Source organism: Chrysochloris asiatica, unplaced genomic scaffold, assembly GCF_000296735.1.
Source record: "Chrysochloris asiatica unplaced genomic scaffold, ChrAsi1.0 scaffold00092, whole genome shotgun sequence".
NCBI classification, from domain to species: Eukaryota; Metazoa; Chordata; class Mammalia; order Afrosoricida; family Chrysochloridae; genus Chrysochloris; species Chrysochloris asiatica.
The window spans coordinates 4353466-4425252 of record NW_006408610.1 but is presented as its reverse complement, the minus strand read 5'-3'; the positions used below and the strand labels follow the sequence as shown (position 1 = coordinate 4425252).

Genomic DNA, 71787 nt, shown 5'->3' with positions numbered 1-71787 from the left:
AAGTCAATATTAAAAACATGTTAATGACATGATTAAGTATGCATCCGTCAGGGTTTAGTCAGAAGGTAAAAGCTACAACAATAATTTTAATGGAGAGAATTTTTATAAGTAATTGCTAGCCAGGAATGGGAGAACTGAAAAGGCAAAGGTAACACTGAAGTATCACAGAGGTAGTAATTTCAGGAAGCAATCTGCAGTTTTATAAAACACATGGGCGATTCTTTTACACCTTAAAAGTGACAAGCCCCTTCAACCACATAAGGTGAAGTAATATGTAGACATAAACCTTTGCATCCTAAAAATACAGACTGTAACTTATAAAGTGAAGCCTTTAAAAAGTACATGTCCATTATATATTATTGTTGTTGTTAAGTGCCGTCAAGTCGGTTCCGACTCATAGTGACCCTCTATAGGGTTTCTGAGGAGGAGCTGGTGGGTTTGAATTGTCAACCTTGTGGTCCACAGTCCAGTGCTGATCCAACAGCCCCACACCAGCAGTCCTTTCTATATCAGACCATCTAGAGAAAGTTCAAGACACAGAAAATGTACAGGCCACCTTCTTCTATTGTTGCTGTTTTTGTTAAGTGTTGTTGAGTTGGTTCCGAACCATAGTGACCATGAATAGGGTTTCTGAGGAGTGGCTGGTGAGTTTGAACGGCCAACCTTGCGGTTCAAATCGACCTTGTGGTTGAGGGCTTCTCCTCAACCATTCAGTGCCATGAACGCTCCAAATAACTATCGTGTCAAAGAATATAATAAATGCCAAATATCATTCTGGTTCCTAAATCTGAAATGCCCACGTGTGCAGAGTAGAACTGCTCCATAGGGTTCTCAAGGTCATGACCTTTTGGAAGTTGATCACCAGGCCTTGACTTCTGAGGTACCTCGCAGGGAGGAGGAGGGCTCACACCACCAACCTTTCAGCTAACAGCCGAGTGCTTAACCTTTTGTGGCACTCAGGGACTCCGTTTATTACCTTAACCTTGTCCCTACTTCTATTACTCATGCCTTCATTAAAGCCACCTTGGGTGAATTATGTTTCTGACTGGGACCTTGACTCACATGCTTCCCAATTCTGTCTCTAAGCCCAAATAGCCCTGATACTAAAACTTGAGAAACAGCACAAGAAAAGACACAGACCGACAAAGAGTGGATGAATGAATGAACCGCAGACCAACGTCAATTTCAAAATCCAAACCAAGCCCACTGGCATTTAGTCAATTCTGCCTCATAGCAACCCTGGGGCTGTAAATCTTTACAGGAGCAAAAGACCTTATCTTTCTCCTGAAGGGCAGCTGGCGGGTTTGAACTACCGACCTTAGGGTTAGTGGGTTAGTGCTTATCCTACAGCACCACCAGGCATCCTCCCTGCCATTTAAGATGTAAAGTCAGCAGTTCAAACTCACCAGCTGCTCCTTAGAAACCCTATACAGGGTGGCTATGGGTTGGAATTGACTCAACAGCACTTAACAACAACAACAACAAAGTCTTAATAAAAATGTAATCAGAGTAAATTTGACATAAGTCCAACAAAATGTGAAATGAATATGCTCTGAGCAAATATTCCTGGAATGCATGGATGAGTTGATATTGGAACTGCAGTAAACTGCACCAATAGGTTAAAGGCGAAAAAGGTTATTTTATATACTGAATAATGTTTGGTAAATGTTTACATTCTTTCCTGATTCAAAAACAACAACACTGTAGTAAATTGAAAATTTAAATCTATTTATTTCACATGATTGAAAAAAAGAAAACACTAAATCTGTAACCAACAGCTAACACAAAAAGAATAAAACACAAAAATTCTTCCCAAGGGAACCTAGATCCAGAGGGCCTGGAGGAAAGTAGAATCTCTGCTGAGTAGTATACAATCTGTCTGGGCAGGGCTGATGAAATGAAACGCAGATGGGTCTCTTGTGATACAATAGTGAGTAATTGTTATCAGGACTGATTATGAGGGTTGGAAATGTAAAGGTAGATGTTTTATAGCAAGGAAGGGAGTGATTAACTTTGCAGCCTAGGAGTGGAGGTCCCTGGGACCATCAAGGGAGAAGAGTGGAGAGTGGGACCCTACCCAGATAAGCAGTGATGCCTGAGATGGAGGCAGAGACGATGACATGGAGTGATGGAGAATTGGGGATGATATGGAGATGGAGCAGTTGGGGACTTTAGACATAGAGAGGGACAGAGGCTGTGTGCTGACGACCAGGGGGGACGAGCAGGCTTGTAGGGTATACCCTTTGGTTGGTTGATGATGCATGCAGGGGATTGTTAACTATAGCAATGAAACGATATACGATAGGATGAATGTAAAACTAATGTTCTCCCATGTAAACTATCACATAATTCACAATAAAACATTTTTAAAAATTCTTCCCAATAATCTGGAAACAAGACAAATATTTCTACTAGCCCATTATTTACATTGTTCTAAAGGTCTTAGCTAATGCAATTAGACAGGGAAAAAAAGAAGAGAAAAAATTATAATTATTTGCAAATAATTTCTTCCTAGAAAAAAACAAGATAATGAATATAAGAATAAGCATTTAGTTATAAATAACTACAGAAAGTTAATAGTTTTTCCATTTCTTAATAACCTGTTAGAAAACATAATACCAAAAAAAGCTGTATTAGTTATCTAGTGCTGTGTTATAAATACCAAAACGTAGTGACTTAGAACAATAGCATCCATTGCCTCAGACAGAGTTTCTGTAGGTCAGGAATCAAGTGTGGCTTAGTTGGGACCTGTATCTCAGGGTTTCTCACAAGGTATCAGCCAAGGCTGTAACCTCATCTGAAGGCTCAGCTGGGGAAGGATCTGTTTCCAAGTTTACTCACGTGATTGTTGACTAAATTCCGTTCCTCATGGGTTGTTGGCCTGAGAACCTCAGTTCCTTGCTAGCTATTGGCAGGAGGCCATCCTCAGTTCTTTGCCACATGGATCTCTCCGTAGGACAACTCGCAATACGACAGCTGGCTCCACTCAGAGCAGACAAGCAAGAGGGCCAGAAAGAGTGTCAACAAGACCAAAGTCTTCTATAACCTAACATTTCAAGTAACATAAAATCATCTTTTGCCATGTTGGGAACACTAACAGTAGGGAGGTGTGCATTCCTCAAATAAATAAGCCATTTCAGATCAAGAGAGCAGGATTTACCCAGGAACAAAGTTCAGAAGGGTGAGGCAAGGCAGAGGAATGGGAGAAAGAAACACAGGAGGGAAGTGGGGTAACTGATGTTACTTTGTGGGGATTATAATCAATTGCATGAAAAAAAACAATGCATATGAATTTTTGAATGGACAATTGATTTCTCCGTAAACCATCTTCCAATTCACAATAAAAAGGTTGTTTGTTTGTTTGATTGTTTTAATTTTAAAGAATGCATTAATATTGTTTCATCAATTATAACAAATGTATCACAGGAATGTTTGATGTTGTTAGGTGAGTCGAGTCTGTTTTGACTCACATAGATCCTATTCATAACAGGGAAAAACACTGCCAAGTCCTGTGCCATCCTCACAATCGTTACATTTGAGCCCATTGTTTTTGCCACTGTGCTAATACATCTTGTTGGAGGTCTTCCTCATTTTTGCTGAGCCTCCACTTTACCAAACATGATGACCTTCTCTAAGAACTGGTTCTACTGATAACATATCTGAAGTATAAGAGATGAAGTCTTGCCCTTCTGGCTTCAAAGGAGCATTCTGGCTGTACCTCTTTTCAACACAGATTTATTTGTTTTCTGGCAGTCCAGAGTACTTTTAATATTCCTCTTCAACCACATAATTCAAATTCATTGATTCTTCTATAATCTTCCTTACTCACTGTCGAACTTTCACATGCATATGAGACAAGTGAAGACACCATGGCTTAGGTAAGTTGCACCTTAGTTCTCAAACTGACACCTTTGCTTCGAACACGTTAAAGAGATTGTGTGTAGCAGATTTTCTAATGCAATGTGTCATTTGATTTCTTGGGTCCTGCTGCCGTGAATGTTGACTGTAGATCCAAGCAAAATGAAGTCTTTGACAACTTCACTCTTCTCCATTTATCATGATGTAACAGAGTGAGCTAGTTGTGAGAAGTTTTGTTTTCTTTACATTGAGGTCCAATCCATACTAAAGGCTGTAGTCCTTGAGCTTCATCAGTAAGCATATGACACAGAGGCAAACATAAACTGTTAGAACCTGATCAACTGGACCCTTGTTTAGTGATGAGTCTGCCCAAAATTCCAACCGTACAGGGAAGGATTCTCCATATCAAGGATAAAGTCTGCCTTCTCAGTACGCTAGGTTAATAGGGACAGGCAATTTAGAATTCTGCTACCAAAATTGAAGGGGGTGGGAGGGCACTATAAAGGCATGAAGTGGTTGGTTTACAAGCTTTCATGAGGGTGCTTAGTGTCAGAAGGAGGGGAGTAAGACAGAAATCCTCCTGAATAGGTTTGCTCAGGTCCAGATGGGCTCGGTAATGAGGGGAATAGGATTTTATGATTCAATTGTGAGCAATTGTTTTCAGGTCTAATGGTGATTGTTACAGCTGTAAATGTAGAAGTGGTGCAACTAAATCAGTAAGCATTTTAAGTCTCTCTTTACTTTCAGCAAGCAAGATTGTCTCATCTGAATATTGCTGACTGTTAATGAGTCTTCCTCCTATTCTGATGTCACATTCTTCTTCATATAATCCAACTCCTTGGATTATTTGCTCATCATACATATTGAATAAGTATGGTAAAGGTATACAACCCTGGCACACACCTTTCCTGATTTTAAACCATTCAGTATTCCCTTGTTGTGTTCTAACAATTGCCTCTTGATCTATGTACAGGTTCCTCATGAGCACAATTAAATGTTCTAGAATACTCATTCTTCTCAATGTTATTCATATTTTGACATGATCTACACAGTCAAAAGCGTTCACATAGTCAAAAAGCACAGGTAAACACCTTTCTGGTATTTTCTGCTTTCAGCCAAGATCCATCTGACAGCTACAATGATACCCCTAGTTCTATGTCCTCTCCTGAATCCAGCTTGAATTTCCGACAGTTCTCTGTCAATGTATTGTTGTAACCATTTTTTAATTATTTCCAGAAAAATTGTATGTGCATGTGATATTAATGATATTGTTCAATAGTTTCTACATTCTGTTGAGTCACCTATCTTTGAAATGGGCACAAATATGAATCTCTTCCAATTGGTTGGCAAGGTAGGCAGCTGTCTTCCAAATTTCTTGGCACCTCCAGTGCTGTATCAGTTTGTTGAAATAGATGCCACAGATGTCTTGCTATATTTCATAAAATAAACACTTAATACATACATGTGATGAGGTCCATGTATATAATTTTATGTTGCTGAAAAAAGGTATTTGCAATGAATTTGGTCTTACAAAATTCTATGATGTGACTCCAGCATCATCTCTATCACTAAGACCATATTTTACAACTACCGATTCTTTTGAACTTTTTTTTCAAACTTTCTCATTCCAATTACCAGTGATTATCAGTGCATCTTAAATTGCATATTGCAATTTCATACTAAAAAAGTTGGTTGTTGTTGTTGTTAAGTGCCATCGAGTCGATTCCAACCTATAGCGACCCTGTACAGGGTTTCCAAGGCTGTAAATCTTGATGGGAGTAGAAAGCCTCATCTTTCTCCCACGAAGCGGCTGGTAGTTTCAAACTGCTGACCTTAAGGTTCGCAGCCTGATTCGTAACCACTACGTAAAAAAGTTGGTAGAACTCTTCAATTTCATCATCACTAGCTTTAGTGATTGGTGTGTAAATTTGAATAATAGTGGTACTAACTGAACTTCCTTTCTGTTGTTAAGTGCCATTGAGTAGGTTCTAACCCATAGCAACCCTGTATAGGGTTCCCAAGGAAGTGAATTTGAACTGCTGGTGAATTTGAACTGCTGAACTTGCAATTTAAACCACGTATGGATATTATCCTATCACAGAAAGCACTGTACTTCAAGATAGGTCTTTACATGTCCTTTTTGATGATGAATGCAATGCTGTTTTTCTTGAAATTATAGTTCCTGGCATAGTAAACTATATGATTGTCTGATTCAAAATGGCCAATACCAGTCCATTTCGGTTCACTAATGCCTAGGATATCGATTTTTATGTGTCCTAATTCATTTTTGACAACTTCCAATTTTCCTAGATTCCTACTTCATACATTCCATATTCCGGTTATTAGTGGATGTCTGCAGCTGTTCCTCATTTTGAGTTGTGCTCTATCAGCAAATGAAGGTCCCAAAAGCTTTACTTCATTTACATCATTATGGTCAACTCTAGTTTGAGGAAGCAATCAGATTTTTAGTGCCTTTCAACCTTAGGGGTTCATCTTCCAGCACTGTATCTGTTCCTCTGCTATTCATAAGGTTTTCAATGTTAACCACTCAGAAGTAGTCTGCCTTTGCTTCTTTATACTTTGTCTTAGTCTGGAAACTCTGCTGAAACCTGTCCACCATAGGCGACACTGCTTCCAACATCACAGTAAGACATAAGCCAACGAAGTACATCAACTTGACAGACAGGTGGTGCTAACCTCCAACATGAATGTTGTTGTAAGGTGCCATCGAGTCGGTACTGACTCATAGCGACCCTATGCACAATAGAATGAAACACTGCCCAGCTTTCACCATCTTCAAAACTGTTGTTATGCTTCAGCCCATTGTCGCTGCCACTGTGCCAATCCCTTTTGTCTCTCACAATTGGGACATGTTATCAGGAGGGACCAGTCTCTAGAGAAGGACATCATGTCTGGTAAAGTGGAGGGTCACTGAAAAAAGAGGAAGATCCCCAAGGAGATGGGTTGGGCCAGGCGTACTTTAGTCCTCAAACTGCTATCTTGCTCTTGACTACTTTAGAGCCGTCTTGTGCAGCAGATTTGCCTAATGAAGTATGTCGTTTGATTTCTTGACTGCTGCTTCCATGTGTGCTGATTGTGGATTCAAGTAACGTGAAGTCTTTGACAACTTCAATCTTTCTCTATTTATCAGGATGCTATTGGCAGCATCAATGGGCTCAAGCGTGGCAACAATTGTGAGGTTGGCCCAGGACCGGGCAGTGTTTCGTTCTGTTGTGCATAGGGTCGCTATGAGTCAGTACCGACTCGATGGCACCTTACAACAACGTTTAACATGAATGAGATGTTAAAAATAGTAGAAACTCTGTCAGAACAGGAGAAAGGGTAAGTGGAGACTTCAGTCTTCCTAAGCAATCTCTCTATAAATAGAAATGGCTTAAAAAAATACAGTATTTTTTTTTTTTTAAAGTGAGCCCTTAGGTCACAGACACACACAAGGGATGATACAAGGAAGCAGCTATCAAGAGATGGGGATCATTGTAACCTATTTCATAGACTACCTACCACAGATGCCTCGCTATATTTCATGAAAATAAGCACCCTATACATACATTCATCTCTAAAACAAAACTTCACTGAAGAATAAACCGTCTTTGGTAAAATATTCCATATCCCCAAATGGAAATACCCAATGTTGCACAGAACTTGATTATCACTAAAGTAATTTATAAATTTAATCTAATGCCCAGAAGGGTTTTGTTGTTGTTGTTTAGCTTGATTTAAAAAAAATAATAATAAAAATCCAGAGTTGAAAATCTTGAAGAACAGCCAAGAACATTTAAAAAAAAAAAATAAAGACTTGGATGGCAGAGTTCATGCAGCTGGCTACTCAGCCTTCTCAGAGGTCCCTTGGAAGAAAGGCCTGGTGATCTACTCCAAAAAAGAGCCATTGAAAACTCGAGGAAGCACAGTTCTACTCTGACACACACGAAGTTTCCATGAGTTGGAATCAATCTGATGACAACTACTTGATTGATTCAAGAGTCCTGGTGATATAGTAGTTAAGTACTCAGGTGCTACCTGAAAGGTCAGTGGCTCAAACCCACCTGGAAGAAGATGTGGCAGTCTGCTTTTATAAAGGTCACAGGCTTGGAAATCTCTGTTCTCTAGGCTCACTGTGAGTCAGAAACAATTCAGTGGTCACAGGCATGAGTTCGTTTGTTGTTAGTAACCCTTATCAAAAAGCCCACAGTAATTAAAATAGGAGACTATTAGCGTAAGAATGAGCTGAGACCAATGGAACAGAATAGAAAGCCCAGCCCAACATATACAATTACTCCATATGTGGTAAAGATGTCCTTTTAGATCCTGGGATATGACTATTCATTAATGATTCATATTCCAATAGTAGTTTAATTTTTTTAAGTTAGGTTCTTGCTTCTTACCATTGTTGCTGTGAAGTGCCATCAAGTCAGTTTCTACCCACAGTGACCCTGTATAGGGTTTCCGAGGAGCAGCTGATGAGCTTGACCTGCTGACCTTGTGTTTCAAACGGACTTTGCAGTCTAGCACATTAACCCACAATGTAATACCAGGACACATGATGATAAAAATAGTTAAATAATAAAAGTGAAATGAAATAATGACATCATAGAAAAAAAATTAATTGGAAATGTGTATGTCCTTGATGAAGGGAAACATCATTTTAAGTATCACGATAAGGCCTGAGACCATAAAGGAATGATTATAATCTTTTTTTTTAATGTTTTATTGTGAATTATGTGATAGTTTACATGGGAGAACATTAGCTTTACATTCATACTATCGTATATCGATTCATTGCCATGGTTTGCAATCCCATTCATGCATTATCAACCAACCAAACAGTATAGCCTGCAAACCTGCCCCTTGGTCGTCAGCACACAGCTCCTCTCCCTCTCTTGGTCTAGAGTCCCCAGTCGCTCCATCTCTCCATGTCATCATCTCTGCCTCCATCTCTGGCGTCACTGTTTCTCTGTGTAGGGTCCCGCACTCCTTCTACCTTGATGGTCCCAGGGACCCCACTCCTGGACTGCAAAGTCAACCTTTCCCTCCTTTTGCTACAAAACATCTTACCTTTACAATTCCAACCCTCACAGTCAGTCCTGATAACAATTATTCACTATTGTGCCACATGAGCGCTACCCCCATCTCCTTTCATCAGCCCTGCCCAGACAGATTGGATACTACTCAGTGAAGATTCTACCTTCTTCCACACCCTCTGGATCTAGGCTCTCTCTTGAAAACTTGTAAGCCAGTCACTTCTTGCCTTTGTAGGCCACCCCACCCCCCCATTTTGGGTAATCAATGTCCAAGTTGCCCATCCCTGTCTACTCTGTGTATTGAGGGGGTGGGACTGATCCTTGCTGTAAAGATTTGTTCCCTCTTTTGAGCTACTGCATCCATAGGTGTAGGTCAAGTTCATCAAATTGTATCAGATTACTCTTTTTTTCCTCTTCTTTCATCTTCTAGTCCAGTTCTAATCATCCAACCACTGAAGCCAGGTCAAGTGGGTATTATCTGCAAGTGTGGGTGTTCTTGTATATATGCCCTCTCTTCTTATCAGCTGGATGCATCACTCTCCACTCTAGTCCTCTGTGGCTCTGTCACTGACTCTGGGCCCAGGAGTCCCCAGGTCTTGCCATATGGTGGCCAACCAGGTCTCCACCAGGGTTCACAGGAGTCTATTGAACATTGTAGGGCTTAGCTCGCAGCTTCATTGCTGTTTTTCCCTCACTTCCCCTTATCGGTGACCAACGTGGTCACCAATCAGAGTACCCGTCTGCTTGTGTATTCCCCTTGAGTTTTAGTCTTGGAAGGGGGTTTGCCCTGAGAGGACCCGACCATTTGCCTTGATGTCTCCTGGGCGAGCAACTTGCTTGTTCTTGTTCTGCAATCAGTCGTATTGCCTTTATTTTTTTTGTATTTTTCCTGTCTGTCTTTCTTTCAAGAAGTATCTTCTATTCTTCTAGCCGCTCCAGGCTGTTCTGCTTGTCCTTTCTAGTGGAAATGTCCCACCTCAGAAGATTCTGGATGGGGTTCAGGACTCCACCTATGGTCTTATGTATTGCAGAGACTCCGCAGGAAGCCTCCTTCACTGGGTATGTTGTAGCCCCATTTTAGATATTCCAATCAGTTATAGGCAGAAGATGGACTTACAAAGCTTTCTATGGAATGATTAATCTTTGGGAGCTTAAAAATGAAGCACTTCAATCCATCAAGAAACTATTAAAATGTGAAGCAAATGACAAGTTTTAAACATTAGTTGCACAATATGACAAAGAGTGATCTATGAAAAAGGTGCTTAGTGTACTAAGACCAAACCCAAACCCAATGCCATCAAGTTGACGCCAACTCTTTGGGATCACAGAGGATAAAATACAGTCTCCACAGTTTCAAGGCTATAAAACTTTACAGAAGCTGACTACCACATCTCTCTCCTGTAGAATGGCTGGTGGGTTTGAACTGCCAACTTTTTGATTAGCTGCCAAACACTTTCACCCCCGCACCAACAAGTCTCCTTGCTAAGTGTCTGTTGTTGTTGTTGTTAAGTGCTATCAAGTCAGTTCAGAATCATAGTGATCCTGCTCACAACATTATGAAACACTCTCCGGTCCTGTACCATGTTCACAGTAATTGTTATGTTTAAGCACATTGCTGCTATCAATCCATGTCTTTGGAGGTCTTCCTCTTCTTCTATGACTCTCCACTTTGCCAAGCATGATGACCTTCTCCGGGGACTGGCCCCACCTAACAATGTGTCCAAAGTATGAGAGACAAAGTTTCTCCATCCCCATTTCTGAGGAGCATTCTGGGTATACTTCGTCCAAGACAGACTTGTTAGTTATTCTGGAAGTGCATGGTATTTCCAATAGTCTTCTCCAACACCATAACTCAAATGCATCAATTCTTCTACAGTCTTCCTTATTCATCATCCAACTTTCACATGCAAATGAGGCAAATGAAAATACAATGACTTGAGTCAGGTCCTCAAACTGACATCTTTGCTCTTGAACACTCTAAAGAGGTCTTGTGCAGCAGATTGCTTAATGCAGTATAGCATTTGATTTCTTTACTGCTGCTTCCCTAAGTATTGAGTGTGACTTTGACAACTTCAATCTTTTCTCTGTTTATTATGATGTCATTTATTAGTCCAGCTGTGAGGATTTTTGCTTTCTTTACATTGAGGTGGAATCCCTACTGAAGGCTGTAGTCTTTGATCTTCATCAGTATTTTAAGTCCTTTTCACTTTCAGCAACCAAACTTTTGTCATCTGCATATCACAGATTGTTAATGAGTCTTCTCCAATTCTGATGCCACGTTCCTGGGATAGTCCAGTTTCTAGGATGATTTGCTCATCATATCGAGTGACTAAGTATGGTAAAAGGATACAACCCTGGGGCACACCTTTCCTGATTTTAAACATGCTGCTTAATAATGAACAACTGCCTCTTGGTCTATGTACAGGTTCCTCATGAGCACAGCTACGTATTCTGGGATACCCATTCTTCTGAATGTTCTCCATAGCTATGATTCACACAGTTGACTGTCTTTGTATAGTCAATAAAGCTCAAGTAAACATTGTTCTGGCACTCTCTGCTTTCAGCCAAGATCCATCTAACATCAGCAATGATATCCCTAGTATACTACAGCTTATAAATCCAGACCGAAAAAATGTATATTACAATAGGAAATGGTCAAAGGAAATGAACACGAAATTCACATGTGAAATGTCTTTATTCAACACATACTTATTAAGGACTTCCTATGCATCAGACCTGGTTTGGCACTGTGGGTAAATGTGCCAGACTGTAAAGCCGTTTGAACTGCAAGTTCGGCAGTTCAAGTTTACCAGCTGCTCCTCGGAAACCCTATACAGGGTTACTATGGGTCAAAATCGACTCGACTGCACTTAACAACAATATGTATCAGACAGACTTCTAGGTACTTCTTGAGATAAAGACAAAGATCTCTGCCCTCATGGAATTTATGTTCTGTTGTTGGGTACCATCGAGGTGATTCTGATTCATAATGTACAGGTTTCTCATACCCAACACCACTTCCGAGGCTGTAATCTTTTTTTTGAGTGCAAATTTACAGGGCAGATCATCAATTTTACATTCAACAAATCATATATTTTGTTTCATTACAATGCTTATAATCCTGTCCATGTACCATCAGTTAACAGTAGTTCTCTCTATTCATTTTAGCATTTTTAAAAAAAAAAACAAACACTCAGGCATATATAATAATTTACATCACCAAAGGGCATATTCAGCAAGCCTGCCTTCTGGCTGACAGCTCTCAGTCCCTCTCTTTCCATGAATTTAGAGTCCTCAGCTGCTCCCTCTCTCCATGTCCTCATCTCTGCCTCCATCTCTGGTGTCGCTGCTTCTCTGGATAAGGTCCCACATTCCACTTGTGCTCTTCTCTCTTGATGGCCCTAGGGTCCTCGGTTTCTGAACTGTAAGATTAACTACTCCCCTGTTTTTGTTACAAAAGTTCTACCTTTACAATTGTGACCGTCGTAATTAGTCATGATGACAATTACTCACTAATGAATCATAAGAATCTTATCCCCATTTCTTTTCACCAGACCCATCTAGACAAGATGAAAACTATTCAGTAGGGACTCTAGCTTCCCCTGCACACTCTTAAGCTATACTCTCTCTTGAAAACTTGTAAGCCAGTCACTTCATGTCTTTATTGGTCCCTCATTTTAGGTAGCCAATATCTAAGATGCCTGTTCCTATCTACCCTGTATATAGAGGGGATAGCATTGATACTTGATATGAAGACTCCTTCTCGCTCTGTTGGTATTTTGAGCTACTATATCCATGAGTATAGGTCAAGTTGATCAAATTATAGCAATTTAACCTCATTTCCTTTATCAAAAATTGTTGTGTAGGTTTTTTTTTAAATCTTCCTCTAGCCGAGTTCTGATTATCAAGCCATTGAGGCTAGATCAAATGGGCACTATCTGCAAGTTTGAGTGTTCTTGTGAGTCTCCCCTCACTTCATATCAGCTGGATGCTTCACTCTCAGCTCTGGCCCTCTGTGGCTATGCCCTTGTCCATAGGCTCAGGTGTCCCTAGGTGTCACCACATTTTGGACCAGTGAGCCCTTCCTCTTCTCTCTCTCATCTCCAGGTCAAGGGTAGTGTATGGAACGTGATTGAATTCAACCCATTTCCTCATTGCTGCCTTTCCCCCTCTTCCACTCACCAGTAGACCAATGTGGTCTCTAGCAAGCTTACATGTCTGCTCATGTGTTTCCTTTGAATTTCAGTCTTAGAGGAGGATTTGATCTGAAGGGACTTGATTGCTTGCCTTAATAGCTTCTCAGTAAACAACTTGCTTATTCTTGTAGTAGCCAATCATATTGCCATTTTTGTTTTGTTTGTTTTTTCCTGCTGATCTTTCTTTGAAGATGTATCTTCTGTCACTCTAGCTGTTCCAGGCTGGTCTGGGAATATCCCACCTCAGAAGGTTCTGGATGGGGCTCAGGTTTCCACCTAAGGTCCTACACACTGCAAAGGCTCCGCAAAAGGCCTATTTCACTGGTCAAGTTCTAGAACCCCTTTTAAGTATTCCAATCAGTTATAGGATGAAGACAGATTTACAGGCTTTCTGTAATCCTGTTTCCCAACATTCCTTTCTATCCCACTCAAGTGTCTATTTTACAATAACAAGGGAAACAAATATTCATAAGATAGTCAAGCATCTTAGTATGATTACCACTCTTCAGACTATGTCTCAATTCCCTGTAACACAGAGCCCTGTTGTTCCAAGGTTGAGCATGCATCACTATTTGCCTCTGTCCCATTTAGCCCATGCAAACTTGTCTCAGTGTTCCCTTATCTACCTTGTTCTTCCACCCTCTCCCCACTAGGCTGTAATCTTTACAGCAGCATTTTGCCAGCTCTTTTTGCCCTCAGAGTACTGGCAAATTTGAACTGCTGACCTTCCAGTTAGCAGCTGAGCCCTTACCCATTGCACAACCAGGGCTCCTGCTTTCATTGTGCCTGTTGCCATCAAGTTCCTTCTGACCCAAAGCCCCAACCCCATAGGGCAGAGTAGAACTGTCCCACGGGGTTTCCAAAGCTGTAAATCTTCAGGTAAGTAGATAGCCACATCTTTCTCTTGGGAAGTCTCACCTTTCAGTTAGCAGCCAAAAGCTTAACCACAGTGCCACCAGGGCTCCTCTACTTGCTCTCTAATGGAGAGAGAAAAAAAAAAAAAAATCAGTTGCCGCTCAATCAACTTTACCTGATGGAGGCCCCGTGGGTTTCTGGGTAGAGCTATACTCCGTAATTTTCAATGACTGTGATCTTTTGAAGGAGATTACCAGGACTTTCTTGCTAGGTGACTCTAAGCAAATTCAAACTGTTAACTTGTAAGTTAGTAACCAAGAACTTAACCACTTACCCCACCCAAGGACTTCCGTAAAACTTTCAGATACCTTGATTTCAAACTCCAAGGAGCTCTGGTAGCGTAGTGGTTACAAATCGGGCTGCGAGCCACAAGGTCAGCAGTTCGGAACTACCAGCTGTTTTGCGGGAGAAAGATGAGGCGTTCTGCTCCTGTAAAGATTTACACAGTCTTGGAAACCCTGTACAGGGTCGCTATGAGTCGGAACCGACTCCACGGCACATAACAACAACAGTCCCCAGAATTGTGAGAATAAATTTGTATTTTTATAGCCCACAAAGATAAGTCTTCAAATTTGAGTCGCAAAACAGAAATATTAAACCCACTGTCACTGAGTTGATTCTTCCTCAAAGTGGCCCTTTATAGAATTTCTGAGACTGTAAATCTTTATGAGAGCAGAAAACCTCATGTTTCTTCCTTGGAGCTACTGGTGAATTTGAACTCCCAACCTTACAGTTAGCAGCCCAGTGTTTATCCCACAGCAACACTTGGGCTCCTTTTGTTAAGTAGCAACTGGAGTCTTAAAAGTTTGGAAGTGGCCATTTAAGATGCAACTATTGGTCTCTCCCTATCTGGAGCAAAGAAGAATGAAGAAAATTAAAAACACAAGGAAAGAATTAACCCAGAATTCTAAGGGACCACACAAACCTCCATTCCAACTAATATAGCAGGAGCTAAATCCATATCCATGACCATACACTCCTGCTCGATCCCAAGAACTGCCTGCAAGGATATATCCTCTTTTGAGGAGAACCTCAAGTGTTAGGCATCTTAGCTGGAACTTCAGGAATTGCTGTGACTCCGAAGTCTACTGAAGCATCATGTCATAGGGTAGGATGGTGTCCTGGAGAATACAGCCCTTGGACAAGCACAACTTTCAGGCTCTCCCCAAGGGCACTCCCCTCCCCCCTGCAGACCTCCTTCCCTTGTTCAGCTCCACTGCCTTCCCCTCCAGAAGGAAATAAGCAGACTGTACACACACACACACACACACACACACACACACACACACACACACCACAGCAAGGTTCTTCAAGGAGATGAAGCAAAGAGTCACAGCTGTAGAGAGATGGATAGACAGACAAGACATAGAGGGAAATCAAAATGCCCCTGAAAGTACGCAGTCAGCATAATGCCTTGACCTCCACCCAGGACTCCTGGCTCTGCAGGTACCTGTTCACTTCCCAGCAACCCCTCACTAGGCTGTGAGCTCAGTGGGACTCTGGGTTGGGTCTGTCATCTCTCTGTAGCTCCTGCAGCCAGCCCCAGGCATGACATTCAGCAGGCACCCAGGGAACACAGTGGCTGAGTGAGAGAATGAGCTAGCGAATGAATGCAGAGATGGAGACAGAGCGAACGAGTGGAACAGAGAGACGTGCAAGACCAGAAACAGAGACACAAATGGAGACAAACAGAGAAAATGAGTAAATGAAAAGATGGGGAAAGGAATATTGACTGGAAAAAGAAATAAAGTCAGAGAGAAGAGTCTTCCTTTAGTCCTCCTAAGCTGCTGCTAATCTGAATCATTGGGTTCCTGCCTTAGTTTCCTTACTTTCTCTGCAGGCCTTTGTTGGGCTGCTGTCTAAAGGTCTGACATACTGCTTGGTCCTTCTAGCCGCCTTCCAAGGGCAGGGGACACCATAGCCTCCTCCACCCTCCCATACTGGTTGAGTTGCTTGATCTAAGGGAGCCTAGCAAGCAGAACTATATAGAACAGACACCTCTACTCCCACCCAACAAATTCCTCCACCAGGCAAAATCTCAGATGAGAGTCCTCTTCATTTGTCCTCATTTCTCTAACTCCCTCCTGGCCCAGGCTGAGCTGGGGTGGGGATTGTGGGGAAAGTTACCCTTTAGCAGGCCCCAAAGCCACGCCTGCACGAACTCTTGAGAGGAAAGAAAATTAGGGAGGGAGAAGCTGGCTGGGCTGGTGGCCGAGGGGCCAATGGGGGCCTCGATGCCCAGACAATTATATCAGTTTTGGTATTTCCAATTCCCCAGGGGACTGTGGTAGAGGGCCTGGAGAGTTGGGAGCTAAGAAATCAGAGTGGGAAATGGCCTAAACTACCAAATCCAGCCCCCCACTCTACCAGGGGGCTTAGAGAAGGGTGGGTTGCTTCCTTCCCTCTTCCACCCCATCTGTCCCTCACACTGGCTTTAACCTCACCTCCCCCACTTCCGGGCTGCTCCTGGGTTCCAGCCTTGAAGACAGACACTTCTAAACCAAAGGGCCCAGCCCCCTTCACAGCTGCCTTAGCTCTGGGGACCAGAGTCCCCCCTGCCTCTCCCACCATTGCGCCAGATGTGGCTGCAGGGGAGGGGTGGGCTCGGGGCCCAGCTGGCAGTGGTCAGTCGGTGGTCCTCTCCCTGCGTAGTCAGCACTTTCTGTGCCAGTTTGCCTCCTCACTCAGCCCTGCTTCCAGCCCCACTTCCCAGAGGGAGCAGCTGGGGCTCCTGCTGCCCGACTGGGGCTGAAACTTCCAATTGAGCACAAACCCCACCCAGAGTTTTGCCTGAGCCATCTACCCAGGTGCCCAGAACTTGGGATCAGCAGTCCATAATCTTGGGGTGGAGACCTAGCCCTGCTCATCAGAATCTTCCTGACCCACAGCAGGCCGCCCGGCCTTTCTTCTGCCAAGCAGGGAGACACTCCCAAAAACCTCTGCTTATCAAACTTGTTGCTTCCTCAGTTTCCTGTGATTTTCCAGAGCCTGGACTTCCAGTGGTTCCAGTGTGATCTAAGTGATTTGTGCTCGACTACTAACCCAAAGTTTGGCAGTTCAAACCCACTCAGCAATACTGTGAAGAAAGGCCTGGTGATTGGCTTCCAGAAAACTCTATGGAGCAATTCCACTCTATAAAGCATGGGGTTGACACCCATTGGCATCAACTCAAGGGCAATGGGTTTGGCTTTGGATCTTTTTTGGAGTCCCATCACAGTGTCCTAACACATGCTGGCTGTTCTATGGAAGCGTCAGCAACAGGGCAGCCCAGCCTGGGGCTGAGTACACAGAAGGTGCTTAATAATAAAAGGCAATGTCAACAGACTCTTTCAGCCCCATAACATGGGCCTGCTTAGGGTTCCTTGCAACTGGTTCCTAGTGGCAGGGACCGGCAGTAAGCCTCAACCACATTGTTGTTGTTGTTGTTGTTGTATCTTCAAGTCTGTTCTGACTCATGTGATGGTGGCTGTGTGCTGTGGAGTCGGTTCCGACTCATAGCGACCCTGTACAGGGTTTCCAAAGCTGTATATCTTTACGGGAGCAGAACACCTCATCTTTCTCCCGTGGAACAGCTGGTGGTTTCTAACTGCTGATCTTGCAGTTCGCAGCCCGATTCGTAACCACTATGCTACCAGAGCTCCTTGTTCTGACTCGTAGCAACCCTGTATAGGGTTTCTGAGGAGCAGCTGGTGGGCCTGAACCACCGACCTTGCAGTTAGCAGTCTAGCATGTATCCTACAGTGCCACACCAGGAACCCCTCAGCCACATACTTTGGTCTTAACAATGTGGCTATGAACCCTAGCCTGAAAGAATAGGGTGGAGAAAGCCACTGCCCTCCTGCTCTCCTCCCTCCCTTCCCACAGCTCAGGCCTGGCCTGGTATGAGGGAGAACAAGCCCCCACTCTGCAGGCTTCCACATAAGCACGCTAGAACACCTCTGTATACTGAGGTACCTCACCCTGCTCTGTGTGTGGAAAGGTGGAAGCAGGCAAGCTCCCCTGGGCTCACAGAGCCACTGACCCTAGCCCAGCTGGGCCTTATCAGCCACTGCAGGAGACTCAGACTAGGAGGGAGAAAGAGGTCAAAGGAAGGGGTGGAGAGAAGGGAAAATAGACACCCAGGGAGGCTTACCCCAGCAAGGAAGGACACAGAAGACAGATAAAAATAGGCAAGGGACAAAGAAAATCAGGGGGTGGGAGGGTATTGTAAGGGGAAGCACCCTTGAGAGACAAAATCCTCTCTTCTCTCTGGAGACAAGAAAAAAGACAGAAAATAGTGGTTGCATGTCTGGTATTGTGCAGAGTACTTTTCAGGAATCTTCTCATTTCATCCTCCCAAATATACTTCAAGAAAGGTATTGCTTTACACCCCACCCCCGGTAGCACAGGAAACCCTAATGCTCTGAGAGGGGAACAGGCTTCCTCTGAGAGGGACCAGGGGCTCAAATCCTCTGGTGGAGTCTTGGGTTTCAGCAGGGATGGTTGGCAGGGCCATATGCCTGGTCCAAGGAGCCTGTTTAGAGGCTCAAGCTACGTTCAGAGCAGAGTTTATTCAAACAGTCTAACAGGAAACTTGGCTCCTCTGAGTCACTCTGAGTCAAACTTATTAAGAAAGAAGAAAAAGGAGCAGGAGCTAGCATGAGCTTGGGTTTCACGCAAAGAGTTGGCTCCAAGACCTAGACCTTGATGGTACTTCCCACCTCACCCAAGCCCCCAGGCAACCCTTGCTCCTGCCAGATACCAGAAGAGGGGTCTTGTCTTCTCCAGTCTAAGCCAGGGGGGCACCACTACTTCACAGGTATCCTCTGTCCCCACCGCTATCCGTTCCCTCTCTTCTCCTCCCCACCTGGGATACCCTAAGGTCTGTTTTCACTTCTCCTCCTCCTCCTCTCCTGGGGCTGCTGCCCATCTGGCACAGGGCTCTACAGGACCCCCGGGGATTCCACACAGCTGAAGCCAGTACTGCAGGGGGCAGGCAGACAGGAGAAAAGGCTTAACCCTCCAGGTCCCGGCCCTCAGTAAGCCTATTCTGCTTCATGTCCTGAGATAAATCAATTGCTCCTTATAGGACTCCTGTCTGGGGTCTTTGATCCTACTCTGGGGATCTCAAGGGCCAGTGATGAGTGGTGGCTGGCCAGGGGTGTCGCTGGGAGTGCCCTCATCCCCCCTTAAAGGGTAGATCCGTACACTGTGTCACTTGAAGCAAGCCTCAGTCCTGCAGGACAGTGCAATGGGTGAACAGATGCTGACTGGGGGGGGGGGGGGGGGGGGACACTGTACTGGAAGAAAGATCACTCTGACTGGTCTGACTGTCTTCCCTGGGCTCCGGGGGTTTCCAAGGTAGAGGAAATGCTTCAGGACCCAAGTGAAGGGCAGGTTCCTTCCACAAGAGCGGACTTTCTGCCTCCACTTCCCAGAACCAAAAATGGACAAGGCAGCCCACATGAGACCTGAAAAAAAACAGCATTTAGATTGTCATTTCTTGGGTGCCAAAGTGTTCAAACTTCTGGGATCCCCTCCCATCTCCACCATCCCCAGATGGAACAGAGAACCCCTCAACACACCCTTAAGGACCATGTGATCTAATCCTCCACTCAGCAGATGTGACAACTGGATCTGAGAGAGTGTCAAAGATCACCCAGCAACAGATCCCAGTTCTGAATCCCCCTCTCTCCTGTACTGTGCTGACAGGTGACTCTGTCTCACAGGGACCCCATCCCATATCAAAGACAGCCTCCAGTTTCATGCTATCCATGTATACACTCGGTAATTCCAAAGCTATGTAGAATCAAGACATGCAGAACAGTAATCACACATGATATGTGAGAAGTTGATCTCCCCATAATTTCTTAAATCCATCCCATCCAAGGAATAGTAAGGCCCAGAGAAAACCCTGCCAACAGGGAAGTTTTCTCTGGCAACAGGGAAAAATCTGAAGCTCCACCCACCTTGAGCTCAGGTCTAAGGATTGAGATGTTCATTCTTGGGGTCAGGAGTTAGAGGGTGGACCCAGTCTACCATCTCCCCAAGGGGACTAACCAACAAGAGAAGCGTCTCTTGGCTTCAAGGAGCAAGGGGAAAGGGAATCCAAGAGTCCTGGGGAGAGGCTGGAGTGGACAGGAGTCAGTGACCCCTACAGGTCTAAATAAGAAGCCAATAAGAAAGGTGGAGACCAAGGATGCTGGGTGGGTCTTGGTCTTTCCAAAGAAAGGAATGGGCAGGATGGTGCTAACATCCGGGCCCCACTTACCAGGTGTGAGTCCCCAGAGGCCCTGGCCTATTCCCTGCCTCATTCCTTTCCTCAGAGGCAGGTCTGTGGCTTAGCCGGGCGGGCCAGGGACTGAGAGAGCCTAGCAGCTGTGGGACATGCTACATAGCTAAAACCCGACGGACCATAGGGCCCCGCGGAGGAGGCCCCAGCAGGCAGACCAGCCTGCCTGAAACCTCCCAACTCTCCCAGCCTGTTGCTTATTCATTCAGAGTGGGAAAGCGCCAGACCAGAGACCAGCCAGTACAGGGCTGGCCATGTAAGGGTCCAGGAGGTCCTGCCCGACCGGTGCCCTGCAGAGAGCCTTGTGCAGCCCTGGGCACCGCCCCTACCCTGCCCTGACCCCTTGGCCTCGAAATGCTGTCATCGGAGGAACAGTCCCGCTGGGGACAAGGCCAGGATGGACAAAGCTAGAGTTGGGGTAGGCAAGGAGCCATCCTGTCCTCAAAGCTGTGGGAAGAGAAGTGCGCACAGGAGGCCACTCCTGAGAGCCTCCCTATTCACCAGGCCTCTGCAGAGAGGCCACTATGGCTCTGGCCCGGCTCCGCTGGCAGCTGGGGGCCCTAGTGTGGGGTGCCTGCCTCTGCCTCCTAGTGCGCGGGCAGCAGACGCAGCGGGCGCAGGGCTCAGACCCGGGGCGCTGGCGGCAGCTGATCCAGTGGGAGAACAACGGGCAGGTGTACAGCCTGCTCAACTCGGGCTCAGAGTACGTGCCGGCCGGGCCTCAGGGTGCCGAGAGTAGTTCCCGGGTGCTGTTGGCGGGCGCCCCCCAGGCCTCGCGGCGGCGCAGCCAGGGAGGACCCCGGCGCCGGCAGGCCCCGTCGCTGCCCCTGCCCGGGCGCGTCGGCTCGGACACTGTGCGGGGCCAGGCGCGGCATCCATTCGGCTTCGGCCAGGTGCCCGACAATTGGCGCGAGGTGGCCGTCGGGGACAGCACCGGCATGGCCCGGGCCCGCACCTCCGTCTCCCAGCAACGGCATGGGGGCTCCGCCTCCTCCTCGGTCTCAGCCTCGGCCTTCGCCACCACCTACCGCCAGCCGCCCTCCTTCCCGCAGCAGTTCCCTTACCCGCAGGCACCCTTCGTCAGCCAGTACGAGAACTACGACCCCGCGACGCGGACCTACGACCAGGGCTACGTGTACTACCGTAGCGGTGGCGCAGGAGGCGGCCTGGGCGCAGGGGCAGCGGCCGTGGCCTCGGCGGGGGTCATCTACCCTTTCCAGCCCCGGGCGCGCTATGAGGAATACGGCGGCGGCGCCGAGGAGCAGCCAGAGTACCCGGCCCAGGGCTTCTATCCGGCCCCGGAGAGGCCCTACGTTCCGCAGCTGCAGCCGCAGCCGCAGCCGCAGGCCCCCGACGGTCTGGACCGCCGCTACTCGCATAGCCTGTACCACGAGGGCACCGCCGGCTTCGAGCAGGCCTACCCGGACCCGAGCCCCGACGCGGCGGCGCAGGTTAACGGCGGCGCCTACGGAGGCGACCCCCGCCTCGGCTGGTACCCGGCCTACTCCAACGTGCAGCCCGAGGCCTACGTTCCGCAGCCGCGGCCGGTAGAGCCCCAGCCTCCCTTCCGCGGGCTGGAGCCGCCCTACCTGCCGGTGCGCAGCTCGGACACGCCCCCGCCTGGTGGGGAGCGGAACGGCGCGCAGCAGGGCCGCCTCAGCGTGGGTAGCGTGTACAGACCCAACCAGAACGGTCGCGGTGAGTATGGGGCCCCAGAGCCCCGGTGTCGGAGGCCTCAGTGTCTGCCCCTGTTCACTAGTGAACTATCTGCCCTGAGCGCGGAGACCACTCCTCCCTCCATAAAAGCCTCTGCTGAGCTGCAAGTGAGGACACCCTCCCTACAACCAGCAGTCCCAGTGGGCCCCACCTCCCAGATTCCCCATCTCCAGGCATCATCAGATAAGCACTTGACCTCAGGTCGATTTGAACCACAAAGTGGGCAGTTCAAAGTCACCAGCAGCTCCTTGGAAGTACAGGGTCGCTGTCAGTCGGAAACGACCAGACTTAACAACACTTAAACAACAACAGACATCATTGGTGCCAGGATTTGCCCTGGGGCCTGGGGCCTGACCCTAGCTTTGTGGGTAGGGGGTGGAGGACCTGGCTGGACATTGGGAGAGGCGCCATCCTGACTTGGCAAGGGTCATCTGGGGACAAAGGGAAGAAGCTGGTCTCCCTGCCTCCCTCATTCCAAGTAAATCTTCCACCCTTGGAGGCGCCCCTTCACAGGGCAAGGCAGGGAGCCTCAGACACCTTAGGGTCAGAAGGGCATGAGGCCTGTCTCTGGAAGTGTGGCAAGTTCCCCATCCCTGGGCATAGGTGAACTTGGTCTGAATGGCATGAGGTTAGAGGGGAGGCTCCTGCCCCAGGCAGGGGTCCAGGCTAGGCAACTTGCTGGATGGCTTAGCGCTCCCTAAGGGGGAGGATGCAAGGAAGGAACTGGAGTGAGGCCTGGGATGCATTGGTGGGGGAGAAAGAGTGCAGAGAGGGGGCACTCAAAAACTTTAGTAACCATGATGAGTAATATCAAATGCAATATTATTTTTATAGCAAAATTAATATCTATGATGAACAAAATACTAATATTTAAAATAGAATCAATAACTGCTATGTGAAACCCCATTGGAGCCTAAGGCAAAAGAACTAATTAGTAATACTGATCCTGTCTTGATCTGAAAATTTGATATTTTGTTCATCACAGATTTGTTTGCCTGTGTCTTGATTTTTTAAAAAAAAACATTTTGTTAAGATCTTCCTTATCTTCATTACTGAGTTTTTAGGCACCAACTTAAATTTTGTACCTCGGGCCAGTGTATCATTCTCCTCACCCTCACCCTGGTCTAGGGAGAGTCCCGGGAGACAGCTGTGAGCTGGATGTGCTTCCAACTGGCTTGTTTAGGGGAATGGGACATGAAGATATGACCTCATGTTGGATAGGCCCGAACCATCTGCCCGGGAGAAGACAGTGGCTCTTACTCCTCAGATGGGCAGTTCCACAGTGCTGTTAGCACGTGGGGCTATTGCAGCAGAGATAAGGGCCTACCGGAGGTATGGCTGGCACGCTAACTGCCCTTTCTCTGCTATCTTAGAGCCCCCTCTCCCGTCGAAAACAGTCAGCTTTGGTCAGGATCTTCCGCTTAAACCTCCATGGATATACATCCCATCCCTGATCTGCCTCTTTCAAGCCATAATCATTGCCCTCCACCCATGATTCTCTGTTCCCCACTGAGATCACTACACCAGGCCCCTAGGTGAGGGCTGAACCCTGTGGGACCCATGGGACCCAGGCATGACACTTCTAGCCTTTGCCCTCTGTCACCAGCAGGGAGTGCCGCCTGTCTCAAGCCATGCTGACTCTAGTTCAGGACTCTGCAGAGGGTCCTCCTGCCTTCCTAGGATGTGCTGGAGCTGAAGGCTAGTGGGGAGGAGTGCCCCCATTGGTAGCACCCATCCCTCACATCCAAGGCATAGCACTGGAGTTGGGTGCCGAATTCCACTCTCAGCACCTACAGGCGGTCAGGACAGGAGAAGGCTGGAGGCATGTGATGGGTGAAGGAAGGATGCATTGTCCTGCCTACCCTGGCCCCACCCCAGCTGGTCCTCCCCAGGTACTTGCAGCATCCATCTAGCAGGGTATGTTACAGCCAATCATCAACTCCTCCTAGAATCTTAACCAAAAGGGGCTAGACTTTTGTAGCATCTTTTCTTAGAATGCAAGACCTCAGAGTGGAGTTCAGCCAGAAGGGCCCCACCCGGAGCAGAGGAGAAGACTGAGACCTCAAATGTCATAGTACGATGCTGGCAGCTCCAGGCCTGGGCTTCAGGCCAGTGAGGTTTCTAGGGACCCTCTTTGGCCTGTCAGTTCTTAAGGGAGCCATTTAATTCAGCGTGGGATGGGCCAGGGCAAAGCTGCTTCTGGAGTGGGGGTGCTTGGTGCTTAGCACCAAGGCCTCTGAGGCCCAGAGTTCATTTTGGGTCAAATCATTTCTCCCCTGAATGCAGTACTCTCAGTGCCAGGTCATGAGGGCTGATATGCATCAACTCTAGCCCTGCCCTGGAAGAGCACATAGCAGAGGGGGGCGTCTCACTGCTGTGATTGGGCAAGTGGGCGTTCTGGGAACCCAGAGGAGGGGACCTCCTCAGTCAGAAAGGACTTCCCACAGAGGTCCAAGAATTGCTGTAAGGAACCTCCTCTAGTTTTGGAGGTGATGGTCTGTACGGTAGAAGGGCATTAGTGGTCTTAGTGCCAAGTAAGATCTCCCCCCAGCCTCAGAAGCCCACAGCCCGCCTCCCAGGGCCTCCTCCCACCCTGGCCTGATTCACCAGTCTGGCAACCCCATGAAGGTAACGTGGAGCCATCCGCCTGGCCGTCTGCCTGGGCATCTCTAGTGGCTGAGACAGCTTGTCTGGGGCTCACAAGGGGGAGCAATACCGTCTCCCCCCATCATTGGTTCCCCCTCCCCACCTCTAGGCCTAGGCTATGGAAAATCCCAGCCCAGGAAAGGCCAAGACTTGTGCTTGAGATCAGACCCCCAGGCCTGGTGTGGGAGCCCAGGATGGATTCCCTGAGACTGACCTCATTCCTCCTGGCCTCTCACCAAGGGGTCTGAGGCTGGGCGCTGGCAGCCTGCGTGAATGTGTGGGCGTGGATGTGTCCTCACAACACCAAACACATGTGAGCACCACCCACAGCCCTCCATGTTGTGGTGGTTTCCAAGTGCCTGTCCTGAACCCTATTTCTTCCTCCCCATTGCCACCCAAGGCCTCTTGTAATACCATTGTCTGCAACTGCGGAACAACACTGGAAAAGATGACAGTTGGAAACAGGCCCAGAAAGGACCTTGCAGGGAGACCTGGAGGGTGGTCATCTGCCTCCCAGGCCCAGTGTGCCCTCGGGATGTGCCAGTTCCCACTGAGCCTCTGTTACAGGCAGCCCCCAGCTCCCTCAGCCTCAGTTTCTCTGAGTTGGTGGTCTCAGTACCAAGTAAGATCTCCCCCAGCCCCAGAACTCTGTTGTCCTCCTTCTAGGGCTTCCTCCCACCTTGACCTGATTCTCCATTCTGACAATCCCATGAAGGTAACATGGAGTGGGCTGCCTGGCCATCTGCCTGGGCATCTCTGGACACTGAGCCAGCTTTGCCTGGCATGTGTCCTCCATCCCTGTCCTTACACAGCCAGGCAGGGGCCAGGAGTGAGTTGCAGCTGCCTCCCCCCTGGTCTCCTGGCCTCTGTCTCCCTCTCCAGCATGTGCTGACTATGTTTCTCCCCAGCTCAGGAGGTTTCTGTGGCTCCCCAGGGCCCTCAGACAAAATCGAAATGCCTTAACCTACCACACCAGAACCTGGAACACCTCTTCCCTCCTCCTATCCTCCGCCTTCCTCTCTCAGGCCTTCATAGCCGCGTGGGCACATCTCCCTATACACAACTAGGCAGCCCTTAACTACAACATATATGCTTAGATAAGTCCTTATGGGACAATGGTTGAAGCACCCACCTGTGAACCAAAAAGTTGGCAGTTCGAACCCACTCAGTGGGAGAAAGCTGTGGCAGTCTGTTTCCATAAAGATTGTTGTTGTTGTTGTTGTAAAGTGCTGTCCAGTCTTCATAGCCACCCTGTTTAGGGTTTCTGAGGAGCGGCTGGTGAGCTTGAACCATCGACCTTGCAATTCAAACTGACCTTGCAGTCCAGTGCATTATTCTCAGCGCCACCCCAGGACTCCTCCATAAAGATCCCTATGGGACAGTTCTACCCAGTCTTATAGGGTCAGCATGATCTGGAATTGATTCGACAACTGTGGGTTTTGTTTTTGAATATTGTGCTTGCTCTCTGTATGATACTATCCTTGGAGCCTTCCAGTTAGAGGCCCATAATTCTCTTAACAATCCCATGAGGTAGGTACTGCTCTTAGCCCTATTTTGAAGATGGGGAAACAGAGGCCCTGAGAGGTTAAGCAACTTGCCCAAGGTCACAGAAGTAGTAACTGGTAGAGCCAGGATTTGAATCTCTTCAGCCCCCGCTCTTCCCTGCCCTGAAGTTCTTAAGATTGTTCCTTTAGAAAGAGATGGAGATTTCAGGCTGAGGAAATTGAGGCTAGAAGTTTGAGTGAGCTGTAGGGATAGAGGGATCTGGGTCTTTTTCCTGAGTCCCTGACCAGCAGTCTAGGGTCACTGGTGAATGAACAGGCAGACTTCCTGTCTCCTCCTCTCACCCTGATGTCAGGCATCCTCCTCTGGCCCCTGGCCTCAGACTGAATCATTCTCGTAAGAAGAAACACCTATTGTCAATAATAGTTATAATAATAAAGTCAGAAGCAAGTCGATTCTCACTCCTAGAAACCTGAGAGTTCTGTGTATCAGTTACTATGCTAAGCATTTCCCATTTAATACCCAACAACCTATGAAGTGGATCAGACGATCCTCCTTGTTGTACAGATGAGGAAGCTGGCTCAGAGAAGTCAAATCCTTCTCACACGGTCTTTGAGTTACTGAGTGGCTAAGCTCAGGCTAAACGGACTGTCTCTTCCCCTAACAACCCTCAACTTCACCTGCTCCTGCCCCAGGGAAGGGGGGTTGTCATTCTCTGTCACCCATCTCTCTGTGCTCATTGCTTCCCTCAGATCTTGTTGGGTGCCGTGGGGTCGGTTCCAACTCATAGCCACCCTGTAGAGAGTTTCCAAGGAACGACTGGTGGGTTTGAACCACTGACCTTGCAGGCCAGTGCTTTATCCTACAGTGCCACACCAGGATTCCTCCCTCAAGTGTAAACCCCCTGAAAAAACAAAATTTAGATTTTTGTCTCCAATTAGACGCATCTTTTGGGAATCTCTTTTTCTATGGGATAATACGCTAGACTGCAAGGTCAGTTTGAACCAAAAGGTCAGTGGCTCAAACTCACCAGCCACCCCTCGAGAACCCTATACAGAGTTGCTATGAGTCGGAACCAACTTGACAGCACTTATAACAACAAATATAATCTCAGCTATATTACCTAACCTAATGAACATTGTCTAACTTATTCCCAATAGTATACAAGTATCTTTTCAGTCTTTTGAAGTTGTGGGGGTGCAGGGTGGGGAGTCATTAGGGTCTTAATGGCACCAAACCTGACCAAACCAGGCCCTCTCCCCCCACCCCTCTCCTGACCCCAGGGGCATCCATGTTGTCTGGTCTCAGAATGGGGGCCCCTCCCCAGTAGCTCCCAGCCAGAGTCCACCCCACCTCCTGTCCATGCCAAAAACAAATGGAAAACTCCCCAGGGCAGTAACTGGAATGGGCAGGAGAGGAAGGGAGAGAGGAGGTGGCGGTCCGCCCAGCAACCCGCACCTGCTTCCAATTCCTGTGCCCGGCATTCCTGTGGGAGAACATGGGGCTTCGGAGCCTGGAATGGGAAGCTCTGGCTTGTCCCCTCCCCAGATTCTAACCTCACCCTTCTTGGCCACAGGCAGCTGGAGCAAGAGACCCTTTTTGTTTGGCTTCAGGATTCAGGGGAAGGGCTGGGCCTGGGTCCCTTTTCCTTGGCTTACTGGGAAAATAGGCATTTTCATATCACCTGAAGATTAGGGGTGGGGGAAAGAACATCAGAGTAGGAAGGGACTCTGGTGAGGAAGGTGACACCAGAGAGGTCCTCACCACCCAATCTTCAGGAAACAAACCATCCCTCCCCCTGCTTTGGGGGTTTTCCAACCCTCCAGGTAATCTTCTTTCAAAGGAAAGGACTGTAGGGATCAATTCCAGCTTCTACGCGATCATAAAGCCTGTGTTCATCTAGACCCTTGGTGGGGTGCAGACATGCTGAGGCTGGCCGTACAGGTATCAGCCCTGAACTGGGAGTGGATGCTTCTCTCTCACCTCTCTGACACGCACCTGCTGCACACTCAGAGCTGGGCCAGCAAGTGTGTAGCAGGTGGAGCCTCTGCCCTCAGGGACTCTCAACTGAGGAGGACATTCGTCCATTCATCAAAGTGCTTGTCTTGCTAAGTTCTGGTCTCTATTCTAGAGCTGGGTATTCATTTGTGAAAACAGTCAAAACTCTTACCTTTATGGGTCTTGTCTTTTTATGTATAACCCACAAGCGTTGTTATTATTTGGCATCGAGTCAGTTCCAGCTCCTAACGGTCTTGGTAACCTATAGGGTTACCAAGAGCGACTGTAATTTTGAACTGCCAATGTTGCAGTTATTAGCCCAGCGCACACCCTACAACACCACACCAGGGCTCCGTGAACATTGTTGTTGTTGTTGTCAAGTGCCATCGAGTCGGTTCCGACCCATAGCGACCCTGGATAGGGTTTCTGAGGAGTGGCTGGTGAGCTTGAACCGCCAATCTTAGAGTTCAAACGGCGCATTAACCCACAGCGCCACACCACATTAGAGACAGGCAAATAATAGAAGAAAGAGATCACAATAGATAAGGGAAATCAGGAGCCCAGGAGGAGGGGCAGAGGGTCTTGCAATTTTTACAAAAAGTGGTCATGGTGGACCTCCTTTGAGCCAAGACTTGAAAGAGATGAATGAGTGACCCAGGCACTTATCTGTGGAATGAGCATTCCTGACAGAGAATGGCCAGTGCAAAGGCCCTGGGGTAGGAAATGCCTGGCATTTTCAAATGTGTTCTTGTGTGACTAGAACAGGGTAAGAGATGGGGGTGATAGGAAACAGGTCGGAGAGGACCCAGGACCTAGGTGTGCACTGGGGCGTCACGGCTAACCAGCACCTAGCATTTCAACAGGACCTCTCAGCTGCAGTGTGGGGAATGGGCAGTGGTCATGGGGGCATAGGGAGGTCAGATTCAGGATCTATCTGGGAGGTGGAGCTGACAGGATTTCCTGAGGGGTTGGATGGGAGATGTGAGAGAAGAGAGGGCTCAGAGAAGACACAGAGGCCTGTGGCCTGTGCAGCTTGGAAGAATGAAGTTGCCGTCCACTGAGATGGAAAGATTGAGAAAGAGAACAATTTCAGGTCACTGCGAAAGGTCTGAAGGGCTCGAGCATCAATAGCTCGAGGGTTGTGGGCACTGAGGAAGGGCAGGAGCTGCCTTCACACTGGCAGGAAGCTCACGGTGGCAGCAAAAGGCTTGTCAAAAGAAGGTAGCTGACCTCCCTATGCTCTCTGGGTGGTTAACTCTATTGAGCAGAGCCCTGCCCTGCAGACATGAGGAGGAAGGCAGTCACTACCATTGGAGTCTGTGTCCAGTGTGGGTGACAGACATGTGCAGCCATGGGGAGGGACGATGAGGACTGAGAGGCGTGTGCGCATGTATATGTGAAACACAGGATTCTAGGGCAGCATGGGGTCAGAAGCTGCGAGTTGAACCAGTGGGGGTGTGCTGTGGAATAAAGAATAAATCTGGAAGGGACTGAGCAGACCGTGGAATGCCTTAGCTGCCACCTGAGAAGTCTGGACTTGATTCTGTGGCAGTGGGGAGCCATTGAAGGTTCTGGAACCAGCGTGGCAGCCACCATATCTCATTGGTCTAGGATGGGATCTCCGCTTCTTAATGAAGCAAAGTGAATTCTACAGCCCTCTCGCCTGCTGGCTCACCAACCAGGTGTGGCACCACAGGGCCTGATGGTGCTGATAATCTAATGTCCTGATTATTAGATGATAATTATGTGGGGCTTGAGAAGCTGTCAGCTCCAGCCCTGGAGGCCCTCTCTGGCTCATGTTTATTCCAGGCAACACTCTGGAGTGCTTTCTGCTTTCTCCCCACCTGGGAGCTCCTCTGAAGTTTGGGCTTCACTAGCCCCACTCAGCACATATTTCACAACAGACTGACGGGTTCCTGCTGGCCTGTGTTTATTCTCCAGTCCTGCACTCCAGAGATTAGGGCTATTTTGCATTCCATTTTCCATCATCTGCTTCTCATGAGCAGACAGCTTGGGAGGAAAGATTCTGAAGGAGACATGGTTATGGAGCACACAGGAAAGGGGAAACCGAGAGGGAAACAGGTGATGATGTGGGCAGAGTGGGCAGGAATGTAACCACAGGGTTCTCCTCCCAGGGCAGCTTCCAGCACTCCACTGAGCAGGGGGGAGCAGATTCCTAATGAAGCAGGAAGGATTTAGGTCAGAGGGTGGGAGAATTTCCTGACTGAGAAAGCCAGATCTGTAGAGGTTGTGAGAGGGCTCCAGCTCTTGCCCAAGGCTAGGAAATGAACTAAATAGCTCCCCAAATTATTTTAATCTCCAAGTGTTTATTGATCCTTCAAACCGGTGCAGAAGAACAGTCTGTCCAGCTCCCCATTGTCCAGATGGGAAAGTAAGCCTAAGAAAGGGGAGGGACTTGTACAATGAAGAAAGTGGACAGGATGGGGAACTGGCCAGCTGAAATCTTACCCATAAGAAGCACCAGCTAGGGTTTGCCAGGAAGGGAAAGACAGTTGCTGACCTAGGTTCCTGCTGCCCTCCGTTCCAACCCAAATTGGGGCAGGAGGACAGGGGTGGAGCACATTGGACCCCAAGAGTCAGTGTGGAGAGGCCCTGGATCCCTGGCCTGAGCAAGAATTCAGAGCCCAGGCCTGTGTCTTTACTGCCCTGGAGGGTCTGGCGTAGCCAGCCAAGACCTAAGAGATCACCCTCAAATCCATTGCTGCCTGTGGAACAGCCTCGGGGCCCAATTCACCTTTCCCTGCAATTAGACTGAACACATGGGGCCACTGAGGCCCAAAGAGGGCTTAGGTTTACTCAGGGTCACAAAGAAGCTCTGTGCCGGAGTAGACTCCTTCATCCCCACACTCCTGACCCATAGATATGTACTTGAACATTTGTGTATCTGTAGAAAATTTGCTGTGCATCTGGGGTGTGTATATGTTTTAGGGGGACCCTGAATCCACAAATGGTTAAGAAATCAGAGCTGTTAACTGAAATGTTGGAGGTTTGAATCCACCCAGAGGCTCCTACTGGGAGCAGAAGGCAGGACACTGATGGTGACCAAGGCCTCTCTGTGTACCCTGAGCAAGGCCATCTGCCTGACCTTTGGATGGTCAGACCCATTGCTCTTGGAGCTGGGGCTTGGGAGAGAGCTGAATGGGACTGGAAGGAACCCAGGGGTTAGAAAGGGTGCTAGATGTACAACATCACCAAGTATACAAGGGAACGTGCACACGCATCTTATCAGGCTTCACCACCAGCAGACTGGATAGACTTGGGCATGGCAGACGGTCACAGAGGAATCCTATTTAGCAACAAGCAATGAAGTAGGTAAATACATCTTAAACACTTACATAGACTTTAAAAAAAACAGATCAAGAAAAAGAACAAGAACTATATGGCAATCTCGTGTGCATGGTTAAAAACACACACATGAAAAATGTGAAAAACAGCGGATTATGTCTCATGGGGAGCCCATCTGTCAGAGTAGAAATGTGTTCCATAGGGTTATAATGGCTTCAATAGTTTGGAGGTAGATCACCAGGCATTTCTTCTGAGGAGCCTCTGAGTGGACTCAACATTTCAGTTAACAGCTCTGATTTCTTAACCATTTGTGGATTCAGGGTCCCCCTAAAACATATACGCACCCAAGATGCACAGCAAGTTTTCTACAGATACACAAATGTTCAAGGACATGTGTACAGATCAGGAGTGTGGGGATGAAGGTAAATAAGACAGGAGGGGGAACCTTGCAGAGACCAGTGATAATGGGTAGTTGGCTTGAAGCAAGAATTGTGATGAATTCTGTTCTCTGCACTTAGGAAACTGGGGAGGCTCTGGGAGATGTTTTTATTGGAACCTACCTTATAGTCTCCAGTTGCAGGGTCAAGGGCTAGATGAGATTATACATGGTGGATAAGAGACCCCAGACCCTTCTCAAAATGACATCCCTGTGACTGACTGGCATCCCTCACTGGTCCCTCGGCCTTTCCAATAAGCATTACCCTGTCTTCAGGATCATTCTTTAAAATGTACACGTCTTAGGATGGGGGTGATCACACAGGTCTGGGTATAACTGGACTTCACCTAACATTGACCATCCCACAAGCCAGAAACAGCAGAACGACATCCTTGCCCTTACATCCCACAGTCCTCCACTCAAGCCTGCCCTCATCTCCTTCCCAGCATCATACAGCCTTCCACCTCCACACCCAAGACTGATGAGTATGATGAAGGAGGGAGCCAAGAGCCCAAGTCTGCAGGCCTGCTTGCTGATGGAAAGCCCCCTGGGAGAGCAGGCTGGGAGAAGAAGGCCTTGTTCCTTCCTGGAAAAACATACCAGCTGAGAGAGGAGGCCACTCTACCCTGGGACCTTGGTTGTTGTTGTTGTTGTCAGGTGCCATCGAGTCGGAACTGACTCATAGTGACCCCATGCACAGCAGAAAGAAACAATGTCCGATCCTGGGCCAACCTCACTACCGCTGCCACACTTGAGTCCATCAATTATGCCACCTGGCCAATCCATCTTGTTAGGGGTCTTCCTCTTTTTCTCTGACCCTCCACCTTACCCAGCATGACATCCTTCTCTAGCGACTGTTTCCTCCAGACAATATGTCCAAAGTATGAGAGACAAAGCTTAGCCATCCTGGCCTCCAAGGAGCACTCTGGCTGCACTTCTTCCAAAATAGATCTATTGGTTCTTTTGGCAGTTCACGGCACTTTCAGTATTCTCCTCCAACACCACAACTCAAAGGCATCAATTCTTCTACAATCTTCCTTATTCACTGTCCAGCTTTCACATCCATATGAGGTTATTGAAAACACCATGGCCTGGGTCAGGCGCACCTTAGTCCTCAAGCTGACATCTCTGCTCTTCAATACTTTAAAAAGTTCCTGTGCAGCAGATTTGCCCAAAGCAATACGTTTGGTAGGGGGTCCCAAACCTGATCTGAACTTCCCAGAGCTTCTGCCTCCCAGACCAATAAGGGCAGTGGGGAGGGGGTGATGGTGAGGGGCAGCTGGGGAGTCACAGGAAGCTCAGAGATAGTGGAACAAAAATAATGACATGATGATGGAAGTCATAGCATTTATATGGAGTTCTAGATGAGGCAAAACGATTGATGGTGATTACAAAACAGATCATTGGTGGCCTGGAAAGGTGGAAGGGGGCAGAAAGACTGACTGCTGAGGGGCAGGAAAGGATATCCTGGGGTGTTGGAAACAATATAGTGTCATGGTGATGATAGTTAAATGAGTGTGTACATTTGTCAAAATTTACCCAACTGTCTACCTAAGATCTATGAATTTGGCTATGTGTAGGTATTAACTCAAAATGTTGATTTTAATAAAAAGAATAATGACAGAAAAAGGTCCTGGAGGACGGCTGGAACCTGGGAGTTTCCCCTGGGGCTACCTCAACTCACTGTATGACCTTGAGCAAATTCATTGCCCTCTCTGAGACCCCATTCCCTCCAGCACATCCAAAGACATGGGGTATCTTGGTGTCTTGGGGAAGCAGGGCTTGGAGCATGTGTGTGGATGGTGGTAATAGTCATGTATTAAGGCATTAACCTTTGGAGCAGCTTGCTTGACCGAGGCAGTGGGTGCCCACCTGATCCTGAAATTTAACAGTAAGTGGAGAATTTAACCATATCTAGAGCCAGGCTCAGGTCTCCAGTTGGGCCCAGAGACCCCAGGCTATCAGATTGTCTTCTGACTCCCCACGTGGGTACCCTTCAAATGCCTACCCCATCTTTACAGCATTAACCCATCCCAGTTCTGACTCACAACAACCTTCTAGGACAGTGTAGAACTGTTCCTAGGAGTTTGGAGACTATCAATCTTTGTGGGAGTAAACAACTTCATCTTTCTCCTGCAGAGCAGATAATGAGTTTGAGATGCTGACCTTGTGGTTAGCAACCCAATGATTAACCTCCTGTGCTACCAGGGCTCCTCTCTGTGGCATTGTGGTTGTTAAGTGCCGTCACGTTGGTTCTGACTCATAGTGACTCTGTATAGGGTTGCCAAGGAGCAGCGGTGGGTTTGAACCACCAGCCTTGTGGTTCAAACCAACCTTGCGGTCCAGTGCTTATCTGGCCAGGCATTTATTTATTTATTTATTTTTAAGTTTTATTGTGAATTGACGGCACATAACAACATTGTGAATTATGTGATAGTTTACATGGGAGAACATTAGTTTTACATTCATCCTATCGTGTATTATTTCATTGCCATGGTTACAATCCCCTCCACGCATCACCAATCAACGAAAGGGTACATCCTACAAGCCTACTCCCCTCTCCCTCCCTGGGTCCTGAGTCCCAGCTGCTCCATCTTTCCACATCATTATCTCTGCCTCCATCTTGGGGATTGCTGTTTCTCTGGGTAGGGTCCTGCTCTCCGCTCTTCTCCCTGCATGGTTCCAGGGACCTCTGCTCCTAGCCTGCAAAGTTAATCACTCCCCTCCTTGCCACAAAATGTCTACTTTTACATTTACAACCTTCACAATCAGTCCTGGTAACAATTATTCACCCTTTTATCACAAGAGACCTATCTGCATTTCCTTTCATCAGTCCCTCCTAGACAGATTGGATACTACTCAGTGGAGATTCTACCTTCCTCCATACCTTCTGGATCTAGGTTCCCTCTTGAAAGATTGTAAGCCAGTCATTTCTTGCCTTTGTAGACCCCCCACCATTTAGAGTTTACAAAAAAAGCCCACCTCACTCAGTTAAAATAAAAAAGAATTGATGATGTCAAAGCAACTCCGTTTAGTGTTTTTTTGTTTTGTTTTGTTTTGTTTTTAAGCACAAAGGTTTAGCACATCTGTGGACACACAGCAGTGAGTCCGAGACTCGGAGTTCTTGGCAGGAATCAGGCCTCAGTGTGTGACCAGGAACTGGGCTAAATCTGTGACCAGGGTCAAGGCTCGGTGTGTGACCAGGGTCAGAGCTTACTCTGTGTGCACGTTTGGAGGCTAGAAATGTCCCTGAGGACCCTGGCCTCTTATTCATCTGGCCCTTCCAGCTTCCCTGGACTGCACAGCCAGCTCATGGAGTGGCCTGGAGAGGCAGGGTTGGGCCAGAACAGTTCTGCGGAGCCATCTGTGCAGTGTTTATTGAAACTGGGCCTAGGCGGGGAGGCAGGCTGTCTGGGGCTGAATGCTGGGTCCCAGGAGGTTCCAGGCCCAGCTGACCCAACCCTGACTTGTTGCTGAGAAAAGGCACTTACTTAGATGATGGTAAATGGGGATGTGCCCTCTTCCTCCCTCTTCCCCAGAGGCTGCCCAAGACCGAGTGAGAACTAACTCCCAGCTTGGCACCAAGGTGGCCTCTTTCTTTGAGGGCCTGAGGACCCTATGGAAATGACTGCAGGCATTCCTGGGGGCTTGGGTAATTGGGCCTGGGCTTGCCAAGACGTCCCCTATCAGCCAGGAACCACCTCATCCTCACCCACCCTGTACTCCAAGCTGCCACTTCATTCCGAGTAGGTGAGATCACACTGGCTGTCTGGACCAGCCACCCCCACCCCCCCACCCCACCCCCAGGAGGCCCGGGCCCCAGGGAGAACAAGGCCAAAGTCTGGAGCCCAAGGTGTGTGGTGTGAGGTGGCAGCTTGGAGTGCAGGCAGATGCTTCTGTCAAAGCCTTCAAAGTCAGCGTTCATTTCTTCTGCCTCATCTCTGAACCTAACACTGACAAGAAATGGTTTTGGCAGCAAGGGGAAGGGGCTGGAAGAGTGTCTAAATGACTCAAGCTCTCCCCTCCCCATCCCCCATCCCATTCCTTGCCCTCCCCCTCCCCCTGACTCCCAAGAGCAGAACATGAGGAATTTCAACCTCATTTCACCCTCATCTATCATTTACCTCCCCGAATCCTTGAGGTTTGAGAGAGGAAGCGACTTAGATACCCAGGCCCAATCTCTGTCAATGGCTGAGGTGGGATAGAGTCCGGGCTCTGGAGTCTCCCCTGTTCACCTGCTGGCCCACCTCTCCCAGTGTTAAGATAATTGTGCCTTTATTCAATGCAGAAAGGGGTCTTCTGGACTCCTGAGTTTGATTTCTGCATATTCCTAATTATGTGGACCAACTCTTTCATGGGGAGTGGAGTGCAGGCCAGCTCTGACACAGCCCAAGGGCTGCAATGGTCTCCAGCCTTCCCCAGGGAGCTTGACTCTAGGTCCAGCAAGGGAGAGAGTCAGGCCCTCTCTCTGGTCAGGGGTAAAGGATACAGACAGGGAAGGGTGTGGTCAGGTCCGGGGGGCCCCTGGCAGGAAGAGGGGAGTCCTGAGAAGGTCGGGCTGGGCGCCCAGTTGAGGATCCTCCGCTGTCAGCAGCCTGTTGAGAAAGTGTTTTCCTTCCAGCCCCTCCCTTCCTGCCATCTCCAACTGCTGCCGACCAAAATTCACCTGGCTCTGCCGGAGAGCCTTCTTCCACCCATTCTGGGCCAGAAGCCCAGTTCTCTCTTGGTGGCTCATACATACGTAGGGGGTAGGGGTGGGGTGACAGGAGCAAAGGGCCAGAGGACATGGAATTAAGGTCTTGCTTCTCTCAGCCCTGGCTTCTGGCCCTTGTTCATGCTGTCCCCCTTTTCCTCACTCTGGCTCCCTGAAATCTGCCCCGTCTCCCAGGTCTTGATCCTGTCCCAGCTCTTCCAGGATGTCTCAGTGTTTCCCCAATCCTGGAGCTCTGAATTCATCCAGCCACATGGGAACCCATGACCAAGCACCCAGAGGGGATGGTCCAAATCACACACCTAGCTCTGGTGGGGAGGCTTCCTAGAGGAGGGGACAGCTTACATAGAAGAAGAATGGCAAAGGGTATTTGGGGCTGGGAGAAGCCTCCGGGCATTAGCACTGGTCAACCTGACCCCTTCCAATGCCATAGTCATCCTCTCTCTCTCTCTCCTCCTTCCCACTCCAGGTCTCCCTGACTTGGTCCCAGACCCCAACTATGTACAAGCATCCACTTACGTCCAGAGAGCCCACCTGTATTCCCTGCGCTGTGCTGCAGAGGAGAAGTGTCTGGCCAGGTAAGGGCTGAGGATGAAGCATAGAACATTGAGACAGACCATCCAGGAACAGCCAGGTTGCTCGTAAGCTGCATGACCTTGGCCAAGTGCCTGAGTCTTTCAGGACCTTGACCTCATCATCTGTGACTCTTCCCTGTCTCAGGGGAGCCAGAGGGGAGAAACAAGCCACTACTGACTGTTTTTGCATATGTCACTGTACAAGGAATTTGATTTTTGCTTCAGCATTTTATCTTTATTCCAGCTCTAAGATGTCTACTGCGCCCATTAGTTTCACTGAGGAACAGTGAAAGCATCTGAAAACTTTCCAGTTAGAGCTGCCTAACGAAAAGCTTCCTCGTGAGGAGTCTAGGTTTCTGTGCTAAGGCAAAGACTTAGGGAACCCATATAGGATGGACAAACTTTCTGGGTAGAGAGCAAGATTACGGAAGTTCTGGCTTTGGTCCGGGCTGTCTTTGTCTGGGACATGGCAGGGGCAGTAATCACAGGTGACAAAGAGCCCTCGGTTGTATGTGGCTCTAGAAGAGGAGAGCAGCATACACAAACCCAGAAATGGAACCCAGCCAAGTCTCCATTGTTTGTGAGTGATTCCGCCTCCCGTCGAGCTTGCGTCTCAATTTATTAACAGTCCATATTCTGCTCAAATGCATGTGCTCTGGGGACATCCCTCTGTGCTAAGAGAACTAGTTAAAATTACACTTAGAGGCCTCTTTTGTTAACATCTGTTTTGAAAGCACCGATTTTTCGTAATTACTTGCTCCTTTTGATATCCACACTTGCTATTTACCCTGACTCTTGAGTATCTAGGAAGTCCTTGCGAACTTCAGTGTTTTCTCATTTATAGAACCTCTACTCTAAAGCCACTCAGAATAGCATCGTCTGTTCATTACCTGTCTGTAACAAGATAAGAAACTTGTACCAGAATGCAAATCAACTCACTGCTTCCTTCATTGAGAAAATCTTGCTTCAGTTTTAAAATCAATCAGACAATCAAAGTCAGCTGAACTCAGCGGTGTGCTTAGTAAGGTGGTGGGTTTACATTCTGGTACAAGTTTGGTCTCATCACAGACCAGCAACAGTGCCTATGCTGGCACCGGTCCAAGGGCCACACTTTGAAAAGCACTCAGTGTGCCTGCTTATTCAGGTCTTGTGTCATCTCTGTTGTCATTGGAAAGAGAGCTTCATGTGCCTGCTATAATTCCTCCAGCAATGAGGAACTGACAGCCTTAATGCAGCCCATCCAGTTTTGAGGAGTTTGCGACAAAGCCAAACCATCACTGCGTTTTCATGGGACATTCTGTGTGCCCTGACATGACCTTCCTGATGGGGTGAAGAGAAGGCCTCTGCCCTGGGGTGTCTCCTTGTCTGGTTGCACAGAGTGGCCCCTCACTCATGACCCAGTGACAGAGCCAATCAACATGGAATGAGATAAGAGCTGAAACGAGGGGTTCACAGGCTGAAACTGTGGGAAGGGAGAGATTGGCAAGGACTGAGGTATCTGAGAAGACTGGGCCCAGGACTGCAGACCTAGAAAACCTGCAGACATGGAACTCTGGATCGGGAGGGCCCTCCAAGATCCTCTAAAGTGTGGTCCATGAACGGGTGCCAGTTTGCACAATACACACAGAACCCAGAGAAGGAAAGGGACATGTTCCAAGTCTTCCCACAAGTTTATGGCCAAGCTGGGCCTAGAACCTCGACCCGTTTGGTTTCCCACGGTGTGCTGTGCTGAAGAGAAGGGCAAGATTTAAATGAAAGGAAGATGTTTTGTTCCAACCAGACGCAGACAGATTCCAGGCCTCCCCCAGACCAGGCTGAGGGCTTTTCGTTCTGGCAGACAGGAGTCTGAGCCGCCTGCTGTCCAGACATCTTCTCAGAGAGAGATCTAATCCCCACAGCTGGCCACCTCCTTCCTCTGACCGTGGGACTCAGACCTTAATGAGTGTCAGGGGAGTGCCCTTGAGCCAGCGAGAAGCCTGTTGGCACACCTGTGTGTTGCAACCTCTCTTCCTCCCCTCATTCCTCTCTCTTCCCTCTGCCCTTCTCACAGGGCACGTCTCAGTTAGACATTAGAGGTCAGCACATGAATGTCAGCAGGCAGTCTGCCCCAGACCTATGCTCCCTGAATGGAAAGGTGCAAATCTCAGGCTTGAGTACACAGTCCCCTTGGGCCCAGTGCAGGACATGTATGGTGCCAGGGTATGCTGCAGGCAGCACGGTTGGTTCTAAGGGGTGCAGTCAGGACAGACTTCCTGGAGGAGGGTGATCTGAGTTGGGCCTAGGAGGTTGGGTGAGCATTGGAGTTTTAGATGGCGTGAGCTGCTTGGGCAGAAGTTTGGGTCAGGGAAAGAGCTGAGCCTGTTTGAGGGCCTGTGTGTGAAGCTGGAGCCCAGGGTATGTGACAGGACCAGGAAAGTGAAGAGGCTTTGACACTGAGGAGATCGTGTCTGATTTGATGCCCACATGCAAAACATGACACATATTGGTCAATAGTTAGGATTCTGGTGCAGGAAGGAAAATTTATTAGACTGTCCAGGATAGGGGGCTACTTTGGAAAATAAAATCTCTAAAGACTTTAATATGTCTGTTCCCCACTTCAAAGGGGCTGTCTCCAGCTGAGAGTCAATTGCAGGACTCAGGGGCCCCCAGAAGGTCACCGTTGGCCCGATGGACACCTGCTTTTGGGAGACTCCATGGTAGAGGCCAAAAACGAGGGATGAGGAGACTCTCAGAAGGTCAAGAGGGTAGGCAGAGACCAGAGTCCCAGCTGCTGGGGAGGAGCCAGATATGAGGGATGATGAGGAACCAAGACCAGAGGCCAAGAGCCTGGGGCTGGGGGCTGATCAGCCCATTCAGGGCTTTGGTGTCACTGTCCCACAAACCCTGCTCACTCATCTCCCACCTGTCTCCACAGCACAGCCTATGCCCCTGAGGCCACTGACTATGACGTGCGGGTGCTGCTGCGTTTCCCCCAACGTGTCAAGAACCAGGGCACAGCCGACTTCCTCCCTAACCGGCCCCGGCATACCTGGGAATGGCACAGCTGTCACCAGTGAGTGGGGGTGGGGGTGGGGGTGGGATTGGGGGGCAGAGCAGTCAGCCAGCCTCTGGTTCTGGGATTCGATATCTGCCTCCCTATGCCGTGAGAGTGCCATGAAGTGCAAGTGCTTATTGAAGACCCCGGGTCCTTGTCACTGGGGTAGGACTTTCTAGGAGAAGCCTTAAACTCTGGGCTGGAAGGTGGGGCATGGGTGTATCCGTCTTGATGTTGCTGTTATTAGGTGTGGTTGAGTTGGTTCTGACTCCTTGTGACCGTATATATAAGAGAACGAAACACTGCCTGGTTCTGTGCCAGCCTCAAAGTTGTTTTCTAGCTGAACCCATTGTTATAGCCACTGTCTCAACCCATCTCATTGGGGTCGTCTTCTATTTTTGCTGACCCTCTACTTTCCCAGGGACTGGGTCCCACCTGATGATGTTTCCAAAATACACGGGATGAAGTTTTGCCATCTTGATCAGGGATGGAATATAGGGCATTGCCCAAGGAAGGCCAAGACAGGTGGGAAACCCAAAACGGAAGTGAGGAGCACTGGAGAGGAGCGCTTCTGGGGTAGCTTGGCTAGGTGGGGAGCGCAAACTAGACCGAAGAATCCAGGCTGGCCAGGAGCTGTGTCCCAGCAGGGTCACTTGGGCCCATCTCAGGGTGGAACAGGATGGGAGGCCCATGGTGACTGGGCTCTTATCTCCTCTTCGCCCCTCTCGTACCCCACCTCCCAGACATTACCATAGCATGGACGAGTTCAGCCACTATGACCTACTGGATGCAGCCACAGGCAAGAAGGTAGCTGAAGGTCACAAGGCCAGTTTCTGCCTGGAGGACAGTACCTGCGACTTCGGCAACCTCAAGCGCTACGCATGCACCTCTCATACCCAGGTTGGGGCAGAGGCAGGATGGGGGACGCGGGACCACTGGGGGCGAAGCCCTGCCTGGAGGTAGAAGCACAACACCAGGGTCACTCCAGTCAAAGCGAGGTTCCTTAGGGCACCCTGAGGCCCTGCTGGGATTGCCCCCACCCGTGTATCCTGCCCATAGGAGTCTGCTCATGAAGAGAAAGGAATATTCTGACAAAGTCTAGATGGCATGATGTCCCCTCTGCCCACGTATCTACCCAAATATGCCTTTCCATCAGTCCATCTCCATCCGTATAATGTCTGTCCATCTATCCACTCTCAATCCAAACACCCTTCTCTCCTTCATTTGATCCCATACAGCTGACTATTCTCTCGCTTCTTCCTCATCCATCCATCTAATGGGCCTAGGAAGGTAGCAGAACCCACCCTGAGCAGCTTCCCAGTGAGGGTGGGCATGGAACGGCTCTGGGGGATGGGCTACACCCCAGCCTCTCCTTCTGTGTCTCTCCCCAGGGCCTGAGCCCAGGCTGCTATGACACCTACAATGCAGATATCGACTGTCAGTGGATCGACATAACCGATGTGCAGCCTGGGAACTACATCCTCAAGGTGGGTCTCCTGGGCTGGAGCACTTCCTGCAACCAAATGGGCATGCTCAGTGGTCCCCAGTCCTGAAATATGCTTCAGTTTCTGGGCAAGTTTCCTTAACCCCAGCTGATGAACGGAGGCATCAACCCATGGTAGCATAGCCTCTCTTTCCATAAAGACACTTGGGAATCTTCGGCCCGAGTTGGTAGTGTGGAAGGAAGTGGAAACTCTGTCTTCTCTAAATGATAAAGGAACCGAGAGGAAGGGAGGACTTGGAAAGTTCAGGTGGCCCATCTCCCTGCCTCCAGGCAAGGCAGGCTTTTTTGAGCCTTCTCCAAGAGGAGCCTTCAGTTCCCCCACAGTGACCCTTGCAAAGCTGAGGACTTCTGTGGCCAAGTCCCTTGAACCTGAATCCCTCCTGCTATAGTGTGTGCCCACTCCGTCCCCTTCCTCGGTGGAGGAACAGGTAGAAAAGCATGTTCCAGACACACAGCCCACCTTGGCCCAACTCTGCAGGTTGTATGGCTACCCAGTTGTCATGATCTACCTGGAAAAGTCGAATCTCAGCCTCCTCAATGCAGGTGGAAAGTGAAGGTGATGATCATTCTTCCAGCTCTCTTGGCCCCACTCTACACAGAAGTTCAGGCGAGATTGAGCAGGGAAGCTGGGCATAAGACACAGGCTGCTGGGAAGGCCGCATTCAAAACACAATGAACTTTAAACAAACAATAAATAAGGAGGAATCTGATGCAGACCGTGCAGACCCAGTCAGGAGGTCAAGACCCTGTGGGCCCAAGCATTGTTGACCGTCCAAACCATAGGCTCTGAGGATCAGACTTTAGCCACCTAGTAGACATAGCAAACTGTCCCTCATCTGATTATTCAGTAATGCTTGTTAGTAATCTCATACATGAGCCCTGGATATCCACAGACAAATGTAAAAACCTTCCCTAAAAGCCGAGACTGTAAATTCCAATAAGCCAAGTCCCCCCCATCCAAAAAAAAAAAAAGCTAAAGAGGATAGAGAGAAACACTGTAAACTGATGATATATGGAGGGGATAATAATCAATGTATTGAAACAAGCTATATGAATGGTTGAATGTGAAGCTGATGATGTGCTCTGTAAACTTTCACTCAATCCAAAATAAAAACATTTAATAAAAAAATTTAAAAAAAAGAAAGAAAGAAAAAAAACACAATGAACTAACTGTGCAGTCCCTCCTGAGACCTCCCCAACAGACTCATGTGAGCTCTGCCCCGTCAGGTGTAGTCCTGTTCTCCCCTCATTCATCTAGCCCTCAAGCATGTCTGAAGGCCCCCTGAGTTCTAGGAGCTAGGACTACAAACCAAGTAACACACAGTGCCTGCTCTTAAGGAGTGTCTGCTGTTGTGAAGTGCCATCAAGTCAGTGAGGAGTGTTGTTGTTGTTTTTAAGTTCCATCGAGTCGGTTCTGACCCATAGTGACCTTGTATAGGGTTTCCAAGGAGCGACTGGTGAGCTTGAACCACTGACCTTGCAGTCCAGCACATTAACCTACAGTGCCACACCAGGGCTCCTGAGGAGTATCTGGTGGTGGTGGTTATGAGCTGTGGAGTCGGTTCCTACTCATAACAACCCTGTACAGGGCTTCTGAGGCTATAAATCTTTACGGGAGCAGAAAGCCTCATCTTTCTCCCGCGGAACGGCTGGTCATTTCGAACTGCTGACCTTGTGGTTCATAGCCTGATTTGTAACCACTATGCTACCTAGTCCTGGTGTGGCGCTGTGGATTAATGTGCTGGATTGCAAAGTCAGTTTGAACTGCAAGGTCAGTGTTTCAAGCACACCAGCTGCTCCTTGGAAGCCCTATACAGGGTCACTATGGGTCAGAACCGACTCGATGGAACTTAACAACAACAACAACACTCCTCACTTATCAACCGTCTCGTTATCTGACATTTTGCATTTACTACAAAAGTAAAAAATATACTGTCCAAACTATTTTGTGCATTAACACCATACAGTTGACAGTAATGAATACCAAGAAGGTGCGAGGCAAGAGTAAAGCTGGCTGTGATGGTTAAAGTTACATGTCATCTTGACTGGGCCATGATCCTCAGTAGTTTGGCAGTTATGTGATGATGAAATTTGGCAGTTATGTGATGATGAAATTTGGCAGTTACATAATGATGTAGGAGGGGACTTCAAAAAGTTGGTGGAAAGATGGGGTGAAATGATAATGGAATTTTTCCACCAACTTTTTGAAACCCCCTCCTAGTCATCCTTCATTTTGTGATCTGATGTGGTGGTCATCCTTTATTTTTGCCTAATAACAATTTTCACATAACTACCTGGTGTGGCACTATGGGTTAATGCCCGAGACTGCAAAGCCTGAGAAGTCGGCGGTTCAAGCTCACCAGCTGCTCCTCGGAAACCCTACACAGGGTCGCTATGGGTCAGAACCGACTTGATGGCACTTCACAACAACAACAGACCTGGTTTTGGATGAGTCTTGAGCTGAGGTTCTGTAAGATCAACACTGGACTGGTAATACAAAGTTGGCAGTTCTAACCCATCAGCCATTCATGGAAACCCTATACAAGTTTGCTGAGTCAGAACTGACTTGGGTAGCTTAGCACAACAATAGCATCCTGGTCTTGGAGTCCGGGTGTGGCACTTTAGCATAAGCACTAGACTGATAACTGCAAGGGTGGTGGTTTAAACCCAACAGCCATTCCTTGGAAACTCTATACATGGTCACTATGACTCGATGGCACTTAACAACAAAAATACCACCTGGTCTTTGGAACCTAACTATGTTGATAAGTGAAGAATGGGCAAAATACAGATACATCTGTCCTTAAATGTTGTGCACATAAAGCTGAACCCTAACCCAAGAAGGCTTCACCCCAACTAAGCCAACATTTAAAAGACTTTCTTATGTCCTCAGTTCATTTTCTGGTGGTGGTGGTACATGTTGAGCCTATGAAAGGTTTCTGAGGCTACAGATCTTTACGGAAGCAGAGAGCTTCACCTTTCTCTTGAGGAGCAACTGGTAGAGTCAAACTGATGACCTTGCAGTTGGCAGCCCAACTCCTAATCCACTGTGCTACCAGGGATCCTCGTTAGTTTCCTAGGCTGTAACGAATTACTACAACCTGGCTAGCTTAGCACAACAGAAATTTATTCTCTCACGCTTTAGAAGGCTAGAAGGCCATAATCAAGGTGTCTGCAGGGCTGGTTCCCTCTGCAGATTCTGAGGGAGAGACAATCCCATTACTCTCTCCTCGCTTGTGGTTGCCAGAAATTCTTGGACTTCCTTACTTGTAGACATATCACTTCAGTCTCTCCCTGGTTTTTGTTTTTGTTTTGTTTTGTTTTCACATGACCTTCTTCTCTATGTATCTGTCTGTCTCCTCGTCTCTTCTTATAAGGATATTAGTTGATGGATCTAGGGTCCATCCTTAACTAATTGTACCTATAAAGACCCTATTTCTAGTTAAGGTCCCATTTTGAGGTTCTGGGTAGATATGAAATTGGGGGATACTATCCAACCCACTACATGACCTAACAGCTCCTTTTCAGATAAATTCCACAGGTAGAGTTTGGGCCCATCATCTCAATGAATGTCAGGGGTCTCTGAGTTCCAAGACAGGACATGCCAACTACTGGCATCCGACAGGCCCTCAGTGGGCCAGCTAGAGGGAGGGAGCTTCATAGTTGGAGAAGTGAGGCACTCAATCCCTGCTCAACCCCTTAGTCACAACCGTGTCCTCTGGAGCAGAACTCAGCCTCTCTGTCCCTGAGTGACCAGGGCAGGTCCTGGTACAGGCAGTAGCTCTGTGGACACCTCAGCTCTTCTCTGAAGGAGCCCTGATAATGTTTAGACTACATGCCGTCTCTTCTTTCCTCTCTTGTCTCTCTGCATCTCTCCCTGGCTCTCTTTCTATATCTTAGTGTCTTGTGTCTCCCTCTCTCCATACCTCCTCTGTGTCTGTCTGTCTCCACCACCTTCCAAGGTTCCAGGTGATATGAACTCCGCACCTCCAACTAAATCCCTTTTCTCTTTGTCCCTTCTTCCCATAGGTGCATGTGAACCCTAAGTACATTGTTTTGGAGTCTGACTTCACCAACAACGTAGTTAGATGCAACATCCACTATACAGGTCGCTATGTTTCTACAACAAACTGTAAAATTGTCCAGTAAGTGCTTACCACCACCTTCCCTGCCCTGCCCCTTTCCTGGCTGGGGAGTGGGAGGAGCCACGGCAAACCCAGAAGACACTGCACTTGGGTCACCTTGGTGGCCCAGTAGAGCTGCAGTTGGATACAGAAAGAGCCTTACCCATGCTGAGAGCCCGTGATGAGGCTCAGTCTAAAGGGTGTTGATTCGGGGGCTAAGGTTTCTCCAGTGGATGCCCGCTGCACCATTTGGTGGAGCACATAGGCTCTGCTTCCTAGTTCTGAGATGTCCTCGCTACTTTTCTTAACTCTAAGATAGGTACTTCCCACAGAGGCCTGTGGTGAGGTTGGAAAGGACGGACTTCTGTGTGTTCTAGGGGCTGGTACACGGTGTGCTTAATAAATGGCAGCAGTGATAACAGTATCATTACCAGGGGGCCAAATTAAGCATTCTAGATTAGAAGCCATGTGGGTTGTAATGAGCTGTCCCTATCCCCAGGCCTCCTTTGAAGATGAAGCTAATAAACTGGTCAGCCTCTCAGCAAGGGCTACCTCAGATGGGCTCAGTCACTCTCCAATTCCCTGCAGGAAGTACTTTGCAAAGGGACCCCCTGTTTACATGCACACAAAGGAGCCCCACCCCACTCAGTGTGGATTTTAAATGTTTGCTAAAGTCAAAGCAACTCCTTTCCAAAAAAACAAAACAAAACAAAAACTGGAGATTCTGAGACCCAGAGAGGCATCTTTCCTTAAAAGTATATATTTATGAGTAGTTGAAAGATAGGAGAACTTTAGCCTATGACTAAGTTCAAAGCTTAGTCAGACCAGGATCAGGGCTCAGTCTGACCAGGATCAGGGCTCAGTCTGAACAGAGTCAGTTCTCAGTCAATCAAGTCAGGACTCAGTAAGTGACCAGGATCAGGGTTTAGTCTAAGCAGTTCAAGGCTCAATGTTTAACTAAGGTCAGGGCCCATTTAGAGATGTCTGTTCAACCTTGGCTACTACCACTGCGCTATTGGCTCACAAGCCCCATGAATATTTAGAAGTGAGAACTATGGTCTTGAGTTCAGTACAGAAATTATATAACAAAATGTCCGGGTTACAGAGTGCGTTAGGACTACTGACCCCTACCTCACTCTGGGAGCTGGGCTCTTAGACTGGGTCTCAGGACCCTTCCTTCCCACTGCCTGGACCTGTCTCATTATTACTTAGCATTCAGTGAAGGTTTTCAGGGAGGCAATTCTAGAGAAGGAGAAGGAGGAAGGAAGAATGAGAAAGTGAGGGAATGGGGGACTATGGGAGGCAGAGACCACTTGTCCATTGTCAAAATCTACTATACAAACCTTGTACCTATACCTTCCTGCATCTGGGAAAGGTAGAAGGAAACAGCACTGAATTTCCCAGGTAGTGCTGTGGGCATCCTTTGTTGTAAAGTCCCTCAGCTGACTAGACACAAGAAACAGGGCTGTTTCTTGGCTCCCCTGGGGCCTGTGGGCGGCAGGGCAGGCCAAGGCGCTTCCTCTGAGCCCTTTACATAAGTGTTTGGAAAGGGTTTATTAGAGCAGCTCTGTGACCCTGACCACAAGCCAGCAGCCGGGCCAGCATGCTCAGGAAGTCCGACAGAGCTTACCCAGAAAGGCCATGGAGCTGACGCCTGTGGGTTCCATCATGTTTCTAAAGAGGAAAGGGGAGGCTTTTTTTTTTTTTTTTTAAGTACTGAATTAGTAAAAAACAAGAAAGAAAATACTTCTAGGCAGTGGCCTCTGCTAGTAATGACATGGGAAACAATCTGGGAGCCAGGGTCTGGGGAGGGCGTTGTGCCTAAGACTGGGTCCTGAGCCCATGAGAGTTCATGAGACCACTTCTGGGAGCTGGCCTGAGCCCAGAATACCAAGGGAAATGCCTTCCCACGTGGAACGGGGGCTGTGGAAGGGAAGTTCCACCTGGGGAGGCTCTAGGGGATCCCTGCTGACAGCTGGGGAGGGGGCATGACCCATGCAGCCTGCCACTGATCTGCTGTCTCTCTTTTCCCTAGATCCTGATCATAGAGCAGGTGGACAACCAGCCAATTTCTCCCCTTCCCAAAGCAGGCCCTGCTCCCCAGGCAGCATCCTGCCAGAATGAACCTGGTCCAAGGGTCCCATCCCTTCTCCCTCCTCCTCCCACCTCCTCCACCAGCCCACAGGCAGGGGAAGCTGGTCGCCAGGGGCATCCCTCCCTGCCGGCCTCAGGGAGAGAACGTGGACCAAACCCACAGGGATTCCGGATGCCAAACCCGTTTTGTGTTGTGTGTGTGTACTTAGCTTTTCTCTAAAACTTTGTTTTGTTGGTTGTTGGTTTTTATTTTTTATATTTTGGCCATACCACAGAACAAAATTGCCCAAGTTTGGGCTAAATAAAACAAGGTTTTTCTACTCCGTTTGTCTGCATGTGGCCTGCGGCTGAGCTGGCCAGAGTGAGGTCCGTCTCCAGATGTCCTTCCCTAGAAACAGAGGAAGAAGGTAACTGCCACACAGAACGCCCTTCCTCTCCCACCTCTTGTCAGTCTCCGGGTGTTCCTTGTCTAGAACAAGGTTGACTGCGAGGGCCACATGTCCATTGTAGAAACCCAGGGCCAAGCCCACACGTGAAAGAAGACCCCATTACACTGGGTGCAGGCTTCCTTGCAGGGTGGGCTTCTGTCACCCACTCCTTCACTGTCCTCCTTCTGGAACCTGCCTGCAGCCTCACACGCCCATGTGCCACATCACGAACCCCTCACTCACTCCACCACCCCCTTACTCATAGACTGAGCACCTACGGAAAACCGGGCCCACACAGGAGAGTCCAGACAGAGTTCCTGCTCTCAGGGAACAACCAACCAAGCTCATGGAGCTGGTCTCAACAGGGGAAATGGTCGAAGCTTCATATGGGAGGCGGTATCTGACCAGGAAGGAAGAAGAGTATTCTTGGCAAAGGGGGCAACATTGATGGGCCTGGAGGCTAGCGGTGGTTGGAGAGGGTGATGGGCTGAGTCTCAGAACCTCCTGCCCTGGCTGTGGCATCCACAGAGTCTGAGACACCTTCCTTTTCCTTCCCTTCCCACTGACCCTCTGGACTCCTCTATATCCACACATCCCCTGCCAGTGCCCTTTCTCCTCACGGGACTAACTCTCATGAGACGTCTTCTCTGAGGATAAAGAGCCTTGGTCTGAGAACCCAGGCTCTTGGCTCCACGCCCATTCTCCTACTCACTGGCCATCTGACGTTGGGCACGTCATGCAACACTTCTGGGCCTCGGTTTCCCCATCAATAATGGGAATGACTCACAGGCTGCCATGGAGGCCCTGGTACCCACCCCCTCCAGTCCATTTGTACTCTGAGAGCTTTGACTCTGGTGATATCCTTGCCTCAGAGTTCCTGGCAGCATTTGGGTTCTCCGATTAGGTCTGAAGGGAGGGGTCATTGCAGCCATGCTGTGTTTCCAGAAGGATCCTGGCCCCAAATCACTGACCCAGACAGTGGGATGGAGTGAAGCATGGCTGCAGCCACACACCCCCATCTTACTCCCTCCTCCAGTTCATTCCTTGGATGCAGCCCTTTTCTGAAACAGAACAGTGCTGTGACCCGTCCACTTTCTGTCCATTGGGCCCTGGCCAGGAACACTAAGCAGGAGCTAGGGCAGAATCCTATCATCCAGGGGTCACCTGTAAAGCCCCCTCCCACATGTTCTTGTTGATGCTCTCCTTCCTCCACACCACCCCTCAGTAGAGGTCAGTCAGTCACTACATTCTAGACTTCATACTAAAAACGCCTATATGAAATGGAATTAAATCCTCAGCTCAGAAAACTGGAGCCCAGAATGAGGATGGGCTCCTGTCTAAGGCCACAGGAGTGTGACAAACAGTGCCAACTGCTGGCTGTTGGCAGCTTTCAGCAGAGATCTGTTCCTTCAGCAGACCCTCAAAGTTGGGTGGGGGTCTCTGGTGCAGAAAATAGCATTGAGTGGAAGGGGAGGGAAAAGAGTGGCTTTCCAAAAAGAGACACATTATAAACTTTGAGTAGGGGGCACACGGGAACTAATGGAGACTCGTGCGTACACAGTTCGGGTCCCCAGAGGGTTGACAGATGTCCCCAGTTCTGCCCTCAGAAGTGAGGACACCTCAGCCAGTCCCCATTTGCTGACAGAACCCTTGAGGCAGTGTTCTCTGAGGAGAAGCCTCAGGGTCTGTTGCCCCCAGAAAGAGAGAAGGCTTTGCAAGAAACACTCTGGGCTCAGAGAGAAGACAGACAGCCAGCAGGTGTGGGCAGCCCTCACCTTGGCCCCGTCAGTCTCTGTCGGGTCTGAGAACGTTGCCTGCTCAGTACAGCCTCACAGCACTGCTTTTTTGAAGACAGCCCTTCTGAGAGGCAGCTACTGCTCAGAGGCAGGGTCTTATGCCCCTATGAGTGGGAAGAGAAAAGCTGTAAAGACAGCAGGTGTGCCCCACATGTTCGTGAGGTGCTAAGTGGAGACAGGAGGCCAGGGAAGATTCTCTCCTGACTGTTGTCTCTTGAGCTTTTTCTAACCAGGCCACTGCAGGGTCTGCCCACTCCCCAATCACCTGCAGTTCCTGCCCTTAGACTCACCTGGTAGAAGGTGGATCACCTGGATCCCTCCCCTGATCCAGATCCAGGGAAGGATAGAGGTGGGCCTTTCTGGGAGTCCCATCTCCTGGAAGATTTATTTAGCCACTCCTTTCCCATAGTCCCTCATTTCCTGGAAGCCTTATTTAGCCACTCCTTTCCCATAGTCCCTCAACTCCTCCCCTTTAAACTTCAGTGCACCATGGGGCTGCATGGTGGGGCCACTTGGGGGTGGGCAGGAGGCACCCAGACACCCCCATACTGGGGTCACACAAAGGACACATAAGGGTCATACCAGGATGCTGTAGACCTGGATGCACAGTGGTGTGTTGGGGGGATGAGAGGGTGTTCACTAGTTGTGATTGGTGGTGGTGGTGATGGTGATATGCCATGGAGTCCGTTCTGACTCATAGCGACCCTGTACAGGGTTTCTGAGGCTGTAAATCTTTACGGCAGCAGAAAGCCTAGTCTTTTTCCTGCGGAACACCTGGTAGTTTCAAACTGCTGACCTTGAGGCTCACAGCCTGATTCTTAAGCACTACACTACCAGAGCTCCTTCTTGTTGTTGTTGTTATGTGCTGCAGAGCTGGTTTTGACTCATAGCGACCCTGTACAGGGTTTCCAAGGCTGTAAATCTTTACGGGAGCAGAAAGCCTCATCTTTCTCTCATGGAACAGCTGGTAGTTTTGAACTGCTGACCTTGAGGTTAGCAGCCCGATTCATAATCACTATGCTACCAGAGCTCCCGGTGGGGCTTAAGAGAGGAGTGAGCGAGACCACAGGGGCAGCGAGATGAGGGGAGGAGCAGGACCATTTCCCCCCCTGAACCAAAGAAGGCATCTTTCCAGAAATCTCCCCTGTTGGCCTTTTTGAGCCCTGGTCAGGCATCCCTGCTGGTCCTTGGTTTGATACTAGGTACCAGCCAGGGGCTCCTAGGGGACAGCCTTTCACTTCCTCCAGGGACAAAGGCAGAAGGGGCTGGGCAGACAAGATAGTGACCAGCTCCACTCCCGGCTCAGCACTGCCTTCGGGGAGTCACTCAGAGAGATAGATGCCACCAGTACAAGTGGGCATTGATGGGCCAGCTGTCTAGTCTCCTTCCTGTGCTCTGCTTACTCAGCCCTACTGCCGGAAAGGGCACCCCTTCTCCAACAGATACTGCCTGTTAGACACACCCCTGAGATGAGTGGAAATGGGGCTCCTGCAGTCTGAGCCACCAAATTGCTGAGGTGGTGGTGGTGTGCTGTGGCATCAGTTCCAACTCACAGGGAACCTGCATAGGGTTTCCGAGGCTGTAAATCTTTACAGGAGCAGAAAGCCTCATCTATCTCCAGCAGGACAGCTGTTGCTTTAGAACTGCTGACCTTGAGGTTAGCAGCCCAACTCATAACCAGATTGCTAGGTAACAACAAGGTGGAGCGCAGGCAACTCGAGAACAGGAAGGACAGAGCAGAGGCAATGCCCGATGCAGGGACCTCACTGTCCCCACTGGGCGTCAGTGCCCCCTTTTGTGCCTGAGTGGATTGGGCTGGTTAGTGACTGGCAGAGAGAAGGATGGGTGGGTGGGAGAAGGTGAGCAGGGGAGAAGGAAGAATCAGAGAGAGAGCTGATGGGCAATGTCTAGTCTGTGGGTGGGGCCTGGTAGTAGGAGCTATCCTGGTCTCAGAACAGGACAGACAGTGGAGAGAGCTGAGGGTATCACTGACTTGTGGGTGCCGCAGACACAGGCCTGAAGTCTTCGGAAATGCTCACTGATAGAAACAGGCTGTTCAGCTTCCCTGGGCATGGTGTGATGTGGTCAGAGGTATGGCTGAAGATGTGGCATGACAGGGGGCCAAGGGCAAGGTCAGGGGGAAATCGCTGATGGAAGTCAGCCTAACGGGACCAGCTTAGACCCTTATCCCACAAGGCAGGCTGTGTGGGCCATGGCCTCTGACCTCACCCCCAACCCATCTTCCAAATGGCCATAGCTCCACACTGTGTCCCTTCCCTACCCAAGGCAACAACATCTTGCCTGTAAGGCTCCAATGTAAAGCATCATCTGTCTCCAATGATTGTTTGAGACATAAACTTGGTGCTGTTAGTTGCTGTTGGGTCAATTCTAACTCATGTGCAGAGTAGCCAGTTCTACTGTGACCTTCTGGAAGCACATGTCCAGGGTTTTCTTCTGAAGTACCCCTGAGTGAATTCAAACCATCAACTCCTCTTAGTTCATAGAAACAACCCTAAAGAGAGCACTTTAACAGACTTCTTGTCTGGTTGGGGAGGGCCTGTAAGGACATTTAGACATTTCATGAAAGGAAAGCCACCTTTCCAGAGAGAGAAGGAGTCCTAGGGCCTACCTCCTTAATAAGTCTCCTCTCTGCACCACAGCCCACACTGGTCCCCAGGTCATCCTTACCCCTTGGACCAGCTGGGGTTGTCTGGGCTCCCTCAATGCCTCCTGTGGGGGTTTCAGCTTTCTTTGCTGCAGCGTGACCCTATTTCTCAGTTCTCACCAGACCGCTCTTTATTGTGGTGCTCAAGATAAGAGTCCAAGGGTGCCCACCCACAGCTTCTGAGCCCCTGCTGGTCACTCCCCACAGTGGCAGCATCCAAGCACATGGGTACATGTTACAACTGCAGTCATCAATGGATAGTGACCACGTGCACAAATCTCCCTGGAGCCCCAGAATGAGTGGTGCCCATGGCAGGCCTGGCTAGGGCTGGCACCAGCTGGTCAGGGAGAATGAGAGGCACCGCCCACAGCCGGGAGCCTCATGGATGGGGGGTCAGGAGAGCAGTCGGAACCATGACCCAAGGGTAAGTATGAAAGATATCACCTGGAAACTCCAGAAGAATTTCCTAAAAAAGACTTCCTGAAAAACCGTCACCATGTAACTCAAAATAGGGAAAGTAGGTTTGGATTGGGGGCCCCATTTCCCTGGCTATGTGAAATAACTTTTTTTTTTAATTATTAAACTCAAATGTAATCTGCTTTGAGTTGGGCTGTTAACCATAAAGTCAGCAAATCGAATCTACCAGCTGCTCTGCAGGACAAGGATGAGTCTTTCTGCACATTGTAAAGATTTACAGCATCAGAAACCCTATATAGGGTCACTATGAATCAGAACCGTCTCAGTTCTTAGTGTTGCTAGAACATAAACACCATGAGAGGGTGGCTCTAACAACCAGAAGTCTATTCTCTTACAGGGTAGGAAGCTAGAAGTCCAAATACAGAGTGCCGGCTCTTGGGGACGACTTTCGGTCAGTTCTGCAGAAAGATCCTTGTCTCTTTCAGCATCTGTAGGTTAGGATGCTATGGAGATCTCCATGCTTCTTGGCATCAATCTTTCCCTGGATCCAGAATCTTCACAGCTCAGGGAGCTCAGGTCCAAAGGATGCACTCGACTCCTGGCTTTTCCATCTTGTTGGTCAGTCCCTCTGAGCTCAGCCCAATTCTCTCTCCTTTGATAACTCCAAAGAGATTGACTCAAATTTCATCAGACCTAATTAGCATCACAGAAGTGAGGATTTACAACATAGGAAAATCACATCAGATTAGGACTGATCACATCAGATCTTATCATGGGCTTAACTGTATTATATTAGATCTCATCATGGAGGTAATAAGTACATCGTAATGGATAACCCACTGAGAATCCTGGCCAAGTCAAGTTGACACAAAACTATTACTCCGTTCTACTAGAGTCCCTAACTGAAAGGCTGGAGGTTCAAATCCACCCAGAGGTGCCTTGGAAGAAAAGCCAACTTCTGAAAGAGCACAGCCACTGAAGACCCAATAGAGCACAGTTCTACTCTGAAACACGGGTGTTGAAATCAACTTGAAGACAACAGGTTTGGGTTTATTCCTGTGGTGGGAAAAAATCTGGTTCTTCCAATAACACATGAAGAAAGTGTCTATGGGAGAAATGGCTGGCCTCCTGGGCAGATAGGAATTACAGCGACCCCCACATTCCACCTTACCATCTCAACCTGTGGGTTGAGATGCCCCAACTCAGGCCTTCTTGCCAAATCAAGGTTGTTGGGTTAGAGGTCTTAAAGAGTCCAGAAAAGTCTACTGGGGATACCATATGGTCTTCAGTTCCTATAAGCACCCCACAGTCAGGCTCATTGACTGAACCCTCCAAGGCAAGTATTTCCATACCTGCAAAACTTGAGCACATGGACTATCATAAATAACCATGACCCTTGAGGTCAGACCTCCTCAGGCCACTGCCTCAAGAAAGATACTGTCTTTGCTACTTCATCTCTCACACTTTGGACATACTATCAGGAGGGACCAGTCGTTGGAGACGAATATCATGTTTGGTAAAGCAGGGGATTGGAGAAAAAGAGGAAGACCCCCAATGAGATGGATTGGCACAGTGACAGCAGCAATGGGCTCAGGCTTAGTAATGAATGTGACGATGGTGTAGGACCGGGCAGTGTTTTGTTCTGTTGTGCAGAGAGTCGCTATGAGTCGGTACCGACTCCATGGCACCAAACAACAACACCAACAAGCCCCATCTCCCTGCAGGACCAAGTCAACCTTGTTCCTCTGCCTGCTTCCACCACCCTCTTCCTAGCTGCTCGTTCCTACTCTCCTTCCTTTTGGGGAAAATTTGCATCATCCCTGCAATGTGCTTTGGTTTCCAGAAGTAACCTCAGATTCTAATTCTTAGGTTGTTGTTATTGTTATGTGCCATGGAGTCGGTTCCGACTCATAGCGACCCTACACAGGGTTTCCAAGGTTGTAAATCTTTATGGGAGCAGACTGCCTCATCTTGCTCCCACGGAACCGCTGGTAGTTTCGAACTACTGACCTTGCGGCTCACAGCCCAATTCGTAACCACTACGCTACCAGAGCTCCTTAGGTAAGGACTCATAAATATGTCCTTCTAGGGGTGGAGGACGGGGAGAGACCCAGCAGGGGAATACTGTCACTAATAACTAACTGTAGAAAGGTTAACTCATTTAATCTTCACAACGATTCTAGGAGACAGATACCGTAATTATTCCCATTATATAGATGGGGAGGAGTCTGGTGGCACTATGGGTTAATGAGCTGGACTGCAAGGTCAGTTTGAATGGTAAGGTCAGTGATTCAAGTTCACCAGGTGCTCCTCGCAACCCTATGCAGGGTCACTATGAGTCAGAATCGACTCCATGGCCCTTAACAACAACAACATAGATGGGGAAGCTGAGGCACAGAGAGGTTAAGTAACTTACCTAACTTCCCTCAGCGGGTGAGTGAAAGAGCCAGGATTGAAATGCAGGCATGTGTCTGCAGATAGACTTATGGCCTCTACCAGATCCGCAAAGGCTTCCGAGACTAGACACAAAGTCACATACACATAGCCAGAGCTCTGTTCAACCTTCATCTCCTCCCTCAGCCAGAAATCTAGCCTGGTAACCCCTGAAGATAGTAGCTTAAAGAATGCCGGGGTGAGGAGAAAAGTCATTCTTCATAGGAGCAGTACAACTCATACATTGATGATTTCTTGTGGGCAGGAAGTGGTAATAAATTAAAATAGACAAACCACCAGTTAATCTATTTAAAGAAAATAATTACACGGAATACGGGATTATAAAGGGAACATTAACGCAGCCTGGAGATGAATTTTGAAATTTAATAGCACATATAACCCATGCTAATAAATTGGAGTGTTTCAGCATTTAGTAATAATTTTCTAAGAATTGTTGTTTTAGGTGCCATCGCATCTGTACCAACTCACAGCGACTGTCAAAATTGACTCCGTGGACAGAAGAAAATTAGAAAATTGTTGTCTTTAAAAAAAGCACCAACCTTGAGACTATAGCTCTTGGTCACCCTTTGGGTCTAGAACTGAGCTTATCCCTGTGACTCAACACTTGGCCAAGCAGTAGCTAGGTATGTAGTGGACACAGCAATACTAGTGAGGTATGCACACCTTAGAATGGTCAATCATTCAAGATCAAAAGGGCAGCATTTACCCAAGGACAAAGTTCAGAAGGGCGGGGAAAGAAGGAGGAATGGAAACAGGAAACACATGAGGCAGTGGGATAGGTGATGTTACACAGACATGGAAGGAAGTATATGATTTGTTCAATGTAAAACTGATCATCTCTTCTGCAAACCTTCACTCAAAATTCACAAACAAAAGTTAAAAAAAATAGACACCTGGCCTAGAGAGTTTCCATGAGAGTTATTTCACACTAGAGAAATGGATCATTTCTGTGTTGTTTAAATTCTTCCAGAGCCTGCGGAGAATTGATTTTGTGCGTTTGAATTGATTTAATGACATTAACATAATCCTGACCAAAATCTGACAAGGAGAGCTCTTCTACCTTGCCCAGCTCACAACGATCCTGACAAACTTTATTTCAGGATGTCAATGCAAGAATCTTGGATCAAATACCAGCAACTGGAATCTCCTATTCCTGAGAGCTGTCTAATGCAGTCTGTGTTACGCACAATTGTCCAACACCCAAGGTTTCTCATGCTTTCCTGTATTCCAGATGAGTGCCAGGACAACACTGGGTCCCAGTAATTTGAACATAACATTGTCCTTGGAACTACCTAAGGGAGTCCTGCTGTGGCTCTGTGGGTTAATGCTATGGTCTACAAAGTTGGTTCGAACCGTAACATCAAGAGGTCAAGCTCACCAGTCACTCCTTGAAAACCTTTTGTAGAGTCGCTATGGGTCAGAATCGACTCAACAGCACTTAACAACAACAACAACTAGGGCCCCATCTCAGGAAATAGAATAAAGACTTTTTAAAAGTCTTGCTAAAATGCAAGTGTGTATGTGTATGTTTAAATAGGTCACATGCTCAGCCACCCCCAATTCCCCTGCTCCTTGAGTGGTTTGGTAACATCTGATTAAATAATCGAGTCATGATCGAATTCCCTCTTGGACGTATCAATACACATACAGTGACTGCAGTCTGGGAAATCTAAGCTACACAAGACCAGGGAAGGACTTGGCCTCAGCCGAGAGGGTCTCAGCAGCTTGGAAACTTCTCAGTTGGGACCTGGACTATCACCTGGGATGCCACCCCAAGGAGCAGAAAAGACTAACTCCTTTTCTCTTTTTTGATGTTAAGACATCAAAGACTACCTCCTTTCTCTTTCGCTTTTTTTTACCTAATTCAGGTCCATTAAGAAATCGTCTGCATGCAGTGAAATTGGCAAGTTTTATCTGTACCGTTTACATGCATTTTAATTAATTGCCTTCCTGTGGTGGCTTCTGTGTGGCTTTCTTGCAGGAAGCTATGTCACTAGTATTTCAAATGCCAGCAGGGTCACCCATGGTGAACAAGTTTTAGTGAAACTTCTAGACTAAATCAGATCAGGAAGAAAGGTCTGGTGATCTACTTCCAAAAATTAGCCAATGAAAATCGTAAAGATCAGAATAGAATACAACGGAACTCAATGGGATCAATGGCCTGGAAGCTGGCAAAGGACTGGGAAGTATGTTACTCTGTAACATACATGGAGTACCAGAGGTCGAAGCCAGCTCAAGGACCACTAACAACGACAACAACACAATAAAGACACAGAATAATTCCAGCATCCTAGAAAGGGCCCTGATGGCCCTTTGTGGTCAATTTTCCTGGTCTCTAATCCCAGCCCCTGGAAACTTTCTGTCCCTATAATTTTACTTTTTCCAGAAAATCATAAAAATAAAACATACAAAAGCCCGAATCTGTGTAAGGTTGAAACCTATCAAACATTATGCGCTGAAACTAGTGGTTACTATTGCTGTTAAATGTGTTAAGTTGGTTCTGACTCATAGCAACCCAGTGTAGGGTTTCTGAGGAGTGGCTGGTGAGTTTGAACCAGTTCAAACTCACCTTGTGGTCCAGCGTATTATTCTCCAGCGCCACACCAGCTCAAAAACTAGTGATAGGAAAGTGGTAAGACTTTCAAGGTAAGACTTTCTACCCTGTCAAGGGTGGAAAACTTTTAAGACCGGAAAAAACAAGGCAGTCCCAATAAGTCCCAGTTCTCACAGGTTTCTCTGTAGCGTGTAGTCTTTTATACCCGGCTTCTTTCATGTAACATAATGCTTTTGTGATTCATCCAAGTTCTTGTATCAAGTGGTCTTTGATGTGAATGTGCCAACTTTTTTTTTTCCATTTACCAGTAGATCAATCTCTGGGTTGTTTCCAGTTTGGGGATGTTATAAATAAGTCTACTGGAAACATTCATATACAGCTCTTTGAGTAGACATATGTTTTCATTGTTCTTGGGTCAATACATAAAAATGGAATTGCTGAGTTATATCGCTATGAGTCGGAATCAGCTCCGTGGCACATAACCACCACCACCACATAAGGGTATGTATACTTTTATTAGAAACTGCCAAATCATTTTCCAAACATGTTTGCCAACACTTTGTATTTTAAAAAAGTCTTTCTAGTAAAATATGTAACGAGTCCTGGTGGCAGTGTGAGTAAGGCATTCAAACCCAGCAGCCACGCCTCAGGAGAAAGAGAGCGCTGGTTGCCATCTTAGAAATCCTATGTATGGTCCCTGTGAGCGTGAATCCACTTAGTGGTGGTAGGTTTCGTTTTTGACTTTCAGTAGGTATACCGTGGCATTTCATTGTGTTTTCATTTTCATTTCTCTAATGACTAACCATGGTAAGTATCTTTTCATGTGCTTATTTGTCATCTGTCTCTCTTCTTTGATGAAGTTGATATTCAAATCCTTTTCTGGTTTTTAATTTGTTTGAGTTTTTAATTGATTGAGTTGGAAGAGTCCTGTATCAACTCTGGATACAAGCCCTTTATCAGATGTCTGTTTTGTGAATATTTGCTCTTCTTGTGGTTAACTTTTAACTTTCTTACTAGCACCTTTTTTTGAAGAGCAGAAATTTTTTATTTTAGTGAGATCCAAGTTACCAAGATATCAGTGTGAGGACTAAGGTGCGCCTGACCCACGCCTTGGTATTTTCAATAACTTCATATGCATTCGAAAGCTGACAGTGAATAAGGAAGACCATAGAAGAGTTGATGCTTTTGAGTTGTGGTGTTGGAGGAGAATGTTGAAAGTGCCATGGGCTGCCAAAAGAACCAATAGATCTGTTTTGGAAGAAGTACAGCCAGAGTGCTCCTTGGAGGCCAAGATGGCCAAACTTGGTCTCTCATACTTCGGACATATTGTCAGGAGGGACTAGTTACTGGAGAAGGATATCACGTTTGCTAAGGTGGAGGGTCAGAGAGAAAGAGGAAGACTCCCCAATGAGATGGATTGGCCAAGTGGCAGCATCAATGGACTTAAGCGTGGCAATAGTAGTGAGGTTGGCCCAGGATAGGGCAGGGTTTCGTTCTGCTGTGCATAAGGTCACTATGGGTCGGTACTAACTCTGTGGTAACTAACAACAACAACAACAAGTTCCCAGTGTTTGTTTGTTTTTAATGGTTTGTGCTTTTTTTGTCCTAAGAAATCCTTAACCAACCAAGGTCATAAAATATCTTTATTTTACTTTATTTTTCAATTTACATGGAAGTTTACAGAACAAATTAGCTTTCCTTTCAACAATTGGTTGCAAATTCATCAACGGATTATCACTTTTCTCCTCTGCTATATTTTCTGATAGGAGCTCTGGTAGCATAGTGGTTACGAATTGGGCTGCGAACCACTAGGTCAGCAGTTTGAAACTACCAGCCATTCCGTGGGAGAAAGATGAGGCTTTCTACTCCCGTAAAGATTTACAGCCTCAGAAACCCTGTACAGGGTCACTATGGGTTGGAACCGACTCGATGGCACTTAACAACAACAACAACATATTTTCTGATACAAACATTTAATGTTACATATTTCTAAGCACTGCTTTTAATTACATCCTTCAAGTTTTGATATATTGTGTTTTTATCTTTATTTAACTAAAATATCTCTGGTTACTCTTGTGATTTCTTCATTGAACCACAGGCTATTTTCAAATGTATTATTTAGGGTCCAAAAATTTGGAGATTTTCCAGCTATGTTTCTGCCATTAATTTATAGTTTAATTTCATCATGATCAGAAAGCATGCTTTGTTTGATTGCAAATCTTCTAAATTTGTTGAGATTTTACAACCCAGGATTGTTTTATGGCCTATCTTGGTGAGTGTTCCATGTGCACTTGTAAAGAATGTGTATTCTGTTGTTACTGGATAAAATGTCATATAAATGTCCCATACATATTGCCATCGATTCAGCTCTGACTGAGAGACCCTATAAGGATCCTATCAGACAGGGAAGAACTGTCCCAGAGGGCTTACAGGACTATAATCTTTACAAAAGCAGATTGTGACATCTTTCTACTATGGAACAACTGGTTGATTTGAACCACTGATCTTTTAGTTAACAGTTGGGCATGCTTAACCATTGCACCCCTAGGGCTCCTTCCTATAAATGTTGTTGTTGTTGTTAAGTGCCATCGAGTCGGTTCCGACCCATAGCGACCCTGTACAGGATTTCCGAGGGTGTAAATCTTTACGGGAGTAGAAAGCCTCATCTTTCTCCCGCGGAGCGGCTGGTAGTTTCGAACCGCTGACCTTAAGGTTCGCAGCCCGATTCGTAACCACTACGCTACCAGAGCTCCATTCCTATAAATGTTAGTCAGGTTAAATTGGTTAATACTATAGTTTGACTCATCCATACCCTTACTGAATCTCTGAATACTTCATCTATCGATTATGGAGACAGGAGTGGATTTGCCTATTTCTCCTTTCAGTTTGTATCAGTTTTAACTTTTTTTCTGGTGTATACACATTCAGACTTCTTATGTCCTCATCATGAATTAACTCCTTTGTCAATATGTGTTCTTTCTTTATTCCTGGAAATATTCCTTCTCAGACATCATTTGTCCTGTCAGACAATATTAGTATGCATTTGACACTAAAAACTGAAGACCAGCAGAGTGTGGGATGACATCAAAAACATCAGACAGGAAGAAAGAAGGAAAAGACCAAAATGGATGTCAGAAGAGACTCTGAAACTTGCTCTCCAGCATAGAGATGTTAAAACAAATGCAAGAAATGAGGAGATGAAAGAGCTGAATAGAAAAATTCAAAAGGCAGCTCGAGAAGACAAAGTAAAACATTATAATCAAATGTGCAAAGACCTGGAGTTAGAAAACCAAAAGGAAAGAACACATTCAGCATTCCTCAAGCTAAAGTAACTGAAGAAAAAATTCAAGCCTCAATGTGCAATGTTAAAGGATTCTATGGGCAAAATATAGAATGATGTAGAAACCATCAAAAGAAGAGATAAGGAACACACAGAATCAATGTACAAGAAAGAGATGGCTGATGGTCCACCATCTGAAGAGGTAGCATATGATCAAGAGCCAATGATACTGAAAGAAGTCCAAGGTGCATTGAAGGCATTGGCAAAAAACAAAGCTCTAGGAATTGATGGAATATAAATTGAAATCTTTCAACAAACTGATGAAGCACTTGAGGCATTCACTCATCTATGCCAAGACATTTGGAAGACAACTACCTGGTCAACTGACTGGAAGAGATCCATATTTGTGCCCATTTCAAAGAGAAGTAACCCAACGGAATGCGGAAGTCATTGGACAATATCATTAATATCCCATGCAAGCAAACTTTTGCAACCATACATTAACAGAGAACTTCCATAGTTTCAAGCTGGATTTAGAAGAGGACATGGAACAAGGGATGTCATTATTGACGTCAGATGGATCTTGGTTGAAAGCAGAGAATACCAGAAAGATGTTTACTTGTTCTTTATTGATTATGCAAAGACTTTCGATTGCATGGATCATAATAAGCTATGGACGACATTGCGGAGAATAAGTATTCTGGAATACTTCCTGTATACAGTAACTTGTACATGAGGAACCTGTACATAGAACAAGAGGTAGTTGTTCGAACAGAACCTCAATGTAAAGAAAACAAAAATCCTCACCACTGGACCAATAAATACTATCACTATAAATGGAAAAAAGATTGAAGTTGTCAAACACTTCTTTTTGCTCAAATTAACCATCAACACTCTTGGAAGCAGCAGTCAAGAAATCAAACGACGTATTGCATTAGGCAAATCTGCTGCACAAGACCTCTTTAAAGTGTGGAAGAGCAAAGATGTTAGTTTGAGGACTAAGGTGTACCTGACCTAAGCTTTAAAATGTTGGTGGGGGAAAATGCCATTGTTTTTCATTTTATTTTTCCAAAACTTTTTGAAGCTCCCTAGTATATTGCTATTGTTATTATAGGGCATCAAGTCCATTTCAACTCATAGTGGCCCCATGTGACAGAATACATCTGCTCCATGAGGTTTTCTTGACTGTAATCTTTATGGAAGCAGATCTTCTGGTCTTTCTTCCTCAGAGTGGCTGGGTGGGTTCAAACCTTTAACCTTTCAGTTACCAGTTCAGCCCTTAACCTTTTGTGCCGCTAAGACTTATTTTCTTTTATTGTTGTTGTTAAATGACATTGAGTTGGTTCCGACTCACAGCATCCCTGCATAGAGTTCAAGTTGAATGCTTATCCTGTAGCACTTATTCCTTGTAGCTCTCCTCTGGGGTAGGTGTTATCAGGCCCACTTACCTTTCACGTACTGCAGACACAGGGATATATTACCTAGAGACCTCGAGGCTTTGAGGGGCCTATATAAATATTTAAGAACCAGAAATAAAAAGCCAGTGTTAATCCTGGTGTGGCCCTGTGGGATAAAGTACTGGACCATAGGTCGGTTTGAACCACAAGGTCGATGGTTCAAACTCAACAGCAACTCCTTGGAAACCATACACAGGGTCGCTATGAGTCAGAACTGACTTAATGGCACTTAACAACAACAAGTTCTAATATGCAAAAACTACAAAATAATCCAAATTAATAAATGTTTAACCAAACGTCTACAAAACGTCATTAATTATTCATTTATGTCATTAATTCTGTGTCAACTTCTTTAATTATTAAATGTAATGTTCATAAGAATTTCATTACATTTAAAAAGAATTAGTAGGTTAGATTTAACAACAAAAAAAGCCTCTGTGAGCACTTTAAGAATGTAAATAAATGTCCAAGGATTGCTGAGAAATTGTGGATAATTATACCATAAATGAATTTGTTTTTATTCTTGTTGTTAAGTGCTGTCGAGTCGGTTCCAACCCATAACAACCCTGTATAGGGCTTCCAAGGAGCCGCTGGTGAGCTTGAACCATTGACCTTGCAGTTCAAATGGCTTTGCAATCTGGCACATTAACCCACAGCGTCACACCAGGACTCCATAAATGAATTACTCATAGCCAAATAATTTCCAAGCCAAAATTGCAACAACAAAAATCACTTCATGTTATTATACAGTAAAATGATATAGTAGGACTCTAGGTCTGGTGCTGTAGGATAAACACTGGACCACCAGGGAGGTTTGAATTAAAAGGTTGGCAGTTCAAACACACCAGCCACTCCTTGGAAACCCTATACTGGGTCACTATGAGTTGGAACTGACTTGACAACACTTAATAACAATGACAACAACAGCAATATGACATAGTTAATATAATCGTGCTGTGCATCTCAATATTTGACATTGATATTTGATTTGGTATTGGGAGGAACCTCCAAAAATAAAAGCCCCTCCCCCTAACCCAGTTGCATTGAGTCAATCCTAACTCATGGAGACTCCACATTTTGCCCAGTAGAATGGTGCTCATGGGATTTTCATGACTGTGACCTTTCAGAAGCAAATTGCCAGGCCTTTCTTTGGAGGCATTTCTGAATGGATTCAAACCACCCACTTTTCAGTTAGCAGAGGAACATTTAACCATTAAACCACCAGCACCTCTTAGGGACCAACCCAACTCAACCCAACCCACTGCCTTCAAGTTGATTCTGACTCCCAGCAGCCCTATGAAGGGTTTCCAAGTATGTAAATCTTTATAGGAGCAGAAAAACCTCTCCCACAAAGCGGCTGGTGGATTTGAACTACTGACCTTGTGGTTAGCAGTCTAATGCATAACCCAATACACCACCAAGGCTTGGTTCTTTAGAGACAGTTTAGTCTTTGATGTAATCAGCCCCATGTCACAGATTGAACGGTTCCATCTGCAGTTTCCTGGTCTTACTAGTCAGGGCCTCCTCTCACATTTTGCCCCATCACCTCCGACATCCCTCTCATTCTCAGTCTAGGAACACACAAGGATGTTTGTGTGAGTAAATGTGTACTGGACAGGACACACAAGATAAGTAGTCTGGTGCCGGGGGTTCAGGCTCTGACTTTCCTCTCATTCACTTTCAGGCTACTGGGCCCCCAGAACCCTTCTTGGTCCTTGAAACCTGCCTGACCAATGAGGAAACAAAATATTCCACACACACAGCCACTAGATGGCACCACAAGCTCACGACTTAGACTCTGGTTCCTTCTAGGGAAACTGCAGCAGCAGATGTCCTCAGGATGACTCTGTGGCATGCACAGAGATTTGGGCACCCACAGGGTCCGAAAGGAGCAAGGAGCTTTGAGGGTACCACTTTGGTCACGTTTGCCCTCAATGCTAAGGCCAAGACTCGGATTGAGTCTGAACGGAAAGAAAACAATCCCATGATCTCAAACAACTTTGGTGTCCCACAGTCCCACTCTGGGATTCCCCTGTGGTGTCCCACAATTCCACAGTCTGCATCTCCTTTCTTGGTCAACGGTCCTGCTCCTCTCTGCTCATCCAGTTCCTCTTTTTCTCAGTCTCTGACTCCCTCTCCCCACCACTTGCTAGTTCTCTGCTATTCTCTCTCCCAGTCTCTGTCTCTCTGCATTTCCTTCTCCTTTTTTCTCTGTCCATCTCTGGATCCTTCTGCTTTCTCTATCTCTCTGTCTCCATCTTTCTCTCAGCTCTCCCAAATTTAAGACTTTCATCCTGTGCAACAAATTCATCTTTAAAAAACCAGTTGTTGGTGTCTATTATACGGCAGGCACTGTGCCAGGCTCTGAAAATGCAGGGACCACGTTAGAGTCGTAGACCAGGGGAAACAGCTCACAGCAGAGGGGAAACTATGCTGAGCAAACATGCAGTTATAGCAAACAGTCTCTTGTAGCCTCAGGCACCTCTCTCTCTCTGTCTTTCTCTCTGGCTTCTTGTCTGGCTGTTGTTGTTGTGTGCCGTGGAGTCGGTTCCAACTCATAGCAACCCTGTACAGGGTTTCCAAGGCTGTAAATCTTTATGGGAGCAGAAAGCCTCATCTTTCTCCCGCGGAACAGCTGGTAATTTCAAACTGCTGACCTTGCAGTTCGCAGCCCAATTCTTAACCACTACGCTACCAGAGCTCCTTTACTGGCTGAGTAGGGTTGAATTTGGGGCAGTGAGGGTGGAGACCATACCCATCCCCTCTACTTCCCACCCCATACTGCCTACCTCCATATAGTGGAGGGGCAGTAAGCACCAGGATGCTGAGACCCTATTTGTTCTAAGCAAATACCACCTTCCCACAGTTCCCAGCTGATGTAGTGAGAGAGATGAGAACTGAAAACCACAAAACTTGGATTATATCACCAACTGCTTTAGGGAGTCCCTCTTTGAGCCTAACTGGCCTCAGTCTCCCTTTTTATGAAGTGGGATCAGTAATCTCCTGTTCCATTCCAGCTCTATGCCCTTCAATTCTGGATTCCCCCTTGTAGCCTCACCTAGCCCTCCCAGCTTCCTGTGGGTGTCACTAAAACATCTTCAACCCTGGCTGGTCTGTGACAGATGAAGAACCACCCACCTTTATGGTGTTTGGTAGTTAAGCGCTGTGGAGTCAGTTCCAACTCAGAGCAACCCTGTATAGGGTTTCCGAAGCTGTAAATCGTTATGGGAACAGAAAGCCTCATCTTTCTCCAATGGACAGCTGGTAGTTTTCAGGTCAGCAGCCTGACTCATAACCACTACGTTTCCAGAGCTCCTTACCCACCTTTATAGTGATTTAAAAAAAAAAAATCACACGAAGTGTGCACAACCAATTTTGGTAAATGATGTCAGTAAGTTGTACATATATAAAAATTAAACTGGTACAAGTTGTGTGCTGAGGTAAGTTAAAAAGTATTGTTACAAAATCATAGAAACCTTTATTAAGTAAAAATATCAAAATGTGAAGCTATTTATTGCTTTTCAACTTATCCTCCAACTGGGTCTGTACACTTCTCAAAGCAATGTTTCCATCTCTAACCTTTGCCCCCTAAAATATTCTGCATTCTTGGATTCACACCAAGTTAAAATTTTGACATCTTCAGGGGACTCACATCGTGTTCCTTTGAAATAGTCTTTTGAGTTTTACTCACAAAAGGAAGCCTGAAAGGGGATCAGCACTGTAGGGTGGATGGGGCAAGGTTTCACAACAAAATTCCCTTAGGACAGCCCTTGCTACCCTAGAAGAGTGTGGTGATTGGGGGAAAAAATTCTTTCACACAACTTTCCTTGCATTTTTCTCACCAGTGAAATTTCCAGTTTTCTTAAAACTTCTTCCTAATAAGCTCCTATGATCGTTCTGTGTCTTTTGAGAAAATCTATCAAGATGGCCCCTAAAGAATTAAAGAAAATTCGTCACCATAACTCCAGAGCTGACCTCTCTGCCTTGAATTTAATCATCCCAGCTGATCCCCCTGGAAGCCACTGTTTTGATTGGACTTTTTATTTTTTTCTCATTTGAGCTTGGTGTCCAATAAGTCCCCAGGCCCAGAGACTCATTTCCTAAAGGTGTTTGGTTATAGTAGCTTTGCTCCCTTTATAACTTTTTTTCTAAGGCACCCTTATCTTTATTCTCTCAAACTGCTGTAACAGAATACCACAAGTGAATGGCTTAACAAATAGAAATTTCTTCTCCATTTAGAAGGTCATTGCTGCTGGTGGTATGCTGGGGAGTCGGTTCTGACTCACAGCAACCCCCCCGCATAGGGTTTCCGAGGCTGTTAATCTTTACAGGAGCAGAAAGCCTCATCTTTCTCCCGCGGAATGGCTGGTATTTGAACTGCTGACCTTGAGGTTAGCAGCCCTATTTGTAATGATTACACTACCAGACAGAGCTCCTTTTTAGCTTAGTTTTGGAGGCTAGAAGACTGAATTCAGACCATCAGCTCCTTTCATCATCTGTAGGCTCAGCATTCCTTGGAGATTTCCATGTGTCCTGGTATCAACCTTCCCCTGGATCTAGGAGTTTCACAGTACAGGGATCCAGGGTCTAAAATACCCACACCACTCTCGGCTCTTTCTTGTTGGTAATAAGTGCCCCTTCTCTGCTCACTTTCCTCTCCAGTTGTTTTATAAAAGGTGTTGCAGGCCACACCCCTAAAGAAATGTCCTTCCAATTGATTGGTTACTCAGGGCAGAGCTCATCATGGATGTGATTACGTTCTATTAGATCTCACGATGGGGGTTGACTACATCTTCACTGGTAAACCATTGAGAAACCTGGTCCAGACATGTTGACACAAAACCTTAACTCTTACATACTCTAATGGGAGTAAGACAAGTCTATTACTGAGAGAATTTGTCTGCAGCCATCCATTGTTTAAAGATGTTTTGTTTGGAATAAATATATGAGCTGAAACAATACTTTTTGACTTACCCTTGTATTTACAGCAATAACAAATAAACAAAAAGCGTAGCTACTGAGTTGCTTAATTATAATCAAAACACCTCATTCCTTGGTTTGGAGGTTTAGGTCATGGTTTCAAGAGGCATTCCAGTTGATGATGATGCTGCTGTGTGCCGTGGAGTTGGTTCTGACTCATAGCGACCCTGTACAGGGTTTCTGAGGCTGTAAATCTCAGCCCGATTTGTAAACACTGCACTACCAGAGCTCCTTATGTATGTGTGTGTGTGTATGGAGTGGTTATGAGTCAAGCTGCTAATCTCAAGATCAGCAGTTAAAAACTACCAGTGGTTCCATGGGAGAAAGATGAGGTTTTCTGCTCCCATAAAGATTTACAGCCTCAGAAACTCTATACAGGGACACTATGAGTCAGAACCGACTCCATGGCACATAACCACCAACAATATATATGTATACATATATATGCAACTTTTCACTTACTAGCTTAGTAAAAACTTCGAGTTTAATAACACAAGGTGTTGGCATGTATGTCTATGGGAAACACACATTTTCAGTTACTGTCAGTGGGATGTAAGTGGTATCATCTATTAAGAGGGTACTATTTACACAATAACCAATGTTTTGACCCAGCAATTCCACTTCTATGATTTTATCCTACAGATAAACTCAAACACAGGTGAAAGAATAGATCTCTGAGACTGTTTATCACAACATTGCTTGAAATAACAAAACTCAAGGAACAATATAAATATCAATCAGTACAGGACAAATTCAATCAAGTATAATCATGATCTATCTGTACAATGCAATCCTGAGTGGGTGGTGCTCAACAACTAACACTGAGGTTGTGTTCAGACTCAGCCAAAGGCTCCTTGGAACAGGTCTGGCGTTGGGCTTCCTCTGGAGCCATTCCACTCTGCTCACACAGGGTCACTTGGACGCCCACAGAAGCATGGGATATTGACAACAAACCTGGGGCTTCCTGAGGACTTCAGGTGTTTACTCTCTCTGAGACAACAGATGTTTGTACCTGCACTCTTGCATGTCTGGGCCACCAGGGGGCTCTTCCTAGGGTCCTGCTCTGCCAGTCACGTACACTCAGTGCAGGGCAGGGAGTAGGACAGAGGCGACTCTATAGGACAGAGTGAGACAGCTACACAGCGTTTCCAAGGCTAGCAATCTTTACAGAAGCAAACTGCCTCATCTCTCCCACCATGTTGAGTGTATTAGCTATTCAAAAATTAAGTAAGTAAAAAAAAAGTAAGCATTTTAAAATAGCACCAAAATAGTTTTGTTGTCAAGTGCCATCGAGTCGATTCCAACCCACAGTGACCCTGTGTAGGGTTTCCAAGGAGTGGCTAGTAAGCTTGAACCACCAACCTTGCAGTTCAAGCTATCTTTGCAGGGCAGAGCATTAACCCACAGCACCACACCAGGAGTCCCCCAAAATATAGTTGTTGTTAAGTGCCATTAAGTCAATTCAGACCCATAGCCACCCTGTATAGGGTTTCCAAGGAGCAGCTGGTGAACTTGAACCACCGACCTTCCAGTTCAAATAACTTTGCAGTCTGATGCATTAACCCACGGCACCACACCAGGACACCAAAATATAGTAGGTTATCTGTTAATACATCAATATTGTTAAGTGCCCTTGAGTCACTTGCAACTCATAGCGAACCTTCATAGGGTTTCCAAGGCTGCAAATCTTTGTGGGAGCAAGCATTCTCATCATCTTTCTCCCTCAGAACATCTCACCATGTGATTCAAAATCCAGTGCTTAACCTTACAGCACCACCACACTCCCCAAAATATCCACATAGCTTAATTCTAACCATTTCTAAAGAACAGTTCTTCACTGAGTGGTGTCAGACATACTTGGCACACAATAATGGCCACTATTTTTATTCCCCTCCTTCAGGTTTCAATTCCCCAAATTCAAAGTGCCCACGTGCCTTTTATGTTCATACAGGGACTTCCCCTCTATCTTTCCCCTTCTCTTCTCTTGTGGCCCCATTTAGCTGCAAGTCTCAAGCATCACCTCTTCCAGGAAGACTTCTGTGATTGACACCCCCACCCCATATTTCCTCTCCATCCTCCACAACAGCCCTCACCCTTTGTAGTCTACAAGGTCTTAGTCCTTCAGAGCCTGGGGCCCCTGATCCTGTGGGCTCCCCTCCCTGCAGCGTTGACCTGGCCAAGAAATGAACTCCTCTACCCACTCCCCTCAAGCTTGCCCCTTGCTCTGCGTGAATACTGGGCTGGTAGGTTCTGTTCTCCACCCACAAAGATGTCCAAAAGAATGTTTCCCCTAAGTGTTATGCTGCTCTGCCCACATTCAGTTTCACTTTCCCCTAAATTGTGATCTCACCATGCCCGTCAACCCCACCCCAGGACCAGCGTTCTTTCAGCATTGGCACGCCTTCAAGCAAGGATGTGTTACCATTAACACTGAGTGGGCTGTGCAATAGAGCAGGTACCCGAGGAATCACTAGCTCACTTCCTCATCATACAGTTCATGGTCCTCAGGGAAGGCAGGCACAAACACTGGAACAAGTATCACTTCCAGGGCTCACTGGGCCTCCAGGGGACTGGGAATGTGGCTGGTGGGAATTGGAGATCCCACTTCATCACAGCTAAAGGGGGTGGAGGGCATGGGTAGCCCCAGATATAGACCCTCAAGCTGCGGTTAGCAATGGAGAAGGCAGCTTGTGGGGGGCGCCCTAGAGATGAAACCTGAATCCCCATGGCTAGGAAGTCCATTCTGGGCCCCGGGGAGGTCTCAGGAGGAAAGAGGCACTGGTAGAAACAGTGGCAGCTGACCCTGAGAAAGGGGAAGCAAAGGGGACTCTCACTTAGCACTGATTTTTGTCTGTGTTTTTCCACAACACTCCAGGAAGTAAGCATCATTTATTTAACTAGAGAAGTCAGAGAGGCTCATCTCTGGGACCCCAGGGGATTGGGGCTGGGCTACCCGACGAGAAACTGACTGAGCTCTTGGGGCCGGGCCTTGTTGTTTGTATGAGGCCCTTCAACCCATGCAGAAATAGGCAGTGCCCTGGGTGGGACAGAGGAGGATAATCACAGTCCAGCGTGATGACGCTGCTCATTAATTGGGGGCCCAATTCTAACCCACCTTTAACTCCACTACAAAGAGGTACAACAGTGGTCCCTTTGAGATAATCATCAAGTGGGGGGTACACAGCAGGGATGATTTGGTGCCCCCTGGCAAGGCAGTAGAGGCATTGCTTCATGGACCTTTGTAACCTACTCCCAGTCCACCCAGTCCCCGTTCCTCCTCTTATTGATTGTAAACACATTTATTTCTTTTTGAGGGTTTTAGTCCTCGGGCGAGAGGTATAGGACCAGCAGGGCTCCCCTTCATGCTGCCCTGGGTCCCAGCTGCCTTGCATGCAAAGTCGGTACTGGTAGATAGTCAAGTCCAAGTCTTCAGGAGTGGGGCTAGGAGTAGCAGGCCCTACTCTTTCCTGCCCCCACCCCCACTAGCCTGGGCCTAGTCTGCACCCTGAGAGTGGGTCCACTGCAGTAAGGTCTTCTTGGTTGCTGTCAGCCTTCTCCCTCCCCCCACCCTCTCTGTGCCCTCCTTCAGGGCTCCCCCAGGATGCAGAACCTGAGCCACACACTCTGGCCCCTCACCCCCTCACTCAGGCCTACACAAGCCGTTTCTGTGGCCCTGCCTCCCAGCCAGGGAGCCAGCAAAGCAGGGCTGGCCCAGCGCTCCTTCAGGCATCTGCACTGTGTACCCAGCTCAGGGGACGGGCAAAGCCTTGTCCAGAAAATGGCTGTTGCAGAAGAGAAGCACGGGACCGCCTGACTCAGCCCCTCCAGGC

The 71787-nt window shown here is 47.4% G+C and overlaps 1 protein-coding gene across 2 annotated transcripts; it reads left to right on the top strand.

The window, feature by feature from the left end:
• The first annotated feature begins 20803 nt into the window (after window positions 1–20803).
• Window positions 20804–45857, top strand: LOXL1 (lysyl oxidase-like 1). Of its 2 annotated transcripts, XM_006866502.1 has the most exons (7): window positions 20804–21808; window positions 21839–21977; window positions 37065–37173; window positions 40085–40222; window positions 40948–41104; window positions 41596–41691; window positions 45738–45857. In XM_006866502.1, the coding sequence occupies exons 1-7, from the start codon at window positions 20804–20806 to the stop codon at window positions 45855–45857; spliced, it is 1764 nt and encodes a 587-aa protein (XP_006866564.1). The 2 variants fall into 2 exon arrangements, with proteins under 2 accessions (XP_006866564.1, XP_006866563.1); XM_006866501.1 differs by having other exon boundaries at window positions 20804–21977.
• The last annotated feature ends 25930 nt before the right edge of the window (window positions 45858–71787 follow it).

Excerpts from the sequence above, each read along its gene's own strand:
- LOXL1 (XM_006866501.1), top strand. The coding sequence starts at position 20,804 with ATGGCTCTGGCCCGGCTCCGCTGGCAGCTGGGGGCCCTAGTGTGGGGT. Across the intron at positions 37,174-40,084 it reads GAGGAGAAGTGTCTGGCCAG|CACAGCCTATGCCCCTGAGG; the intron begins GTAAGGGCTGAG and ends CTGTCTCCACAG. Across the intron at positions 41,692-45,737 it reads CTGGGAACTACATCCTCAAG|GTGCATGTGAACCCTAAGTA; the intron begins GTGGGTCTCCTG and ends TTCTTCCCATAG.